Here is a 72,089-nt window from a genome sequence, read left to right as displayed (position 1 = left end):
TGTGCTCAGTTTGGCATCGATCGGGCCAACGGTGCCGGAGATTAGCTGGTAACAACCAGGCCACACAAATCGGCCTGTTATAGCGCCACCATGAGGCCGATTTGAAAAATGTGGGGCAGAGGTTCTAGATTGGCATCCAGGGAGTGTGTGTGCTCAGTTTGGCAGCGATCGGGCCAACGGTGACTGAGATTAGCTGTTCACAAACTGCGAGGACGCACGGACGGACGGACGCACGGACGCACGGACGGACGGACGGACGGACGGAGGAAAACATACTCTCCCTCAGCCTTCGGCTGGTGGAGACAACAATAAACCCTTTTGTAAATCCCGCCCCATTCTGCCCTGTTACTATGATGGGACATTAACCCTGGGCAGATTGTTTTTATAGTGGGAGTGGATGGGATTTTTTTTCCCTTCATAGCCTCATTACAGCTATATAAAGTACCAAAGGAAAAACACCTAGGTGATATTAATAAAAAGGGAAGACAAAGGTACAGTAGTTACATTGCAAAACAGGGGGTTTACCCGAAAATATATGTTTTAATGTGTTTAATCCCAGTGGGACAGAATCCTCTTTGCAGATTCTTTTATAGTGGAAGTGGATGGGATTTTTTTTCCCTTCATAGCCTCATTACAGCTATATAAAGTACCACAAAAAACACATCTACGTGATATTAATAAAAAGGGAAGAAAAAGGTACAGTAATTACATAGCAAAACAGTAGTTTTCCCCCGAAAAATAAATGTTTTAATTAGTTTAATCCTCTGGATCAGAGATAGAAAGAGAAGCGCATTGCATCTTGGGTACTAGGAAGAGGACAGAGAGAATGTTTCTCCTCACATAATAGGCTGGCTTTTCGTAATTCTGCCCATTTAAATTATATGTACCCAATCGTGACTCTTAGACCATTGATAAGGTACATGTGAACTAGTTTGTTGAAGCTTATTCGTTATGATGAGCGAGATCGCTTGACGCTTGCCGTCGCTATCACCGTACCGGCCGATCTCCGTGTCGCGCACTGCGGACAGTTTTTGAAAGCCTGAAGCAACATTCTCCACTGCACAAACTCCACCCCCGATAGCAAAAAGTGAATGTTTTTTTCTGGTTGGCCAGTCAGGGAGTCTCAGGGACCAATCAGAAGGCTGACAAACGGTCTATTGAGAAAGCATCCTTTCTCCATCCAAAACCGTTACTTTTTAGGAAATGGATGGAACAAAAACGTTCAGAAATTGTGAAAATAGACGACCTACAAGTATTTTCACTACTTTTGCTTGAATCTCTTGTACAAAGGAAATACAAGGTTTCTGCCCGACAGTGACTATATCCAACATCAACAGAGGTGGCTCAGGTGGCAGTGAAGGAAATGCAGTCTATTTTCAACGCTGCACAGCTGCATATACCAAAATGTCATTTCCAGGAAGATTTAACTTTTGAACTAATTGATAAAAAGTTTACAACTAAGTTTACAGCAGTAGAAGTGTGGGTGTAATTTGCTTTTGCACAGGTTCCCCGGCGTCCCCGCAAGCACTTTGAGGTTTCAGAAATAGTCATAAGAATGGAGAAAAGAAAATCACAGAAAACAAAGTTACAGTAGATAACAAGACTCACAAGGTGCTTCATGGTCGGGAATAAATGAGGCAGAAAATCAGTCTCTTTGTAGTACACACAGCAAAATAAAGGTGCCAACTAATTATAGTTAGCAGCAGTCATATATGGTCATGAATGGGTCTCCCTGCTTATGCACCTCCTGCTGTTATTCTCTCAGTTCTAATGCATCCAGGGTTTGTCTTTCTCTCTATTTGCCTCCCCACCCACTCTTCCTCCCTGTCGATTCTTCCATTCTCCTCCGGTCCGTCCATCTCTCCTTCATCCTGCTGCCAGGTCTATCTGTGTTGCCAGTGAAATCCAATTACCCGCTCTGGACTATCTGGAGACTCGCGGCCCTCCCACTAATTAGCCCAATTGATTTAAAGCGCAGAAGCATTAGGGTCTATTCCCACCAGCACTCTGTCTGTCTGTAACAGACAGACAGACAGACAGACAGACAGACAGACAGACAGACAGACAGACAGACAGACAGCCTCTTCCTTTGTGTTTCTCTCTCTCTCTCTCTCTCTCTCTCTCTCTCTCTCTCTCTCTCTCTCTCTCTCTCTCTCTCTCTCTCTCTCCAGGAGTATATCAAACTTTCTCCAAATCATGCATCCTAACTTCTCTACCTTGCTGCTTTATTTCCTCGGTAACAAGTCCATTCGCCCCAAAATTCCATTCACCCTAATTTATTTCCGCCGACCTCACGCCGACCGCTTATATTTGTTTTACAGAGGAAATAAATGTCGGGTTAGACATAGTTTTACTGAGTTTAAGATTATGAAAAAGGGTATAGGTTTTGGCACCGTTTTACTGAGGTTAAGGTTAGGACTAAGGTTAGGTTTAGCCGTTTTACAGAGGTTACGTTTAGGATTTACCAGGCGGGGACCATGTACCGTTCCGCTGGATAGACGCCCGAGGCGAAAAGGATTTTGGGCTCTATCATTATTTTGCCCCTTCCGGAAGCAAACTAATGATAGAGGTCTCACACAGTCGTTTGAAGCATGCGCCCCCCCCCCCCCCCCCCCCCCCCCACAACCGTGTGCATGCTGGGCTGCACGCGAGTCCAGGCAGCCGTAGTTGTTGGATTAACTGCAGCGCTGCAACAAAGTGGCTAATAACCGTTTACATGAGCCAGCCTCTGTGTCTTTGTGGGACGAAATTACTTTCTGTAGGGCCTACTGTAACTTCACCATTCACTGCTCGCCCCCTCAGCTCTCTCTCTCTCTCTCTCTCTCTCTCTCTCTCACACACACACACACACACACACACACACACACACGACTCACCTTTACGTCGATATAACCGGTAGCAGCAAGGAGGAAAGCTGCTCTGTTGGGTTGTTATTGGGTTCTGTTAGCGCTGATTTCTTCAGCCAAGCTGAGAACATAGCCTTTACACCAGTCGAATTCATTATTGATTAGCCTAGCCTAGCCCTAGTGGTTAATTAGCTATTAATTGGCTATTAATTAGTCCCGTTCTGGGTGCGGCTGTTCAGAGCGTGCCTGTGTTTGGAACAGCAGAGGTGGTGCTTAGTTGGCTTAATTGCAGCATTCTGTGGTAGCCTACAATATTTGCCTCAGAGATGTAGTGGAGCAGAAGGATCTCTGTGGTGTTGTTTTCACTGTTTGATTGCCCCAAAACATCCCTGTCTACCAAAACAAAATCTAAATTCAAAACAGCAAGAGGGGAGAGGTGTGTTTCTGCAGGTAAACACCACCACACTACTCTAGTGGCTCTGGTTATAGCTTAATGACTTTAGATTATAGTGATTATGAAGTTGATTACATGTAATTCATGTTTTTGTTAATGTTTGTCTGTGTCAGACCCCCAGGAAGACTAGCGTTTGTCATGGCAAAAGCTAGTCTTGGGGATCCTAAACAATAAACAATATAGAGGGTAAATTATTTTTAAAACGTACACATGAAAACCCTGTTAGTTTCTTGTGCTCGTACATTGGCACAGGGGAGGGTGCAGATCACTGGCAGAAGTGTGAGAGAGATTTTTATTTTAAAATCAAATATTGTTTTAAACGTGGTCCATTCAATTAAGTCACCTAATTTCCAGCAAATTACATCCTGCACAGAATTCTACATTCATTAAAGTTCTGAACTTTGACTGGGGAGGGAGTCGGGGAGATGGCTGGGTTATTGCTGCTGAGTCTAATGGATTGTTATAACAATGTCCTGACAATCCAAATATTTCTGAATTTTTGATGTGGTGTCAATCTATCATGGTTGATCAAACGGATACTTAGTTCATAGGATATGTAAATGAGAACAAAAACTGAATAAAGAAAAAGCTCCTTTTGGGGCATTTTGTCTGTCTGTCTCTCTCTCTCTCTCTCTCTCTCTCTCTCTCTCTCTCTCTCTCTCTCTCTCTCTCTCTCTCTCTCTCTCTCTCTCTCTCTCTCTCTCTCTCTCTCTCTCCTTCCACACAGTAACTACACGGCTCTGATAGGCGTGTGGGTGTATGGCTTCCTGGTCATGGTGCTGCTGGCTCTGGACTTCCTCTACTATTCAGCCATGAACTATGAGCTGTGCCGGGTGTACCTGGAGAGGTGGGGGCTGGGAGGCCGGTGGCTCAAACAGGTACTGCACTTGTAAGCCATGGGATACGCGTTCATTTTCATCCTGTACATCAACAAAAAACATGCCAGAGTATTGTCTATATATGTGTTTCTCAACCTTTTCAGGCCGCGACCCACCAAATAATCATATTTTAACTGGGGACCCCTCCACCCTGTATAATAATAACAACAATAATAATGCTAGTTTCTGAGGCAAAATAAACAACAACATTTTGATTAACATATCTTGCAGAAAGTCCAACACATGTGAGCACATCTCACAGTCCAAGTGATCAACTGTTTGCAGGCTGCACGGCTCAGAGGAGTTCAATGGAACAAACAACAAAAGAACAGCTAGGACTCTGAGTTGACTGCTGGCAGTTTGTGCATGTAGTACTGTTGCAAACAACAGTTAAAAAAATATTTTTTCAGTGTGTAAGGGCAGGGACTTGCAGATAATGTTAGAGAGGCAGGGGCTGAAATGTCTAAAAGGGCCTTTTGGTGAAAATAGCGGAAATAGCGGACCTCCAATCTCACAACGCGTTGCGCTGCGATGCGTTGTGAGCTTGGAGGTCGGCTATTTTCAGTGCTTGCACACTGAACTAAGAAATTTCAAGTCAGTTTCTACAGAAAGAGGGTAATTCTTTCAACATTAGATGCTGCATTAAAGTTCAGGAGTTTGGACAAGGCAATTCTCTTGAATGCTGCCTTCAGGTATGGCATGGAAAGAGAGCATTTGCATTTCTTTCACCGTAGTAAAAACTAAATTCATGGTCTGGAGTGGGCACTTTTTACAGACCGATAAAAGGGCAGGGGCTCAAGCCCCCTTTGATGTGTGCACGTGCCTGCGTGTTTATGCCTCAGGACACAACTCTCTCCCTCTCTCTGTCCCTGTCTCTCTCTTTCTCTGTGTCTCCGTCTCTTCCTCTGTCCCTCCTCGCCACAGGCACGGAGCCAGTGGAGGCAGCACCACGCGGCCGCGAGCCCCGGGGCCGCCAGGGGCCACTCTCTCTCCCTGGGGGGCCTGGCTGGCTCGGGCCTCCTCGGACCCCACCAGCACCTCCACCAGCCGCCCTGCCAGCAGCTGCTCAAACTGCAGCAACACAGACTCAGTCTGAGGGGAGACTGTCCACAGCACAGCCCCACAGCGCAGCACATGCAGCAGGCCTGCACAGCATGGTGAGTGGGACGCAATGCACATTTAGGAATGTGTGACCCAATGGTCAGTGTTGTAAAGTAACTAAGTAGATTTACTTAAAGGACCACTTCACCACTGGGACAAACAGATCTTATTTTATTGTTGTTTGGGACACGATCAACACAATCCTGAGTTATTTTTTGTGTTCAATCTGTGTTTTTAGATATTTTAGTATTTCAGCATGCTACAAAGCATCATATGATGCTTTGTAGCATGATATTGCATCATCTGATGCATCATATGATGCAAAATGCATCATATGACCAGTTGTTGCATGCTGAAATACTAAAATATCTAAAAACACAGATTGAACACAAAAAATAACTCTGGATTGTGTTGATCGTGTCCCAAACAACAATAAAATAAGATCTGGTTGTCCCAGAGGTGAAGTGGTCCTTTAAGTACTGTAATTAAGTACAGTTTTTAGGTATATGGATATACAAAAAAAAAAAAACGTTTCCAAAATAAGCAAAACTACGTTGTATCGAGGGATTTATTGGCTAGGCCCTAAAATTATGCCCTTGAGCACAGGGAATTATTTTGGGTTAAAACCGTTTCCGGTTTGGTAGTTCCGCCCAAAGTGTAGTCTGTCTGATGACTACAACATGACATAGGTTGTTTCCGCTCCCGACCAGATCAGAAACCTGAAATGCTGCTGATGCGTGTATCAAAACACCATCCCACTTCCAGCAGTGGAAGCTTGTGATTGGCTGAACCGGAGGTACAGTAGGGAACGCTCCGTTGTGTTTGCCTCGACCGCGCAGAGGTGCCGAAAGTCGGGGGGGGGCGAAGATTTACTATTCTGTCCATAACGGCACATAACTCGGTAACGGCGCTGAGTCGGCTCATGCGACCGTCGCAACGCTCGACACGGCGACTCGCTCGCTAGCGCTCGCTCGGCGGTGTCTCACGTGGCTCATGGTCGCCTGAGACGGCGCGCCTCCGTCATCTCCACCGAAAACAAGCGCTCCGCCCTTGGTCCATTGTTGGAACTGGGATGGTGTTTTGATTCACGCGCTGCGCTGATCCCAGGCTACCTCCTGGGAATCTCCCTTCATAGGTCCTCCTTGGGGCACGTTTAGCTAGGAGAAGGCCACAGGGCAGACCAAGGACCAGATTGTTGCCTTTCTGGAGCACGGAAGCTCTGATCATGAGATCATCTATAGCAGGGGTCTTCAATGTTTTCAGGCCAAGGACCACTTGGTTGAGAGAGAGATGAAGCAGGGACCCCCACAACCTTTTCAGAGATACCATATAGTTTCATTGTTTGACGGCACAATCATCAGTGTATTTTGGATTCATGTCAATTTGTGTTTTCAGATATTTAACCACTTGAACCGTCAATACTTCTCCCCTCTACACCAAACCTCTTTGCCGAAAATAGCCGATCTACAAGCTCACAACGCTTCGTAGCGCGAGGCGTTGTGAGCTTGTAGATCTGCTATTTCTGGCTAAAGTTCTCATCTGGCTAAGAATCTGGCTAAAAAGGAGATTTTCTTCCTTCTTTCTATCGCACAAAGATTTGGAGGACCCCCTGTAGTAACTCCGATGACCCCCTAGGGGTCCCGGACCCCCTGTTGAAGACCCCTGAATAGCTTGCTTCTTAGCAGAAATGGAAATGAGATTGTGGAATAGTTGTCTGGCTATAGACCCCCAAAAAAGGGACCTGAACACACACACACACATGCGCATGCACGCACACATGCAGATGGAGAGACAAAAAGAAAGAGAGAGAGAGAGAGAGAGAGAGAGAGAGAGAGAGAGAGAGAGAGAGAGAGAGAGAGAGAGAGCGCAGTGTAATTCAGTGTAAGCAGGCTTTGATGCCATCACTATTGAAGCCAGAGGAGTCAGCTGAGGTGAATATTGATTGTGCTCCTATTCAGGAATGCCTGGGCGTGCAGTCTGCGCACACTTCTTAAAAGGCTGAATGTCAGAGTCCGAAACATTTTGCACGCACGCACGCACGCACGCACGCACGCACGCACTCACTATCTGCACATTTCAAAAGTGACAATTTAATATATGCTAAAATAAAATAAATATATAAACACAAAAATAAGATGCTGTGTTAAGTGGTCAGATGGGTGGACCACGTTCATTTTGAGAGCACCACAGGTCGGGAATCGCTGTACTACTAGATTATTATTTACCATCAGCTATTGTAGGATGTAGCTATATAGTGGGTTGTTCAAAGTGCAGACTTGTGGAAAGTTTGTTTAGATTATTCATCTGGATAATTATGTTTATTTCATATAAACTGATATGTTGCACTGGGGACATTTAATCAAACACTTTTAACAAGACACATTATTACTTATTAAGACACATTATTGAAAATTAACAAGTGGGGGCTTCTTAGCTTTCTATTTGAGCACCATGTAGGCAATCATCTCAGAGAATCGTTTAGTAAATGCTGTTTGATATGAACATACAGTATGCACCACTACTGTCTGTAAATCGCCTCTGTCGGGTGGAAACCTCAAAACTGAAACTTTTCAGGATTCAAATTTAAAAATAGCAGATCGAGAAAGAGAAAAAAAACGTTATTATATGGAGATAAGAGGTTTCTGCCCGACAGCAATGATATACCAGTGGGAATACAGAGGAGGGTGACATACTGAAGAACTGGTGTGTTACTGTGGTTGCATGTGCACTCCAATCCTCTTGCCAAATATAGCTGTGGATGGGAATGATGCCCCCCGGTCCCGTGGGGAACTCTGTGCCTATACAGGATGACAGCCTTCATTTGTCCCAAGATATGTCTTCCACACATTAACCACTATAGCATTTGTCATTTGACGAAAATAGCTCATCTGCAATCGTTGCATTGTGGCCCGTTGTGACCTTGTAGATTGGCTGTTTTGGCTATTTTTAACGTAAAAATAATAAATAAATATATATATATATATGTCACGGTTAGATCGAGAAACGGTTAGATCGAGAAACGGAGCGCTCGTCGTACGGCGCGGGGCGGAACAATTGCGGTCGCTTTGATCCACAACAATGACAACGACAACGTAGCGTCGGCAGGAATGATAGCGCCTCACCCCACGGAGGTTATGGTTAGGGTTATGGTTAGGGTTAGGCATAGTTTTACTGAGGTTAAGGTTAGGGTTAGGGTTAGAGTTAGGCATAGTAAGCTAATGGCTAACTACAGCTGAGCTAGGCTGCTAGTAAACAACAGAGAAGGGTCGCAGACGAGTGACGTCGGGCGACTACACAAGTGAATCTCATGGTGACTACGCAGAATTACAGTTGCGCTGTGCTGATAAGAGACTATCAAAGTGAATTGATCCAGGTGGTGGTAGGGGTGTGTGGTGAACGACAAAACGAGCGCTCTTACCACGATCTAACTGAGTTACCCAATCTAACTGTAACATATATATATATATATATATATATATATATATATATATATATATATGAATACTTTTTGATGTTTTGATTGAATCATATTTATTCCTATGTTCGAAATGTTCAGAATTCCGATCTCGGTATACTGGTATATCTGAATCTAACTACCTGAAGCACACTTCCATGAGTGCTGGCATTCTTCTGCTAATATCGATCTCTTCCGAGTTCTAAATAGTTATTTACTTGTGACCAGTTAAGAAGTGCTAATTTTATTTTACTTGAGAAATAAAAAGTAGTCAAATAAAAGCTATAACACAGTGAAAGTGAAAGTCCTGCATTCAAAAATGTACTTGAGTAACAGTGCAAAAGTGTTAGAATCAAAATATATTCATTATGCAGAATGTCCAATTTTTGTATGCGTCCAAGTTAAATTAGCAACAAACCTACAAGTGTTGATGCCTTGTGAGCTTTAATTCATCACTTTTTGTAGTTGTATGTAATATACACCATTTGTATAGTTGTAATGCAATAATAATGTGCGCCTGTCACAAAATCCCAAGGCACACCTGGACTTGTTTCACGGCACACTTGTCTTTGGGAACTACTGCTCTAGTCTGCATGTTCTGGGGAATTGAACAAACAAGCGTCTCCTGACATGAACATAGAGGCCCGGCAGTGGGATGACAAATAAGTCTGACCTACAAAGTAGAAAGGAAATACCTTCACATGTGGTAGAACTGTGATTTCCCTGAGCTGAGAAGGAACAGCTAAACTAGGCCATAGATTAGTTACTGTATATAGTTTAGGATCACACCATAACATCCTCATAATAATAATAATAAGAAAAGGAAGAAGGATTTAGAACATGTGGACACTATCCACAGCCATCCTCTGAGACACAGAGTGAGTTGACAAAAAAGGGTTATAATGACCATGCAGCGAGGATGCATTATATTAAGATAAGGAAGATATATTTTTTTAAAGTACTCTATTACAGTACTTTAACTCCCATGCAAATTTGACTGAACTCCTTTCTCTTGTAGTGGAGTAATATTACTTTGACTCGAGTACTGGGGTCGAGGACTTTGTCCACCACTGCAGGTGGTCTTGTGGGAGGCAGATTACTGTCCATATCGTAGGTGGTCCCCCGTGACTTAATTTGGATAACACACAGCGAAGGTTCACTCCTATTTCATGGTGACCTTTTTAAGGACCCTGCGCGATATTACTTAAACACTTTCCAGAACGAGCAAAGCTCATAAAACTTTATATCCAATGAGGAATGGGGTTTAAAGTGGGCCACATAAATCCACATCCAGGAACCTGCCAAAGTCTTTGGCAAATGTTTCATTCCTTTCTGCTTTCTACTCAGCCTCCTCAGAGAGGCATACAGAATCTCACACTGAGGTACCATCTGGATCCCCATCAGAAACCCTCAACTGGGACAGTAGACAACTAATTGGACCGGGTCTCGGCTAGTTAAATTATGGACGGGGCCCTGGAGGAACTGAGCCAGATGTCACTTGTCCAATTATACAGAAATATTGATAATTAGTGTTTGTGCCAATACACCTAATGGTGAGAAATGACCGGCGTTGTCCGGGGGATGTACCTGCGGCGGCCTCAGTTTGTCCGCCCTCTGTCCCGTTACGCTGCCATCTGCTGGAGAGTGGAACTGTTAATTGAGAATCAGAACTTCAGACTAATAATGGCGTTATCGTCTCAAACATTTTCTTTTAATTTCAAGGACCTGCTAACTCTGAGAGTGGACACCAAGTGGAATCAAAGGGATGCTTACGGGTCCATTTGGTACCATTTGTACACTCTCAGAGTTACAGAGCTGCAAGGGTAGGCTGGATCCAGCCCATAGACCCCGCCCACTCTCTGAGGGGACTGACTCTCTCTTGAAGCTCCACGCGGCTTCAGTCTGATAATCAGGCTACTGTAAAGGTCCATTTGGAACCACCTTAAGGAACCTTGAGAATAATACTTACTTATAGTGGTGGACAAAGTACTCAACCCCAGTCAAAGTATAGCTACTGTTTAATTGATAATGTAATCCTCAAATGTAATCTTGACTAGTGGAGTCGTCTTTGAAGAAAAACAAAAAAAGAAAGTCAAGTAAAGTACAGACACTCAGTACAAACGTTTGCCCAAACTATTAAGTACAATACTCAAGTAAACATACTTTGTTACTGTCCACCACTGGTTGCTTGCTTAGCACTTATACTGACTGCTGACTAACTTACTCATTTACTTAATCAATTTCTCCATTTATTCTTGACAGAAACACCTTACTTGGATGCACAGCGCCAAGACAAGTCGAGGGAAGGTGACAAGGATTTACGGACAGTAGAGGAAAGGATACATCGATGGACCATTAGGATTCGTGTTGTGTCTGGGACTGGGGTGAAGGAGACTCTAGAACCATTCTGGATCATTTCTAGAACCCTCTTTCCTTAAATTCTGCCTTATCAGGTCTCGTGATGTAGGGGTTGGCTAACTTTAGCATATGGTACATGTGTGTACGTCTATGTGTATACACACAGATTAGACCAGATTAGCATTTAGACCTAAGGGTTTTGGAGTTCATGGAAGCTCTGTGACCTTTAAGAAGAATTCTGTGACGTATGACTTATTCTGTTGCAAAATGATGTTCACACAGACAGGCGTAGCAAGGAGTTAATGGCGCCGGACGTCACAGCGCGAAACACGGGTGGAGTGAAGCAACGAGGACATGCAACAGTGAACGGAACGACAAAAGACAGATTTATACTTTATTGTATGATGGTGTCGTAGACCTGCTATTTTTGGCACCCGAGTATAAATTAAGCATAGACTTAAGGCCAACTGTGTCGCACGATCGTGTCATGCATCGAAAATATCCGACTTATGAACTCACAACGCGCCATGGGTACGACACATTGTGAGCTTGCAGATCAGCTATTTTTGATGCCCAACACTGTCATGCGACGAACATAAATTAGGCTTAACAGTGTGTTTGTGTGTGTGCACGCGTGAGTGCGTGCCTGCGTGTATTTCACAACTGCTTTCAACTGTGTTTCGTTAGATCTCTCACTTTCCGTTTTTTTCTATCTTTTTTTTTTTTGCTTCCTTCTCCTCTTTCACACGCAGTCTGCAAGCTTATAAATATATCCTTGGCCTGTGCGTCTAGTTTGAACCGCTACGGAGCCAGAGATATTTGGCTTCTGTCCCCGATATCGCTGTCTTGGGTTATTTATGGCGGCCCTAATTGGCATAATGGCTCTTTTATTGACGGGGAGCTAGAAATAAACACATTAAAAATGGATCAGTGGCATTGGCAGTTGATAGTTATGGTCTGAAGGCAAAATTTCCACTCTTGATCGATCTGCATTTGATTGCCATAGCCTGAAGGATTATGACTTGGTAATAGAAAGAAGAAATATGGTTCCAAATTGTGCATACTTGGAGGCTAATAAGCCTTTGTGTTGTTTTGGGTTTTATATTAATAACACATTGTGCATTAAGTAGAGGCTTTGTCATGTTTATGTGATGGAAAATTGTGAAACAAAGTTTGAAAGCATTATTCAGCTAACTCATGTCCCTTCTATTTAAGGAGCACTTCGCCCATTTTCAACCTTATCATCATGTGATTGGTTCTCACGAATGTTCATCACTGTGGACAGTTCCGAAACCTGCCTATATGGCATCATCAATGGGGATTCCAAGCTAACTACAGTCTTTCACTTCCTGGAAAGTTAGAGTGCTGAAATAGAAGCCATTGTTCTTGTTTCTTAAATCAAGAAAATTGTAAATGTCCAAACCTGCCAACTGATGTCACTGGTAGGCAGGTTTCTGGACTGTCCACAGCAGGCACGTGCACACATAGACATCAAAGGGGGCTTGAGCCCCTGCCCTTTTATTCGTCTGTAAAAAGTGCCCTTTCCAGACCATAAATGCAGTTTTTACTATGGTGAAAGAAATGCAAATGCCCCTCTTTCCATGCCATACCTGAGGCAGCATTCAAGAAAATTGCCTTCTCCAAACTCTTCTGAACTTGAATGCAGCATCTTATGTTGAAAGAATTGCCCTCTCTGTGTCCAGTATTCACCTGATTATGCTTAGTTTAGTGTGGTATAGGTACCGAAAATAGCCAACCTGCGACGCGTTGTGAGCTTGGAGGTCTGCTATTTTCGATATTTTCACCAAAGGCCCTTTTAGAAATTTCAGCCCCTGCCTCTCTAACATTTTCTGCACGTCCCTGGTCCACAGTCCAAGACACAGACTGAATAGACAGAAATGGGGCCATCTTATAATGAGCATTAGTGAGGACCACTTATGTGAATATGTGGTGGAAAATGGGTGAAGTGCGAGTGAACCATTCAGTTGAACTCATCCGATGCCGACGAAGAGGCGCCTCGTCAAACTCTTTGATGTCGCAGAGTGCCGTCGGCAAGGTTGATGGTTTTATGTTATACCACAACGTGCAGTCTGCGGCAACCACGACTGAAGAAAAAAACTCAAACTCCCATTGCATTGGGAGATAACTCAATCAGGAAATCCGGTTTTGCATCTGGGCCAATGTTATGAAATTCACAAAAAATGATTTATCTCGTAACCTAAATCCAGATCACGTTCTTGATCAAAACAAGCCCATCTCTACCGACCGTAACAAAAGCACGGATGGCCGCGGTTGTAATTTTTCTGTTCTGGGTGGAAGAAAATAAGACCGCAACGAAGGACCGGAAGTAGGCTAGTCGGATTACATTTGGACCGGTGGTGCGTTCATGGAGCCTCGGAAATAAGGAAAAAAACTATAAAAAAAAACCCTGGCAGTGGCGATTAAATAATTGTTTAATCGCTGGCACTGAATGAGTTGTTAATGGTATGAACGTATACTGACTCACACACACAAACCTGTGCACACACAAGGCACCAAGCACTTTGTAAACCACTGGTATTTTGTAGCCTACGCTACGCTACGCTACGCTACGCTACGCTACGCTACGTTCAGTGGATTGCTTTTGTCACTTCGCTTCTCACTCTGACCAGGCTCTTATCTCCACAGGAGGAGGGTAATAGAAAACAAGTGGAAACCACTCCCGGCTTATGATTGGTCTGTGGTGCAAGGCAGGACAAAAACACCAGTGTGTATTGGCTGGCTGATGACGTAGAAACCCTAACCTACCTGATTCGTTGGAACAACATCCAATCAGCAACTTTGTCGCCAACGTAAGAGTTGACGTTTGGAAATAGGGGTGAAATGGAGGCTCGCCAGACTGAGAAGCGAATTGACAAAACCAATCCACTGAACAAATAGCGTAGCAGGCTGGCAGTGGCAATATTTTGTGGTGTGTGGAAAATAAAGAACGATCGTATGAATGGTCGAACGGTTTCCAGTCTCCAAAAGTGTGCTGTACTACGGTCATCCTTGTCCGGGCAATATGCAAGGCGTCCCTGTTCTGAGAGGCTAACAGCGACAAAAAATGTTTTGGGTTGAGATATTTGCTGTAAAGCATCCGTCTTCGACAGGAAGGATTGGGACTTTGACGAGCACACATTAAGCATAAGAATAACAGTGCTCATACTGTAGGAGACTACAGTATGAGGCTTTTCTCAAGCCCTGGCTGGCTTGAGAAAAGCATCTGTGTAACTTTAGATTTGAATCACTTTGACCATTATTACTTTGGCTATTCAAAAATGGCACATAATAAGCTCATATCACGGCACGAAGTGACGCACTATGAAACTTGTATATCTGCTATTTTTGAATAATTGTGATAATTTGTGCAAATCTTTGAATTATCTAATTCTAATATATTTGAATGCGAACATTTTAAACTCAAATCTTTGCAATTTACATATAATTTTGGGGGTCCTTACCTTGACATGGAAAAGTTGGAGCACCACTTGATATACAGCAATAGATTTTTCAGAAAACTGTTAAGATTTACTGTAGAAGACATTTGTAGAATCGGCCTCAGGTCTTATGAACAAGCAATATGGTGGTAGCAGATTATATCGTCTACTTGAATTCACATTTTATGGATTTTTAGTTTGTGGATGATATTTCGATACAGTGCATTTAATGTAACTGATATGGCATTATCAAATAGGTTACTACAACATTACCTCACTCACCGCAGTGAGTAGCAACTCAGTCACCGCTCACCCTGACACAGCTCTCTGCTTTTACTGACAGACATCACCCCATTCGCTCTGGGCTATCACCCCACCCCATTCACTGATTGGTCTAGAAGTTGGGTGGGTGGTCCCCCTGGTTTTAAAGGCACTGGTTTCGTGCGTCTGAACTGAGGGAGGCAGGGTCGATCCTTAAGGACACCTAAAAGTATGATGGCCTCCACTTGTTATCACCATTTAGGTGATATTGGTTTATCACCTAAAAGGTGAGTTGTTATTCACCTACAATTGGAGTATGAAGGAGCCTTTAGACTTAGAGCCTCCAACACGTGCCACCCCAGCCCATAGGAGCGCAGTGACAAAAGCCACATGCTCCGCAGTGGATTCGAACCCCCAGCCTCTGCGGTGGACAGTGGTAGGCAGGTATCACTGCACCACCCCGAGCGCCCTGCATATTTCAACTTTTTATGTTTATTTCATAAATTAATGCCCTACTTTGGCAAGTGTCACACTAAAGTAGCAGATACAGATATACATGCTCAATATACGCATCATGATAACAATCTATAAGCTTGCGTAGACTATTTTTACTATGTTCCTACGGTGACACTGAAAGTGGTGTGTGGGTTTTATAAATAGGCATTGAACCAATGAAAAGTATTAACAAAACGTCACTGTTGGGCAGAAACCTTGTATCTCCAAGTTTCAAATTTGTATGTTTTTTTTTTCATAAATAAGCCCTGCTTCATCATACAAGACTGTCGCACAAAACTAGGGAAAATAGCAGATCTATTAGTGCTTGTAGCTATTTTCACTATTTTAAATCATTTTTTAAATGATAAATACAAAACGAACGGTTTTGGACATACAAGGTTTCCACCTGACAACAACGAAAGGCTACATTGGAACGCAGGTTCCTGAAAAGTAGTTTTGGACATACAAGGTTTTCTCCCCGACAGCGACGATACAGAAAGATGCTTTTCTTATTTATTTTTACATTTATGGTGAATTATTAGTAGTTTAATATTTCTACAGAAAATACAGTAAAATGGTAGAAGGAAGATTTCTGCAGAGCACAGGTAATATGATGTTAAATGGATAATATTAGATAATATTAAATGATATTTGTCATTATGTGAAGTAGTCATTGTGCAACGATGTAGACTTCATTTTCCATGGGTTTACATCTTGCACTAATAGTTACAAGAATAAATGATTGTGTGACAAGTGATTTGAAATTATGAAGTGGGATTTAGTTTTTGCAGTTAGTTTATAAGTTACCTATATACTGTAGCTTTCAAGTCCAGCTGAAATGGCTTTTTACGACCATAATATTGTGACTTATTAACTACTAAAGTGCAGTGGTTCTCAAAGTGGGGTTCCTGAGTGGGTTCCAGGGGCTCCCCAGCAAATTGATATAGCGTCACAATCAGTTCAACTAAACCCTAATACATCGGCTATTTGAAAATAGTCGATCTATAAGCTTGTGACTTGTGAGCGTCCCGGTCGGTGGTTTTAGCGTCCCGGTCGGTGATTCTAGCGTCCCGGTCGGTGGTTTTACCGTCCCAGTCGGTCGATTTAGCGACCCGGTCGCTGAAAACTACCGACCACGTCGCGACCCGGTTGTAGGTCGCTAAATGATCTTGCCCTCTCTCAACAGATGGTCAATACAGGCCCTACAGAGATCTCCATATATGGGCATAAAATGGACGCAGACAGACAGATGACTCCATATATGGGCATAAATGGACACAGGCAAACAGATGGTCAAAACGGGTCCTACAGAGATCTCCATATACAGTATGGGCATAAAATGGACGTAGACAGACAGATATCTCCATATATGGGCATAAATGGACACACGCAAACAGATGAGATGAGATGAGATGAGATGACAACAGGTATAATGGGGTTTGCATTAAAGGGCGGGGCATTCATTCCCTATTTACATTGTTCCCGAGTTGGCCAGGGTGCCGACTAGACGCTTCTAGTAGTAATAATGAGAGAAAAGAGGGAAGGTGAGAGCGAGGATGACAGATGGAGGATGCACAGAGGAAAAGACAGACATCTGGACCTAAAGATAGAGTACGCCAGGTTGACAGAGGGATGGAAAGATGATGATGGGCAGGATAGACCGGTTTCTTGTTTACAAACATTGAGACTAAATGCACAGCTGAATGTATCATGTAATCAATTCCCACCAATCCCCAAACCTGTTGTTTTGGGGAGCGCTGCCCGAGCGCTGCATGGTTTCTATTTATTGGCTAATTTTGGTACCGACCCATCAGTGTGACGTGGACCAGAAACCCGTCTATAGAGCATTGCTTCCCAAACCTTTTAACTCAAGACCCAAAAAGAGAAATTAGACGTTGCCCAAACTGGTGAAAATATCAGATCTACAAGCTCACAACACACCGCTCTGTGTCACATTGTGAGCTTGCAGATTTTTTTTAATAGATTATTTTATTTCTAATTTTTTCATTTTATTTATGAAATACTCAAATAAAATGTTGGAATTGGTTTAAATTGATTTAAAGTTGTGATTTCTTTTGTTTAAACTTTTTTAAAGTGGCCTGGGCCACAGGGTAGTGGTCCAGGCACCTAGGCTGGAGAGAACATGTGATGACCACCAAAGTGTACCATGATGTTTATGCAATTATTTGGTTAGAGGATGTTTTGAGAGTATTTTGTATTCTTTCTTTTTTCTTTTTGAAAACACTGCCTTTGTGATTCATCTGGTTGAGGAGACAGTCCTGTTCACAGCAGCAGGGACAGCAGCCAAGAGCCCCTCTGGCACCTCTGTTTCTTCTCATAACGGAGACGATTCAGTGAAAAGAGACAACACGTTTTCCTGTTTTCCTGCCCCGGGGTTTGTCCTGTGGAGTGGTGTGTTCTAGACTTGTTTGGGGGGCATACTATAATCTATGATCCGCGGCTATTCGTGTGGCCATGGCATACGCCAATGCATAATCCTATCAGATACGCTACTCTGAAAGGGTCACGAGGGCAGACGCTATTCATATTTTTTTACGTATACGGCAGACACCGTATACGTGCGTTACAGGTAGAACACAGCACTGGTCCTGTGTTTCAGGTAATACAACTCCCCATTGCAGTCAGAAGTTCAGACCTGCAGACTCACTCACAATTTTCTGAAAACCCACCTCTTCAGGCTCCAACCTGCCCCCTAAGACTTCACTCTCTGTGTAACTCTTCTTTCCACCTTTTCTTTCTATTGATGCTAACATAGTGTTGATTTCGTCGACTAAATCTTTCGGCGACAAATCTTTTCACTGACGAAAACAGAATAAAAACAAAATAAAAACGAAGCTATGATGACTAAAGCTGAGACTAAATATATTGACAATTTCATCAATTTAGTCATCAACTAGACTAAATGTTAGGGAGGGACAAGTGGAGAAGAGATCCAGGAGAACTAAAAGAAATGTTGCGGTCTTGGCGCTCAGGCGTTATGACGGTGACGCCATCAAGGCCTGCCAAAATACATTTTAGTCGCCTAAAATCTTAATGTTTAGTCGACTATAGACTAAAAACAATTTTTATTTTATTCAAAAGACTATGACTGAAACTAAATCAAACTTTCCTGTTATAGCGGGCACAGTGACGCAGTTGGTAGTTGGGGGAGTGTTCTCTCCTCCACGTCACCAGTGCCCATACCCATACCCTAGGTGGGGTTGGCAAAAGGGCCTTTCTGTGTGGAGTTTGCATGGTCTCCCCTTGTCTCCTAGGCGTGTATCAAAAAACCGTTCCGCTTCCAAGGTTGGAGACGCCCCTCTTGTTGGCGGCACCCGGCGGGGCCGCGCGCTGTCAGTGCATTACTTTAGCATTAAAACTCGACGTGTTATAAGTTATCTTGAGTATGACAGTGAATATGGATGTTAACTAGAGCACTGTTTCCCAAACACTGTGTGACACATTTTTATGGGTCCCTTAATTTTTTGTTTCCCACATTTTCTTTTGTTTTATTATTGTTTCAAAACTTTTGTGTTGTGAGCTTGTATATCGGCTGTTTTCACTAGTTTGGGTCCTGGGCAAATGTCTAATTTCTCTTTTGGGTATTGAGTTAAAGGTTTGGGAATCACCGGTACAGTATGACAGTGAGTATACCGTACGTCAGTGCTGCTCGCTCAAGTGCAAAGCAATACTGTACCAAGTACCAACCCATTACAATAACACACCCAGCTTACACAGTTTCCAGTTTCTTGAAAGGGGCCAATCAGCGTTAGTGGCGGAACAAGGGACGTTTCCAAAAGCGAAATGGTGTTTTGATACACGCGTCTCCTAGGGTAGGTACCAGGGGCGCTGGAAGTGGGGTGCTGAGGGAGCTGCAGCTCCCCTGGTGGTGGGGAGAGAAAAAAAAAAAACGTTTTTTTTTTTTCATACCCTGCCAAAAAAGACGTTTCTATGATAAAAACGTCTTTAAAACGTCTTTTTCACTATGGACCTCCCTGCCAGACGTCTTCTGAACGTCTTTTAAAAAAAAAAAAAAAAAAAAAAAAAATTGAAAAAAAAAAAATTTGAATTTTTTTTTTTTGGACCTCCAACAGTGTACTAGGCATGATCGCGATCGCGAAATTGCATGTTTAACCCCCATACCAACCCCATCTTTCAAACATGGCAGCCATGTTTGTTTACATTTGAAGAAAACATAAGGGCTCCTTTCTCCTGAATGCCTGAACGGATTTCCAAGCGGATTTTTTTGTTTGAAAGCTGTGAAAAGCATGCACATGCATAGTGCATGATCTGTGCACGAATGTGTGCACCAGCGTGCACACTATTTTTTTAACCCTTTGTTGGCGAACCGGCAATATAAGAGGTCATCCCACTTTAAATATGGCACCGACTGAGTTAAATAAGCCTATATATACACACACAGAGCTATATTAAAACAATAATGTATTTGACTTTGGGGAATAAAAAATGTTGAAAAAAGGTATTTGATTATCACATGGTGACCTAATCACATGGTCACCTTGCCTCTTCCGGTCAGAAGGGAAGTCAAATTTAAATCCCGCTTTGATGGCACACCAAAGTCTATTTATTTGAGAACTAGAAACTGTCTATAGGCTCATTGTTGCAAACTAATACCGTTGTATATGGGGAATAAAAAACAGTAGAAAACTGTTACAAAAATAATACCCGATTTGTGCGTGAGTGACTGTGTGTGTGCATGCGTGCTGTGTGTTGCACTGTGTGCTAAAATAACTAGTAACTATATAGCTCCTTGTTACACCGTTGTGCGGGGAATAAGCACCCGAAACCGTAATAAAAATAACCCAAAACCGGATAAAAAAAACATGCATTTTTCGGCGTGCGGCCTTTGGCCGCATGCATGAACTCCTCCAAGCTCAGCTCCCCTTGGGATTTGGGAGTTCCAGCGCCCCTGGGTACACTCACAAAAAAACATGCAGTAATCCTGGTCTCTATACTGCCTCCCCTGCAACTGGGGCACCTGATGGAGGGGAAAGGAACTGGTTGGAATAACCTGTTCCTTCCAGGTGCTACGTACAACCGTGGAAACTCACCCTGTCAGGTTAAAAGAAGCGACTCAGACTCCTCATGCATAGAAGGAAGCATGAGGTCAGTCTGTTGTCTCCCCAGGTTGGCAGATCGAGGGAGTGTAGCGGCCAGGATTACATTAGATAAATGACACCAGGTGAAAAATGGGTTACAGAATCGTGGGATAAAAATAAAATAAAAATAATAATAAATCAATTCTGTTATAATCAACATGCTAATGACTGACCAAGATTTGTATAGACCAGGGGCGCTACTGTACATTCACGTTATGAATTAAAATAATTTCAGAAATCATAGCGAAACATATATGATGCACAGGACAGACAGACAGCCTGCCTGCCAGGTAGCCACACATCATCAAATCAAATCAAATCACAACAAACAACAGCAACCGGCCTTGCTTCTGAACCCACATCATAGCAACCAATGGCAGCCATATCTTAACTTAAATGATAACAATATGAATTGGCACGGCGGCCGGGCATGAAATACTGTATATAAAACAGGGGTCTTCAACAGGGGGTCCGGGGCCCCTAGGGGGTCCTCAGAGTTACTACAGGGGGTCCACCAGATCTTTGTGTGATAGCAACTTTTTTATCCTTTTTTATATTAACCACTTGAAGCCAAAAATAGTCTATTTTCTATTTTTAGAGGTTTGGTGTAGAGGGGAAAAGGACCAGACTAAGCACAGAGTGAAAGGTCAAGTTTATTATATTATTGTATTGATGGTTCAAGTGGTTAAATATCTGAAAACACAAATTGACATGAATCCAAAATACACTGATCGTGCTGTCAAACAATTAACCTATATGGAATCTATGAACAGGTTGTGGGGGTCCCTGCTTCATCTCTCTCTCAGCTAAGGGGTCCTTTTGGCCTGAAAACGTTGAAGACCCCTGCTGTATATATATATAAGATTAGTCACAACTCACCATCAGATGCAGTCACCCCAACAGTCCAAGGTCCAAATAATCCTGATTCCTGTTTATCCATTGTCCTGAGTTTTTAATTAGTTGTAATTAAAGCCATGTAAACTTTAAATTACAGGATATGACAGTCTTGTATCAAGGCTACAGATTACAGAATGTGTCCTAAAGTTGGACAGTCAATTCAACATGTTATTCTGTGTTTCAGGAACAGAACAGGAACACTGCTGAGCAAGACCAGTGTTGCCATGTTATATGCGAGGGAAACAAGCAACCCGGTCTATGAATACATGCCCAAATGTATCGCTTAACAAGCAAGACCTGGCAACACCACTATGAGCAGTGTTGCCAGGTTATATGCAAGAGAAACAAGCAACCAGGTCTATGTATACAGATGTGCCGTTTCAACTCTGCAAAATAAATGCATCTTTTCCACAGGGTTCTTTCTTCTTTCCTTGTTTTGCCTTTCTAATTTGTATGGAGAATGGAGCGAATAATTTGCAGAAACTCGCAAATGGCAATAAACCACTCCATTCCCTTTGAAAGTCAGAATCCACCTTCATAGGTATTTAAACTTGGATGTCAAAGAAGGTCATAAAAATAGCAAAAATAGCTCATCTACAAGCTCAATATTATGCAAATCCCCTGAAAATCTTGCCAATTTCAGGACGTGTGAAGTTTTGACACATGGCACATCTGTACATGCCCAAATGTATCGCTTAACAAGCAAGACCCGGCAACAGCGCATATAGTGATGTTAGACCTGCAGTGTGGGACAGGGGGGTCAATATGGGGAGCCAGTGCTACCCCAGGCTGCTCCATTGATAGATAGATAGATAGATAGATAGATAGATAGATAGATAGATACCTTTATTATCCCAAGGGGGAAAATCAGTTGCCCAGAGGCAGCACAGCAGTATAAGGTTATTTACAAAGTTACAGAGAAGTAAGAAGAAAAAATTCAAGAAACAAGAACAGAGTACAGTAAAGAGCAAGGTACATCAAGAGAGTGAACGAATAATATATAAATATATATATACATAAAGTGAACTTAAGCACAACTATCAAAAAAGTACAGTGTCCAAATCAAAGTGACCATAGCAGTCAATCTATACTATAATTTTGCGAATGTCTGAGTGAGTGTCTGTCTGAGTGTCTGTCACAGCGTTTCTCCTCAGTGGCTGGAGCAATTGATCTGAAATCGCATCACCATAAGCATATGAACACACCTGACATAACTGTGAAGCCCGTTTGTCACTTTCACAAATCGTATGCTGTATATTAGCATTTTTATGGTGTATCTACTATCTATTCTGCATCTAGCATGAGGCACATCTATTCTGCATCTAGCTTGAGGCAAAATGTTTAACCAGCTTTGTGTGTGTGTGTGTGTGTGTGTGTGTGCAGGCAGGCGGGTGTGTGTGCAGGCGGGTGGGCGGGCGAGCTGGGGGGGGGGGGGAGAGTATTTCTGTAGCCATTAAACGAAACAGGTTTCTTACATTGATGCTCCTACATCATGCAAGCACCAGTTAAAGTTACTTTCCATCCCTCATATACTGTGTGCACAGTGCACATCCCATAACCCACACACTGCACATCATTTTGGAGCTCATATCTTTGAACGGGTAAGGGCTAGTGTTAGTTAGTGCAACAAGTATCTCACTGTCATGTCGAACACAAGCAAAATACTCAAAAACGACTAACACAATTACCTAATTGTGCAGTGTCAAAAAATCAGTGCGAAAAATGTGCAGACAATATCTTGGTCACTTTTTCTCATGTTTTGTTTCTTAGATTAGATTTTCTCGACCACAGATGATTTTATTAATTTATTTTAGCCTTGTTTTATTGACTAGAATTAATTTTACTGGAAGAAAAGGACGTAGGCTGTACTGACTACATTGTAGTCCAGGAAGAACTGAGATTCAGCTTTGTGATGTCACAGATTTGGAAATCATGTAACACACACATGCACGCACGCACGCACGCACGCACGCACGCACGCACGCACACATTGATTGATTGAAGGCTTTATTAGAAGTTTGCATAGGAAAATGTACAGATTCATGACGGTACAGTTCACTGGTACAAGGTCTACTAAAAGGAGATCCATGAAAAGACTAAGCTTATTTCAACAGGAAACCATTTAAGTATCTCATATAACATTGAATGACAGACAAATAGAACACAGTACTATGCAGTAGATATGTAAAGAAAAAGGGGAAAAAAAAGAAAAGAAAACAGTAAATCTAAACAAACAGTAAGTATATACAAGGAATATACAGTAAATCTAAACAGACAGTAAGTATGTACAAGGAATATACAAGTATACAAGTATATACAAGGAAGGGGCAGGGAGGGTAGGGTTGGGCTAGGTTTTTTACCAGTTGCGAACGGCTGCTGCCTGTAAGTGGTTTTTCAGGGCAATTTTAAAGGATGCTAGTGATCCACACTCCTTTATGGCCTTCGGTAAGGCATTCCACATTTTTGTGGTATAGCAGAAGAACGAGTTCGACCCTTTCTTTGAGTTGACTCTGGGTTGAACGTGATCTGTGGCACTGCCTCTGGTGTTGTAATTATGGACATCCTTAACGTTTATAAAGTATTTTGACAGGTACTTGGGTATCATAGTGGTGTAGTGTATCTTGTACACCAGGCCCATTGCAAGTTGCTGTACTCTGTCATCTACTCTGAGCCACCCCACTCTTAACTGGTGAGTAGCGGTGAGGTGAGTCTGATAGGGAAGGTTAAGCAGGACCCTAATTAGTTTATTTTGGGCTGTTTGGAGTTTAGTTTTAAGGGCTTGTGGGGCGTCACGATACCATACGTGGACTCCGTAGTCAAAGAGGGGCTGGATTATTGCACCAGCTATGGTCTTCAGTGTGTTGAAGTTGACCATTGGGGCGATCCTCTGTAGGAAACGAGTTCGTTGGTTGATTTTTTGTATTACTTTAGAAGTCATCTTTTCGCTGGAAAGATTAGCTTCAAGGATACATCCTAAGTAAGAGATTTCGTTTTTTCGTGTTATGACCTTGTCACCCACTTTGATTGTGAAGTCATCTACCTTTTTGAGGTTATGATTTGATCCAAAGAGGATGGACTCGGTTTTTCCCAGGTGAATTGATAATTTGTTGTCGTTAAGCCATGTGCAGATCTTACTCAGTTCAGAGTTAAGTGTCTTTTCAACCTGCAAGTGGTCCTTGCCCGAGACTAGGAGAGCCGAGTCATCCGCGAACAGGAACAGGTTGCAGTCGCAAGCAGATGCCATGTCGTTCACGTATATTAGGAACAACAGAGGTCCCAGTATGCTACCTTGAGGAACACCACAGCTTACTGGGAGGGGGGGGGACAGGGTTCCGTTAATCTCCACCACCTGTTCCCTCCCCACCAGGTAAGATTGCATCCAGCTCACTGCTGCGCTGTCAAGACCGATGGCTTTTAGTTTCTCAATCAGAATAGCATGATCCACGGTGTCAAATGCCTTCTGGAGGTCCATCATGACCATGCCACTATATTTGCCCTGATCCGCTTCGCGTTTGATTTGGTCAGTCAAATAGAGAAGGCATGTGTCAGTGGAATGGGATTTTCTGAATCCAGATTGGAACTCGTAAATCAGATTATTCTCACACACACACACACACACACACAATCTTTAAGTAGGCCTAACTATTTCATTTATTTTCACAAAGTCTGTGGTCTTTGGTCACTTTTTCTCATGTTTTGTTTCTTAGATTAGATTTTCTCGACCACTGATGATTTTATTAATTTATTTTAGCCTTGTTTTATTGACTAGAATTCATTTTACTGGAAGAAAAGGACGTAGGCTGTACTGACTCCATTGTAGTCCAGGAAGAACTGAGATTCAGCTTTGTGATGTCACAGATTTGGAAATCATGTAACACACACACACACGCACACGCACGCACGCACGCACGCACGCACGCACACGCGCACACACACACACACACACAATCTTTAAGTAGGCCTAACTATTTCATTTATTTTCACAAAGTCTGTGGTGCTTCACTGTTATCCTTTGACAACTTTTAAATTGGTTTGAGTTATACAGTGCTGACAGCTTTATCGTGTTTTGATAAACTAGGAGTTGAACTACAGTTGATTCCATTTTCCTGCAAAAGGAAAAAGTCACCCCAATTTCCCGCTGGAGTCACGACTCTGACAATCGCTGATGGGGGTTAGAGCTGTCTCATACCATCTATTCATTCAACACTTATCTGTTGAGCTTTTCAAACTTAAGTAAAAGACCAGCATTTTAGAAATACAATTTTGGGGTGATATTTCTCCTACAGTGCATTATGATGAATGATTTAAATGCATTTGCAATGCCATATGATCAGATAACTAGGTACTCAACTACAATTTACAGTTCGAATTTATATGCTTTCAGCAGACGCACATATCCAGAGTGACTTGCAATAAGCAAGAATGCAGAGTGACAGACGGTGTAGTGTAGTGCCTCAGGAAACACACACACACACACACACACACACACACACACACACACACACACACACACACACACACACACACACACACACACACACACACACACACACACACACACACACACACACACACACACACACACACACACACACACACACACACACACACACACACACTCTCCATAAATGGGCATAAAAGGGACTGACAGAGACATAGATCTCTATGGCCATATATCAGTCAGATCGGCGGTGCCAGTTTGGTTCGGTGCAACAGATCCAGACCCTCTCGAATGTTTATTTTTTCATCAAAGATGGAGTGCCTTGGAGGCCTTTTCTTTGAAAGTCTGCAATCCACACCATTTGGGAGTTTTCTTTGAAAAACTTTTTTAGTGTAGAGATGACTTGAAGGTTTTTAGACAACACTGCTGTGAGTCAGACATGTTCCTTCACAGGGGTGAAAGTTCACTAGGGGGATGTTTGATGGCTGGCCTTGTGGGTTTCATGTGGTATAATTGGATATTAAGTTCAAAAGGTATGTCTGGGGCTTTAGAAAAAGTCGTACTCTTTCTCTCAAGTTTGAAGAGTGGTGTATGCGTGTGTGTGCGCGTGCATGTGCGCGTGCGTGCGTGCGTGCGTGCGTGTGTGTGCGCGCGCGTGCACTTTTGAGGTTGTTTGGGGTAGAGTTAGGATTATACATTTAGAGGTTAAATTGTGAGCTTGTAGAGCTATTTCTAGCTATTAGGTTCATGGTGAAAAAAGTTAGTATACGGTATGTATTACAAAGTTTAATATGACACAATCTAGTGGTGTCATGGTGACACTTGTCTATGACTGGTGTCACTTTCAAACATAAATAGAGAAATCCATGGCCATTTAAAAAGAGGGAAAACATTTCTCTCGTGTGCATATCGTTGCTGTCGGGCAGAACTATTGTATCTTTACATTTCAACATTTCGTGTTTTTCGTTTTGATCCATTTGAACACAGCTCCCTTTTTTTTTACATTTCCTGAAAAGTAACCGTTTAGGTCTTATAGGACATACAAGGTTTCACCCGACAGCGATGATAAGTAGGCCTACTGTATGTAACCTTGAGAAAGTCTGCTGGATTAGGCTACTCAGCACTGGAGCGATGCAAAGTCATTTGGAGATTTAAACAGCCGACAGCGATGCTGAGTCATGCTAGCTTTGATGATGATATATCAGTTCAAACCCAACTGCTTCACAGGCTCAGTGCCGCTTCTAGCTCCTATGGCATCCCAGGCCACATATCTCAACAGTGGTGGAAAAGGTACTCACATATTTTACACAATTAAAGGTATCAATACTGAAATGTAGATATAGCCTACTCTGTTACAGTAGATTCTTCCTATCGCCAAAATAAAAGCCTGGGTTTCCGGAATTCAAAATGTATTTGAGTAAAAGTACAAATGTAATGGCCTCAAAATACTTAAAGTACCAAAAGTAGTAAGTACTCATTAATGTCCCATTTCACAAGTTTTCAAATGTATAATATGTATAAAGATCATTGCAGATCTATCAGCAAATAGCAGATCTACAAGCTCACAATGCGACGCACTTAACTTAATAGGTCAATTAAATGACCTATTAATCCCCTCACGTCTGTATGCAAATCTATAATTCTAAAATCTACACCTGTAGATCTCCCCTGTCTGGGGAGGGAGTCTGGGAGATAGGTGAGTCTAATGATCATTACATACTTCCTGATGTGAAAGAAAATATTTCAAAACAAGAAAACTAAATTAAGGTTGTTATATGGAAAATGAAAATATGTTGATATAAAAACGTAATGGCAGACTGAATATCAAGAAAATAAAAACATGGCATTTCACTTCATGTGGCCTACACAGTAAGAATCCGGTTAATCCATTTGTAACTCTTGTTATAAAGGAACCAAATGAAATAAAATAATTGCTCAAATCTTCAATAATTGTTTGGAATGACTTATGATGTTTTGTTGACCCTCGGTGGGTGTGCCGCGCCTCGCTGCTACACTCACTTGACAGATTAATTCCTTAAAGGTTCTTTTACTGCATTAAGAAAAAGATAAATGGATTCGCTAAATGAGTTTACGCACTGAGGAGTGATGCTCAAATTCGGAGGAAACATTTTGTCGGAGGAAACATTTTGTCATCTTGTCCCTGTTGAATTATTCATGGTTTTTGTGTCGCGCCGTTGTATCCTCAAACAGAGACTTAAAATGTATTAATATTAATATTACTGAAGATGAGTCATTTGATTCAAAGGAGGATTAAATGAAGGATAATGTGTTGTTTGTAAACTTGAAGGCAGCGGTCATGATCAACCACTGGATGGTTACCTGCAGAAACACATTGCCCTCTCGCTGCATTTTAACCTGTTAACAATCCTGTATAATTAGCAGAAAACGCCTATACACAGAAAGTAAACACACACACACACACACACACACACACACACACACACACACACACACACACACACACACACACACACACACACACACACACACACACACACACACACACACACACACACACACACACACACACACACACACACACACACACACACACACACACACACACACACACACACACACACACACACACACACAGTATGTATACCGGTACCCCAAAACTACATTGAACAAGAATTTAATGTAAATACAAGAAATCCATACATTTTGAAAGCGTAACATTTTAGGAAATGGTGAATATACCAGCTCGGCAAAAGCATTAGCTATTGTCTCTATTTTTAAGTAGGGCTTAATTTATCAATTCATAATGCATTTTTTAAGTTTTTCTACTGGGCAGACAATAAATTAAATTTCTGTTCCACAGCACTGTTTGCATGAATTCACTTGTGTGAAAATGTGTTCCCAGAAAAACGAAACTACGCTGAGTCCCATTCCTAGCATTTATTTTATCCCAGAGTCTTATTGCCGGTAAACCATTTTTAATCCACAATCCTGCTGCCAAATGTACTGCAGGTGTGATTACTGTAGCAAAAAGTTAAATGGAAGCAGCCGATTCCAACCAAACGCTACAACCTATGCCGTACAGGAAAAGGTGGTAGAAGAAGGCTACTCCCATTCTTTATTTCTTTAGTGTAAAGTAGCAATACCACAAAATAGTCTGTTATAAGTTAAAGGCCTTTAATTTTACCTGATAAAAACAAAAAAAAAGTATTGGCATCAAAATGCTTACAATAGCCTACCAAAGAAAATAAATTCTCCCCACAAACTTTACAAACCTTTTGGATAATAGCAGATCTACAAGCCCAAAGTGTGTTTGTGGGCTCGTAGATCAGCTATTTAAGTATGAAATTGTGCTATAAGGGCACCCAACAGCCAGTTGCGAGTCAGGCATCAAAAGGTCTTGTGGCGGCCCTGCATTCAGGCTGTATTTATATTTATGATAAGACCGTATTGACACTTCTCAAGTCTCGCGTGTGTCCCTCACGCTAATCCAAAGCCAACCTTTCATGGCCCGAACACAGCAAGCTTTGTGTCATCAGTGCTCATCACATGAATCATTGCTTTCACCTTTGTGTGTGTGCCCCACGGCAGCGCTGAGACCCTTATCTCCCACTTCCAACGCTGTTCCTAGCCCCCCAGAGATCCATAGGCTCCACTGCTATTAATCCAAGATTCATACTTCGTCACACTACTGTGTATGGCACCAAGAATTGTCGATCTACAAGCTCACATCGCAGCACGGATGCGACGCGATGTGAGTTGTAGGTCTGCTATTCTCGTTCGCTCTCTGCGCGTAATTCCGTCGTGCGACGGGGCATAAATTTGTCTTTAATCCCCTCTGCGTTAGTGTCCCAGAGGCAATTTCCAGCTCAGGGCATTAAAATACTTATTCCCAGTAAATAATTGATCGTTTCGGGGGAAAGGGTGAAGTTAGATAAGGTGTTATGACATGAGGCACAGTAGCATATCGTCACTGTCGGGCAGAAACCTTGTATCTCCATTTTTCAATGTAGGTTTTTTTTTGTCAATGCCCTACTTCATCACACAGGAGTGTCGCAAAAATAGCCAGCATACAAGCTCATAATGAGCTTGTATTGGCTATTGCCTGTGGGTTTTATAAATATTTAACCAATGAAAAGTATTAACAAGAGCTTGTGGCTAAATAATAATTACATGGGATTAGTCCATTTCACAGGTTTTCCATTTCCTGAAAAGCATACAGCCTTGGACATACACAAGGTTTCCATCTGACAGCAACAATATGCTCCAGGGAAAGGATTTGGTGGAGCTGGAAGCTGTAAAATTGTCCGGGCAGAGATGCGGCCCCAAATGGGTCCATTTTTACACTTAAAACGACCTGCGCAGTGGAGCGCTGAAGAGCAAGCGAGACTCTCTGTCCTTAGAGCAACCTTTTGAGGACTCTCTACTCCACACCTGCCAATGTTTTAATTTCCCCAGCATTCTGAATAGGGCCAGATTGGTCGGGCCATATTGGCCATTATTTGACTTTTTCAATGACATCGGCAATTATGTGTACTGCTTCTTAACCACTTTCAATCTGATGTCCCTATTTTCGGCATGTCATTATAGTCGGAAGATTTTGAAAAGTATTCAACATCCTAATGTTAAAAATGGACCGACGGTGGATGTGACAAACGTACATCCAGACTGTTCAGGGGACTGCCGTTACAATAGTGACACACGAAATAGCAGATCTACAAGTACAGGTTATTATTGATTTATGAGCGGTGCTAACCGCTCCTACTTTTAAGCCGCCTTGCGGCCTGAAAAGTGGTCTCCAATTGAATGAGTGTGTCACGTCCGTGATATAACCCAAGAAAAACAATGTGTCCCAAAATGGCCTTAGAGCCTTAGAGAGTTCTGCCAATGCGGGGTCATGTACGCTGGAAATGTCACTTTCCCCCCATAGATTCCAATGCATTCCGTAAACTTCCGGTTCAGCGCTTTGTCACTATACGCCAATAGATGTATATGTAGACCTGGCCCCATGAAGTGAACAGGAGTGACGCGACTCTCCATATAGAGGGCTCTGTCTAGACTGACCTCTATGTAAATATCGGGTAACCGTGGCAGCAACACAATATAAACACACATGGATGCCGCCAGATGCCTTGTTAGGAAATCAATACATCTCTCTATAAAGTACACAGCGCTGATTCTCTGCGTGCGTATTGCATGGATCCAAGGGGGCGTGCGTGGCGATTGATACAGATATAGATTCAGAGACTACTATGTTAATGTCCCTTCTTAACGGTCATGCACAGCAGATACACGAAAGCTTGTACTGTAGATCTGCTATTGTTGGTGACACCGGTGCATGACACAGGCACGCATCTAAGTATAAATCAGGTTCAACATGAACCCTAACGCCCAACCCTCAACTTTACTTGTTTGTAACTCAGAGTTAGGTAGGGTGGTCTTTAAAATTAAAAAGTTTCTGGAACACACTGTACTGTTAGGCTGATGGAACATAAAGCCTACTCCATTTCAGCCAGCCACTTGGTATGCTGAAACAGAGTCATATATCAATGCGGATACAGTTTGGCATTGATCTTGCCGGATTAGAGGAATCATTAAATTTGCATGATGTTCTCCATTCGAGGGTATTGATCAGAACAAGAGGACAGAGAAGGCCATTTCAAATGCACATCCACCACAAAGAATCTGTGCGTGCGTGAGTGTATTTTGAGAACCATCCAACTGATTGACTTTCGACTTGTGTATCGCCGATGACGGTCGAATCAGCGGTTGTTCAGAAACGAAAATCCACGTATTATCTCTGTCTGTCCATGTCCATGTTATTCCCAGATATGGAGATCACCGATTATAATTACATCTAACGATGCTTCTCCTCCATTCACGTTTGGTGAATGTAGCCTTGGCCAGGAAAATTTGATGTCTTCAGGTGGTAACCATCGATCATAAGGTGTTTCGACCCGCAAACCACAACACCCTCCTGATGCCCATCTCCTCCTCCTGACCAAGGCTAAACTCCCCTCTCCTGCTCTATTTGTTTTTTTCCCCAACAAGAGGCTTCTCTGGGGAGGTATTGGGTGGGTCCCTCCTGAGGTCTTGAGGTGACACAGGTGCGTAGAGTTCTCCAGTACTGTGGAGTTATTCCTGCCTGGAGTTCTCCTTCGTCTCACCAACTCACCAACCAAGTTGTGCGCTGCACCTGTGACCCCTCTTCTCCACACTTGGTCCTGGCTTGATGTATTTTTAACTTTTGTGTTCCTGCAGATGTTCTCGCAGTGACACTTTACTTCCAATTTCTCCCCAGCTGATGTTGTTTAGGTGAGCCATCTCGTTAGCTGTGATTAGTTAAGGGCTGTTACCGTTATGTTTGTATTGTTGAGTCTCACATACTCCCCCCCTCTCGGGAGACTGAGGGTATCTGTATAAATATATGACGTTGTAGTTCTTCTGAAGTCATAGCCTGGCTTTTAAATACAACTAGAAAGGTGCAATTCTGAGAAATTGCAAGTGTGGTTGTCTATAATGTATAGGCTATATGTGATGAGGGTTATTTGGGGTTATAGAAAAAGTTACAGAAAAGGTCCAAAGTACTTTTGAGGTTTTGGGGTTACAGAAAACTTTACAGTAGGTGAAAGCTGGACAAGAACAATATTATGGTTGTCCTATAAACAACCACACTAATGACAATGGGTACTGAACTAAGTATTGTGACAACGGGTACAACGGGTACTGCATAACCGGAGAGACATGTGTTCCCAACCGAAATTGTTATTTAAATTCAACACGTGCACAACATCATACCTGTTTTCTGAAAGACTCCTCTGGTGTATATACTGTAAGACGGTTACCTGTCAGGGAAGCTTGCAGCCGTTTCCTGTCAGGTCTCTGAATCAGTCGACAACCAGCATCACCTGGGCGACTTATGCTTAACAGCTTAGGCTAAACTATGGTGTTGTGTGTCAAAAAATAGCATGAGGAAAAAATATAAATCCAGCATTATTCTCTACCTCTGTTTATTTATTCTCTCAGAGAGGGAGTGTGGCATTCTGCAAGGAATGAACTGAATGGATGTGAGATGAGATGAGACTCATGATTCGGCTGCGCTATTAGATTTGTCTCGCTGAGTGTGTGATGTCGTTCAGATGAAATGAGATGAATGCTGCCTTCAGATAGCCTGCAAATCATTGAGCTTTGATGTGAAAGATGAAAGAAATAACCTCTTCAGGGAAGGCTTTGGACAACAAAGTCTCTCAGTGCATGCTTACACACACACACACACACACACACACACACACACACACACACACACACACACACACACACACACACACACACACACACACACACACACACACACACACACACACACACACACACACACACACACACACATTCAGATTAGTTCTAAAAGTGACAACCATGCGCTCGGGTGGCACAGTGGTAAAGGTCTGCCTGCCGCAGAGTGTAGAGCAGGGGTCTTCAATGTTTTCAGGCCGAGGACCCCTTAGTTGAGAGAGAGAGATGAAGCAGGGAACCCCACAACCTTTTCATAGATTCCATATAGTCTTTCTCTCATAGTTTTATCGTTTGACACTACAATCATCAGTGTATTTTGGATTGATGTCAATTTGTGTTTTCAGATATTTAACCACTTGAACCGTCAACAGGGGCGTCACAAGGGGGGGAAAAGTGGGACTGAGTTACCAGGGCCCAAGGTGGAGGGGCCTTAATATTTTTATATACACATCTACAAGATTGCAGCGCGGCACTCTGTGCTGCGCTGTGAGCTTGTATATCTGCAATTTTCAGTAGTTAAAGCACAAAATAATGGGTAATGGGTATGTACTGTATGTATGAGCACCACTCACTTTGCACCGGTGCAATCTTTCATATGTGGTTTCCACCCAACAGAGATGATGTGCTTTTTCTTGTTCTTTTTGATCCAGCCAAGGCAGCACTTTACACTTTCCAAGACTCTGAGTGCTGCTGTGACATTCACTGCTTTCCTATTGACCCATGAAAAAAGGAGATATTAGCTTTGAATTCAGCTGAGAAAGGCCTCTAATGGGTCGTGTTCACCTGGTGTACCAATGAACGCAATTGGCCATGTGTGAGGATGGGAAGGCGCTGGTGGCAGTGAGGAGCTTCCTCTGTTGCTGCACTATAGCGACTCCTACAGGTTGGTCGAGGTGCCTGTTCAGCAGGGAGCAGAACTGGGAAGGATGGAGTTTTCCTTCCGCATGCGTTACACCTTCCTGGACTACACACCAACAGGCCTGTTACAATTATTACATATATTTAATTAATAATTATTACGGGGACACTGGGGGTTCCCGGACCCCACTTTGAGAACCACCAACATAAAATGAAAGGAGCACTTCTGGGAAATTGGCGCGAGTTGCGAGGAATTCGTTATATTACATAGGCTATTGTGATGTCAAGTGACATTATAATGTCCATTCAGAAAAGGTCCATTGAACTCAACAGACTTTTGGGGTTTTGATGTTACAGAAAAGGTTACAGAAACTGTCCACTGAACTCAATGGACTTTAGGGGCTACAGAAAAGGTTACAAAAAACGTCCATCGAACTAAATGGACTTGGGATAAAGTAAAATGAAAACAGGTTTACTTTAGCCGACATAAAGGTTGACAGCACCAATGGACAAACTGTACGCTGCTGCTGTTCTTTGTTTCTCTGATTAATCCTTTCCTCCCATTTCCTTATTGTTGTATAATTATGTGTATTATTATTACTATTATTTCTACAAAACAACATACATAAATACTTTCCTAATTAATCACTTCTTACTAGTTAGGGACTGGTTAGAAACAATACAATGCTGCCATCTAGTGTTATTTTGTGATTACATAATAGACTAGACTTTCTTTCTAAATGTTACATAATTATGTAGTTATCTATTAACCACTAGACACTATGGCTGGCTTCTCTTGTGACCGTTAGCTTCATTATCTTGTACTTGCATGATAATAATATTCTTGATTGGACACCAGTGCTTGAAACATTTTTAGCCTGAGTACAAGTATGTTGTCACCTGTGTCCTTGATGTCTCTGCAGCACAAGAGTTATGTATGTGATTATTTGTAAACAAAAAGGATCAGAGTATACCAGTGTTTTTTCTTCTTCTTCTTTTTTCATCTAAATCCTAAATCCTATGATGTATGTCATTTTCACAGACATAAAACATGCCTTTGGAGCTCAGGATATGTGTCAGGGGTTCATAAATATAAGGCTTGTGGTTTGAAACCACCACTGGAAATCAGATTCTAAATCCCACTGAAGTATTGACTTGTCACTAACATCTTCCAAGCTTTCAAGCTTTCATGCGCCTGGTTTATTCAACACTGATACCAGTGCTTAGAAATCTCTGTCACTCTGTATCTAGCTTGCATGTCTTTCATTGTGGCTCAAAAGATGTCACAGAGGCATGGACGGATTAACCCCCGTGAGGGCCTCTGGCCTATATTTTTTTAGGGCCCCCCACCCTCCACCATAACCCCCCTCCCTCCCAACGCGCACTACCCAGCTCGGATTTTAAGCCATGATGATCATCTGTGGGCCAAGAAAACACTGTAGACAACAGAAGAGGGGCCCACACTTTTGATTTTTAATTAAATGTATACATTTAATTTTAGTAAATTGTCAATGACACGGCTAGGTTCCCCCAAGGGCCCCTGAGAGCCAAGGTCCCCTGGCAACGGCCCCACTGGCCCAATGGTTAATCCAGCCCTGCACAGAGGTTCATAAACCGAGGGTTAAAAATGAAAATAATATCTTTCCCTAAATTCTAAAAGGTGCTACGTTCTCAGTTGCATTTCCATGCCAGTGAGGCTCAAGAAATAGGTCTGGCTTTTATCCACCTGTTTCCGCAAGACTTTACTGTAGCATTATCTGCAGGACACTTCCGGTTAACAGCAGACATACAAGCTCACGTCGCATCGCAGATGCAACCGTTGTGAGCTTGTAGATCACACTCGGCTGCGACACCGGAAATGCCGCTCGCCTTCTGTGCAATGCACAATGGGATGTTGGAAAGTTGTGGATAAACACAAAGTTTAGGGTTCAAAGCGCCAACATATTTTCTACATTCTAAAAGGTGGGTTATGTAATACATTTTCAGTTACATATTCCATGGCAGTGTGGCTGAAGAGATACTGTATATCAGGTGTTTATAAACCAAAGGTTAATGGTTCAAAACACCAAAAGAATAAGTTTCACTGACTACTAAAAGGATTACGTTCCCCAGCAGTGTTAACCTGACTTTCGCCAGATAGTTGCAGCAGTGCGTAACGCTCTGCCTTACATCTGGGATCTCTCGGCCAGACTCTATGTAAGGGGCGGGCCATTTTTTGAATTTCTGTAGCAGGTGATTGGATGTGGCCGTTTCTATCACAGTCTGGGAGTGCCAACTCCAACCACTCATATTGGCCTGTCTGCATGACGTTGCAGACAGGCAACGTCATGCACTCAGGCAACGTCACTCTATTGGCTCAGAGCCGCCCAGAGCCCGCCCATAGCTGCCGCTGATTGGTCCGGCCCGGGACTTTACGAGTGTTATCAACGCTGGCGGACCGAGCCCAGATGGTAAAGCAATGCAACGCAATGCTGCCACCATCTGGCGAAAGTCAGGTAACAGCAGTGTGGCTCAAGAGAAGAATCAGGGGTTTATAAACCAAAGGTTCAGGGAGCAGTCACACGAGCTTTGGCAAAATCCGCCCGCATTCAACTGTTGCACCGAACTTTATCATGTTGTGTTAGAACCTCTGGTGTAAAGGTGTTGGATGATTGATGCAAACCAAGAGACAAACAGGCCAAAATAGAGGGGAGAACAGCGAGAGACTCCGAAGTTAATGAAGACTGCTGCTGTCACTATGCGAGTCAGGAGAGAGTATAGGACCCAAATGCAGGACAGACAGGTTTTTTTTATTACTGTTATGACAAAAACCAGGGAACACGAGGAGCACAAGATAAACTATGAAGGCACTAGGAAACTGGCAGGGAACAGAAAACACAGAGGGGACACAGGTGAACAGTGAACACTATAGACAAATTACACATGTTTAGCTAGGGCTAAACAAGACACATGATGAACAACATTTGCAAATGACTGGTGGGGCAAGATAAGTAGCAGCAACTAAGGCAATACGGAAAGTCGGAAACAATATGTCTAGGTCTCTAGGACATCACTAAATAAAAGTATCGTAAGACACTAGGTAACAAAGGCGCCGTTCAGACGGAGATGGCCTCAATGGAAAACAGCAAAATAATATGTCAGATGTGTCATACGTTTAGACAACAGAGTTTTTGGGGTTTGAAAACGCAACAAAGTGAAATCACTTTCCAGAGTGGAAATCTTTTAAGACGCTCCTCCTCGCATCTCTATGTAAAGGAAAACAACAAAACGTGTGATGTCATGGCTCCGCTCGTCTGCTCACGGTGCAGAGCCGAGCCAACAAGGAAATACAACGGACGTGCGTCACTGGTCTCTCTGGCAGTGCGTCACCGCAACCTAGCGACATGGCATGCACATGGCATGCACATTACAGCGTTTTCAATCAGTGATGCGTCTCCATGTAAACGCAGGATAAAAAGTCACTTTGCCGTTTTCTCGTCGTCCAAACGTGGCCTCAGAAACAAGGAACACAACAAGAATTCACAACAGGGAGACAGAACATCATGACAACTGCTTATGGCCTTGAGAGCACCAGGCCCAGGAGCTCCAGATCAGAGATAACGACAACTTGTGATGTTACACGTTGTGAGCTTGTAGATCGGCTAACCCGAACCCCAAGCCTAAACTTGAACTGAGGGAACATCTGGCTGAGGGAACAAGTAGGCATGAGCCTGTGTCTACGTATGTGGTCTCCAGCGCAGCGGCACAGATGTGACGCAAAGCAAAGATCGGCCAACCCAGTGGGTTGGGTTAGTTGATGCCTGCACCCCCCAAACACACAAATATTTTGGTGCGTTGTCCGCAAACACACAGATACAGACATTCCTGGCTTTTCGGTTCTCGACAACCGTTGGTCCGACCAAATTCATTTGGCACTGACTGCACACCTGTGTCATCTGCGACACACACAGCAAGTTCAACAGACATACACAGGTTTTGTGAATTTATAGATAAGATTATGTAAAAATGGAAAGTATGATCACATATTAGGACATCTCGATTATATAACCTTATTTCCGGCTAAATCTGATGACCTAGTAGATCAAAAAGAGGTGGATACAAGAAATCACCAATCCCATAATATCATTTGTGCAGACTTTTAAATCATAGTGGATTTTAGATATGTTTTAGGTATTTTGATTTTTAGCTTAGACAAATGCAAATTTTAGATTCTAATTGTTGAATTACTCAGATAGAGTTTTTTGGTTTTACGTTGTAAACAACAAAAATAATTCAGTGTTTCTATTGCCACCTGTCTTTTTAAACCTGTGATGATGCTGAAAGCTCAATAATCATCAAACATAAATTCAATAGTAAAATATTTATTCAGGAAATCTACCAGTAAGATTTTTGTGTCATAACACAAGAAACTACAAAGTAACTATCCTGAAATCCATAAACCACATGTAGGCTATATTCCACAGGTTCTGTTGAGGACACACAGTGTCAATCAGCTATGTACCGGTAATCTAACAACATGTAAGAAATGGACCCCCTTACGGTTCCATTCGCACACTCTGAGTTAAGGGGGTCCATGGTCTAAAAAATAGGCCTGCCAAACTGCGGTCTATGAGGTGAAATTAAGAGGTTTGAGGACCACTGGGACTACAGTGAGAGTTTTGGGGAATCCCGGTTTGATTTCCTCTCATCGGCTGTCCCAGCTCTCCAGAACGGGTAGGAACGGTAGGTCGGTGCTACCAAAGTAGGTCCTGTCTCGGTGCTGGAACACGTCGCTGATGGCCCACGTCAGACTGCCGCTAGGGTCATGGTGAGTCGCCACCAGCTGACCGTCCAGCCCCAGCTCCAGAACCAGAGCATAGCGCGGCAACAGTGCGTTGTACCAGCCCAGAGGAACCACCTGGGAGACAACCATAGAGGTTATTTTGTTAAAATAAGTAATAAATAGAGCACCGAAGTCTGGCGCTAGAGACCGCTATCCCCCTTGGTCACAGACTTATTTTTTTCTATTGGAATTTCCATAGGAGCTGTGTTCCAAAAATAAAAAAATCAGCCGGGCGGTTTTACTCTTATGGTTATGGATCAGCTGACGGTGAAAAAGTACTAATTTGGCCAAAGTAATATTGTTCTTCTCCAAACACAGACGTTACAAGCGTACACGGACAGGCGTCCGGACGGACGGAGACATGATATGCCGTTTCAAATACTAAACTGGGACCTTCGGTTGCAATCAGCTTAGAATATACTTATTTATCAGCTTAGAGTATACCTATTTATCAGTTTAGGGTATACCTATTTATCAGCTTAGAGTATACCTATTTATCAGCTTCAAGTATACCTAGTTATCAGCTTTCAAGATGGTTTTCCAGATTCAATTTTCTGCTCATTTCTTTGCGCAATCATCTCCAATTCCACTTGTTTGTCCTGTATCCTGTATGAGTTCCCCTCTCCTTTTATGTAAGAATTAATGGCAGTATTGACAAGGCAAAGAAAATCGATTCTAGTTAGATAACAGAGGATCCGATGGAATAATTTACTCACGGATTATGTCCTTTGGAGATTAAATTAGATGAATACAAAAAAGAACACAGACTTATTAGGTGGTTATGTATATCTCTGCAATAACAATAATGATGATGAAGACACTGACCTTAGCCAAGAAGCGTTTGATAGCTGGGTAGGGGGCGATCATATCCAGGAAGGGAGGCATCAACTTGCGGAAGCGGGTGGTTGTTATGCCAACCAGGAAAGTCCCGTGGTTGCTAAGACGGATGTTGTCGGGGTAACCGATCATGTTGTCCATGATGATCTCCTTGGTGCCAGCTCTGGGTCCCTTCAGCCAGTACCTGATGGTTCAAACACAATGGATGGAAGTCAGTGATTCTTAACCGTTTTCATTTCCCAGTTTAGTTAGGCCATGGAAGCTTGTAGATCAGCTATTTCAGCTTTTTTAAATTTTTTAACATGGAGACGATGTTTATGCAAAACAATTGTGATCATCTAAAATAATGTGTATGTAGCTCGCTCGGCGGTGCCTCATGTCGCTCAAGTCCACTTGTGAGGCCGAAAACAGCTCCCTTACAGCTCGCCTCCTACGGAAACAATAATAGCGTACCTGAGGATGCGTCCGATGCTGGTCTCAGCCAACAGGATGAAGTCCTCCTCGGGCGACAGGGCAATGCCATTGGGCATGTAGAGAGAATCCAGCAGCACGCTGACACCTCCAGTTTCCGGGTCAAAGGTCAGCAGACGACCCAAGCTGTTCAGCTCTATCACCTATATACGGGTCAGACGGTTCAAGGTCAAGGTTCACTTTATTTGTCTCCGATTTGCCTTAGTGGAGTCATGGACTTATGGACTGCAATACAAAAAACACAGATAAACCTTCAATATGACAGTGCATATAGTGACTCATGTGCTAGGCGAGTTGAGGTAGTCCCACAGTCACAGTCATGCATTCATCACATTAATCGTGTATTATGTGTATTATAATCGTTCATTGCGAAAATAGCACTTTTTGATCTGCTTTTCAGCGTGTGACATCATCGTACGACAGGTATGCTTGTTCTTCTCAGTGGCTCTCAAAGCCGGGTCTGAGATAAAAGTTTAAGCCCCACTTAACTTTTCGGCTATTAGCTGATCTACCAGCTCAGCTTGTAGATCAGCTATTTTCAAAGATTTTTTAAAGAATCTCTTATCGCCCGACAAAATCTTTTCAACTGGGGGTCCACAGCCAAATATATGTAGCTTTGTATACAGAGCTATGCTGGGGCAGCATAGCTTACATAATAAGCACATCACTCTTTCAACAATGTGGACATTACAATCTGAGATGTGGAGAGAAACAAGCGTACATGTCTACAAAAACGAGCGCAAAAGAAGCGACTAGGTCGCATGCAGGGCTGCCAACTTTCAGGAAAACCTAAGAGTGGGATTTGTGTGTCTGGGGGTGGGGGTGGGGGGATAATAGCTATATATGATTTTGAACCTTGGAGTGCGTTTTTGTGTCCAACAATATTATAATAATTCGTATCTTCTTTTTTGTTAATTATTATAAATGAATCGACCCTTGGAGTAACTATTATACGCCAACCAGTACAGTATTGCACTGGGTGGGTGTTATTTAATTCTTCAAATCTAACCCTCAATAATAAGTAGTTTTGAGGCAGAAATGTAGTTAATACTGTGTATGTGATCATTTTGGTGGGGTGGTCTGGGGGTCCTCCCCCAGAAAAGAATTAAAAGAGTAGATGTTATTTCCTGTATTCTGGTGAATTCTACAGGGAGTTTGGTACTTTTATCAGGCTTTACTTTATGGATACATTTTACATGTCATCCATTAAGCTGCAACACGTCTTGCTTGAAGATCTGTTCTTTTTGCACACACTGCTAGTAAGCAATGGGCATTTTGGATGTGTTGAACAGAGCAACATAGAACATGAATTAATCTATGCTGTAGATGATCCTCCTCCTGTCGCCAAAGATCTTACTGACTGTAGTGACGTGCGCAGGGAACGTGCACGTAGCGTTCCTCACACCAGACGCACACACGCATCTAATCATTTCTACTTTCCACTATAGTTAAAGGGTGGGATTACTTTAGAATCAGATACACTATTTTAAGCCCCTTGTTGCTCAAATCGCTCAAAAGTGGATGTCTCAGTGGCACTTGAGTTGACGCAGTTTTCCACTTTGTGACGGCTGGTGATATGACGGCTTGAGAAATACGATGTGTGGTGTGAGAGCGTGTGAAGAGGGTAATTTGCGTGAGTCTCACGCTCATTGCATGAGGGTTGGCAGCTCTGGTCGCATGATCACGCACGCACAGGGGGTCCCCAGCAAAATGAGTTAATAAGAGTATCAAAATCGGTTTCCCACTTACATTTGCCTCACTGCACGTCACAAAAAACATTGCTTTTATGTGTCTTATTTGTGTATTGTGTGTGTATGTATGTATGCTGCCATCTTGGCCATGGCACACTTGAAAAAGAGATCTAAGTGGTTTTAAATAAAGGATAAATAGCAAACAACAACAAAAAAAGTCTTATTTGTAGGCTGCTGACATGAAAATGATATACCAGTGTTCTGAGAAGACCGCCAACCATTGATTAGGTGGAAGTGGGACCGCTTAAGGTCATGCTGGTTATGTGTGAGGCAGTAATCATTGGGTGCTTAATTTGTACAAGTACTTCTGTGCAAATCCATCCACTAAAACAAATGTAAGATCGAAGACTAATTGCAGCCCGACAGAGGACTTGTCTTTGAGCAACGGGTTCAACGATTTGCCTTTTGTTTTTTCCTTCCATTACTGCAGCTTGTCAGCAGTGAAGTGTCAGTCAATGGATTTACAGGAGCGAGAGATGAACTCTGCAAACAGAGGCAGCAGCCGGGGAGAGCTGGAGAAAGCTTGGGAAACATGCGGTTGCCAAGCAGCTCGAGACAAGCCTCATGAATAGATCCTGTGTGCATCTGTCTCCTCCCTCCTTTCTGTGCCGAAGTCTCAAACTGAACATGGCAAAAGAGCCTTCAATCCCAATGTTATTCTTTGATTGATTGATTGATTGATTGAAGGCTTTATTAGAAGTTTGCATAGGAAAATGTACAGATTCATGACGGTACAGTTCACTGGTACAAGGTCTACTAAAAGGAGATCCATGAAAAGACTAAGCTTATTTCAACAGGAAACCATTTAAGTATCTCATATAACATTGAATGACAGACAAATAGAACACAGTACTATGCAGTAGACATGTAAAGAAAAAAAGAAAGAAAAAGAAAACAGTAGGTCTATACAATCAGTAAGTACAGTATATACAATATATACAATAATCTCCATAAAGAAATTACTTTCACGACCCAGGGGATGAACAAGTGACGTCAGGGCTTTTCAAGGTACTCAAATGCACTTTACCTGCAAAATATAAATTAATGTACTTCCTTACGCTAAACGCTAAAGAGGAAATATTAAATATTAACAGACATTGCACAGAATGAACCGAGTCATGAACATATGATATGCTGTGTACAGTAATCACTTCACGAGTAGCACCACTGCTGTGCCTTTGGCTTCACCACCAGCCTGGGATCAATACCATTTTCGGGTTTCTGAAAGCGCAACTAATAAACGAATTGATTTGCTTTATGTTGGAAACAAAAACAATGCGACTCAAAGCGGAACCAACCATCGGAACCACAGTTTTTTTCTTCTTCTAAACCAGATCACATGGCTCAAGTTTAAAGCGAATACCAGGCTTCCCTCCGCTGTGGGAAGTGTGGTGATGCAAGGTTAGCTCACCTCCAGTTTGACGTGCTTGCGTCCCCAGCGACTGGAGGAGTCAGTGAAATAGATGATCCCCGTCTGAGCAGAGATATCCAGGCCGTTCAGGAAGGCGAATGGTACGCCTTCAGCACCTGCAACAACAAAAGGTGCGAGGAAGGCGTCAGCGTTGCCGGATTTTGCGAGAGAAATGAGCAACCACATGTCTCAGAAAACAAGCTCAAAAGAAGTGACTAGGCCACATCATGAGCACTTTAAACCTATATGCATCGGCTATTTGAAAATAGCAGATCTACAAGCAACACACAACACACGCGCACACACACGCGCACGCACGCACACAAACACACACACACACACACACACACACACACACACACGCAGAACACACACACACACACACACACACACACACACACACACACACACACACACACACACACACACACACACACACACACACACACACACACACACACACACACACACACACACACACACACACACACACACACACACACACCTTCTGAATTAGCCAGCAGAAGTGTCTTTTGTCCGGTTTTGGGGTTGACGCGGTGTAGTCCAAAGTAGGAGTCTGCTACTATCAGCTGACCATGTCTATCCATCCTCACTCCATGAGGACGACCACACAGAAGCTCATAATCTGTACTGCTACCTAGAGAGACAGACAGACAACATCTGCAAAAATAGCTCTACAAGGTCTAGAATATCTACAAGCCACAGCACATGAAGACCTGCCCTGTTCAAAGCCACCCTCAAAACCTACTTTTTCAGACACAGGGAGACCCCAGCAAAAGTAGTTAATAATAGCATTAATTCGTTTTTACCGCTTGAACCCTCTATACATTTGCTCTAATCTACAAGCTCACTTCGTGTTGTATCGTGAGCTTGTAGATCTGGTATTTTCAAAAGATCTTGGAAAGAACAAAAAACATTGCTTTTATTTCCCAAAAGGAAATTAATGCATTTAATTCAGTGCTACCATAAGCAGGGATAAAACCTATCCTTTAGGATTTTAACGATTCCCTCGTCATGGTTCCATTCCATAACTTCAATCATTTCAATATATTTTTTTAATCTTTATACTTTTGGCCTTCAGTAAGATTGTTGATGAACATAAATTAAACCAGACAGTATTGCACACCTATTATTGTAGTGGTTCTCATAAGCCCCTTTTCCACTGACATTGCCCAACACCACACCACTCCACACCGCCCACTTGTGCCAGGTTTTCCACTACAAGGACCTGGGTAGAGTGGAGTGAAAGTCGTACTAAACATGGTACTAAAAAGTATCCAATCCAGAGTAGGTCTGAGCAAGGCCAAACAGGGCCAAACACTTCATAATGACTGATCACTCACTGACTTTTCATTTAGACCACCAGGATATAGTTGTAATACATGATCATAGATTCTATTGTGTTATAACTACTATTATACTCTATTATTGTGTATTATAGTTATCATAGTAATACATTATTACTTTAGTTTATAGTGAGGGGGGCCGGGGACCCATTGGGTTACTTATGGACCCTTACAGGTCTGTAACTCTCAGAGTTGGTCCTTGAAATTAAAAAGTTTCAGAACCACTGAATAGCAGAAGTGAAGTCCACATACCAGCTCAACCGGTTACAGGAAACGGCAAATTCAACCCAGCACATACCACACTCTGCTAGATCTTGGCCCATCTGGGTGATGAGAGTCAGGCTGTCATCTGGACCGATCCTCCACAGTTTACCATCTACTGTCCCGGTGTACACGTTACCTGACAGGCGCACACACACACACGCACACCTAATTTTAGAGATGTACTACAAATACTGAGATCGTAAAAATGTTACCAAATGGGTCTGTCCACGAGTTTGTTTCACACAGACCACATCCTCTGTCCTCATTGTGGTAATTGAAGGAACTTTCAGTAAATGCAGTAGAACATAGAACATCAGCCATTCAGCTATTATCCAGATGGACTTGCAAAGTGTCTCCGACCACCAAACTTTCTGTCGGTAAGGTCCGATTGCAACTTCTGAAAGGCATTACCACAAATTTGAGTTTGGAAAGCTGCACATCGGAAAGTCTGACCTTTCCGACGAAAGGTTTGATGGTCATACACTCTTAAAGGGTAATACCACTCATTTTCAACATTGAACTATGTAATTAAAGAGTTGTGTGTTGCCTAGAACTGGAGGATTTGGAGGAAGTTTTTTCTTATTTCCACACAACTCTATATAACAACTTAGCATCTGGCTACAAGTACACAACGCTCAAATCTGTAATATGCAACACTTGCAGTAGCCTCGACAACCTGACATCCTATAGTTTGTATAGTTTTAATGTACATATTAAAGCTTTTTGGATATTCCACTGTTAGACTGATGATACGTTCTTGGTTTATGATCCTAGATTACTATTTCTATGCATTTGGTGTCTTACCACACACACACACACACACACACACACACACACACACACACACACACACACACACACACACACACACACACACACACACACACACACACACACACACACACACACACACACACAGACAGACAGACAGACAGACAGACAGACAGACAGACAGACAGACAGACAGACAGACAGACAGACAGACAGACAGACAGACAGACAGACAGACATGCTGCAGGCTTACCCTCTTGATCAGCAGTGAAGGATTCTGGTCCATGTAGTTTGCCAGTGAACAACCTGTGGCCACCCTGCAGTCTAGTGTTGGCAGCCAGCAGGCCCTCAAGAGGTGGAGGGGGCCCTGGCAGACTGGAGATGGATGATGAGTAGTTAGAAGTAGAACAGTGCTTCCCAAAGCCTGGGTTGGGACCAATTTGTGGATTGTGGAGGACACCTTTTTAGCTAGAGTTTTAACAAAAGCCAAGACATGGGAACATATTACCCATTACAACATATTATCATTGGCTCCCAGTTAGTTTTAGGATCAATTTTTAAATTATTTTACTTGTTTACAAAGCCATCCATGGTTTGGCTCCCTCAAACCTCTTAGACTGTTTGCCGAGATACGTTACTGCTCGCCCCCCAGGTCCTCTACCGCTGACCTCCTCGAAGTCCCAGAAGTAACAAAATACGGCCAAGCAGCATTTTGTTTCTACAGCACGACGGCCTGGAATAAGCTCCCACCTTTAAAGAACTAATAACTGATCTACAAGCTCACAACGCATCATGTAGATCTGCTATTTTCACTAGTTTAGGTCCAAAGAAGGTTTGGGAACCTGAACCACTGAATTAGAGGATTAAAGACTTGGTGTACAGTAGATATCCTCCAACTGCAACTGTTAACTGCAGATTCGATTTGCTACATAAATCCCACATACAGTGAAATTCTGTGTTGTTACCTTGATTTAGCAACAACTCAAGTCACACGTGTGCATGTTTATTTGTAGACCATAGTTAATTCCACAGGGAAAATTCTGTTTCAGCTTCACCCTGGCTGATGTCTGGTCAGATGGTCATGATAACTGCTCGGGGTAGTGATTTAAAGGGATATTTCACTTTCAAAAAGACTTTTGGTCATTTTATCGTCTAATCAGGCTTTTTGGAACACCCTGAACAGTTTTTAATTTGCTTGATTCAATCTTTAGATATTTGATGTAAATGTTATCAGGCCCTCCAGGTCCAGTGCTCCTCCCCATACACACCCATTGTAACTTCAAACTACATTTTAGCCATGATAGATTCATTAAAAACACCCATTATTTTTTCTGGTGACTCATACTGCCCTCCTAAAATACTGAATGAAGCAAATTAAAATCTGTTCAGGGTGTTCATAAAAGCCTGATTAGACGATAAAATTAGCAAAACCTTTTTTGAAAGTGTTATATCCCTTTAAGTGTCTTGCTCAGAGATCACTTCTGACACACAGACAAAGGCGGGCTAGGAGATGAACCTTCTGATTACCAGATGGCCCCTTTTACCCACTAATTAAGCTACAGCCACCCCTCCTGTATGTGTGTGTGTGTGTGTGTGTGTGTGTGTGTGTGTGTGTGTGTGTGTGTGTGTGTGTGTGTGTGTGCATGTGTGCACATGGTGAGTTACATACACGTGAGGCTTAGGATCTATAGGAGAAGGCAGCAGATAGACTCCCACAGCGAGCGCTAATACAGCCACCAACACTGTTCGTCTCACCGCTAACCTGAGAGAGGAGGGAGACAGCACGCACGCACGCACGCACGCACGCACACACACACACACACACACACACACACACACACACACACACACACACACACACACACACACACACACACACACACACACACACACACACACACACACACACACACACACACACACACACACACACACACACACACACACACACACACACACACACACACCTTATTAAACCCACAGATATGCACTGGAATAAACAGTAAAAAAAAAATGACTAAAAGCATTAATTCTTGGGCCTTTTTATTTTTTTCCCCCTATGTCCTGATTTTACCTAGATTGTATTAGTTTTCTAACCAATTGTTTGGTTGCCTTTGCTGTTTTATGCCATGTTTTTAAACTCTGTAGCCCTTATTATACTTATTGTTGTTGACTTGTTGTTGTTATTACATAGGTAAATAGCACTGCTGCTACTAAAGCCTGCTGTCTCACTGTAATAAGTCATCCATGTGTCACACATGTGAACTTTGTCATCCATATTATTGTTTGGGGAGGAGGGGGTGGGGGTAAGAGACACAAGCAGACAGATGTGTTTCGCTGGTTTTGTAATCACTAGTCAGTATTTTATTCAAGCATTGTCATAAAAAGCAAAATAATATTGAACCGTTCAATACGAGGGTGTACCGAACCGAATGACCCTGTACCGAACAATACAATACAATACCACTCCACATCCACATTCCCCTGGAACCCCCTCAAGGACCCCTAGGGGTCCGCCGAGCCCACTTAGAGAACCACTACCCTAGAGGTTGGGTACCGCATTGTTCAAAGTTATAAAAATCGAACCTCTGTTCGAAGTGGAGCTGTGTGTGTGTGTGTGTGTGTGTGTGTGTGTGTGTGTGTGTGTGTGTGTGTGTGTGTGTGTGTGTGTGTGTGTGTGTGTGTGTGTAGCACCTCTCTGGTCACCCAGGATCATGTGTACCGATTTTTGTGACATTTGAAGAAAATATGTAGGAAAAGGTGCAAAAAGTGTGTTTTGGAGAAAATTCAAGATGGCGGAAAATCTATCCTGGCGCAAATGGGCGTGGCCTATATGGGGAGATGCGTCTTGACCCAAGGAATCCAGGGAAAAAAGAATTTTAATTTTCCGATCTACGGTTCAAGAGTTACGGGGCAAAACGCAAAGTGGGCCGTTATAGCGCCACCATGAGGCCGAGTGATGTAATTATATTTGGATTCATTCTTAAAATCATTATGTATCTCCTCTCCGAGGTTTGAAACTGTAGCTCCTATGGTTTACGAGAGAAAAATACTTGAATGTGAGTTTTTGCAATTCCCATTATAAGTCAATGGGGAAAATTAATTCACTAATAAATTAATATCAATTAAACTATAGAACCTTTCTCTTAGCAAGTTACTAGCACACGATTCCTGAGTAAGCCGGTCGATTTGACATATGGCGCGAGTGTGTGGTGCAAAAACTGTGGGAGGAGTAGCGTGCCAAACTTTGAGGCTACATACAGACAGACAGACACGGACGGACGGCCACACACACGGCCACGTATAGGGAGCTTGTGTTCCACACAGCTCCAAAAATACATTTATAAATCAAGGACATTTCTGTTTTGTATCGAAAAAGTATGGAACCGTGACACGAAAATATCAAACCGAACCGTGAATTTTGTAAACCGTTGCACCCTACTGTGTGTGTGTATATATATATATATATATATATATATATACAGTATATATATATATATATATATATATATATATTAGGGCTGGGACTTTACGCGATTAAAAAAATTAACGCATTTTAATCGCACTTAGTTTTTGCACCACAAAACCTTCAGTTTCGGGAATACTGATCATAGCGATGCACTAAACAAGAAGAGAGAACAAACACAAAGGGAGAAGTAGCCGATCAGAGCGCTTTGCTTGGCCCAGTGGATGCGAAATTTAGATTTAAAAAACTCACTAGTTGATTCCCTCGTACAACAAAATGTGTTTCACATGAAAAAAAATGCTTCTCAGGTAAAATATCGATATGCGATTAAATGCGATTAATTGCGATTAATTAATCACAGAGCCTGTAATTAATTAGATTATAATTTTTAATCGCATCCCAGCCCTAATATATATATATATATATATATATATATATATATATATATATATATAGAGCATCGCAGTGCGGTGTCGGAAGTAAACAACCCATTCATTTTCACCATAGCGTTTTTCATTATCAGCCACAAAGTCGTCGCAATTCAATGTACACTTACCACTAGGCTGGTGGTTGTAAAATGGTTCTATATGCTCCTGTAGAACCCCCGAGTATGTATGCAATCACTCAAGATCGCACGGAGAAGAACTGCATTTCCCATACTGCTAAACATGTACATCCGGTGAAATCGACGTCTGTGATTGGTCTAGCTTCTTCTTCTTTCATGTATCTTGCGGTTACCGCGGAAGTAGCTACTGCCCCCTGTCTTCCCGGCGGATTATTGCACGTCAGCAGAACTCCCGTGAGCGATCGTCTTTCTTTTACAAATATGAATTATATGATGCACTATGTTAAGGATGACGATAAGAGCGTCCACAGAGATGACAATCACTACATTTCAGGCTATATGCTGGCCTGGATAACTAAACTGAGCGTGATTTAAGGGCTTTATTTCAGGAAACGACAACAACATTCGCAATGCATTCTGGGAGTGTAGTTTCCGCAATTTTAAAAATAATGATGTACACAGTCTTGTACCCTGCCCTTTTTTCAGCTTTCTAATTAATCTTTGCATTCAAAAAAATGTGAATATTGACATGATCCCTCTCCAGCCGAGGTGGCTTTGTCCAAGGCTTAAAAACGTTTAAATAAATACTTTATGAAATGTCTATGGAAGAAATGAATGCGGAAAACGCTTCCGACACCAGAGTGAGGACGGGGTGGGGCTTCAACTGCGATGCTCTATACTGGTCAATCAATAAATGTGTAATCTCTGGGTTCGCATCGCCACTGACAGTGTAATCAATCCCCTACAACTAAACAAAGTCATTTATTTTAACAATGAAATGGGTCTCCGTAGAGACCGTCAAAAATTACCATTGCCGACCATATTTCAGGTCGTCATGGTGGGGTATTGGGTAAAGTTTTCAACTAGCAATAATCCCGCCTCGGTTAAACCTCATTGGCTAAGATATTGCCGCTGCGCAAAGATAACGTTAACATTGGCCCAGCAAGATACTCTAATGGAAGACGTTGTTATCTCCCTGACGGTTTAAATCAAACACAACAACAGAATAAGTCTAAAAACATTACTGTATTGTTATGTTTGCTCACCCTGTCCTTACTTAGACATAGGTGGTTATAAATAGTTCACAGCGTCTTTTATCAACACGTTTCCGATATATTTTCAACGTAACCTGCCGCAGTGCATCATGGAATGCATTGATATGTTAATGTTCCGGCGATCAGCAGGCACTCACAACCTATCTATGCTCACAACAAGTTACAACAACCAACACTGAATTCAAACTGTGTTATTACACTTTGATCATCAAAACGATAGGCTATGATACAGATACATCCATAGCTTTTTTTCCTCGTGAGCCGTGCATTATATCTGTTTTCACTTGTTCAAAACAACTGAACTTATCGTCATAACATAATATGAAGCTCCGCCTCCGCGTGTGCGTGTGTGTGTGTGCCATAACTTACATTTTTGAAGCAGCTATGCAGCCTAGTGTAGCTACGGTACGTTGTGATGATGAGCTACTTATCGTTTGTACGTACAGTTTTTCCACTCCAAACTTTCAGCAGCTGTAAAACCTCGTGGAGTGATTGAGTCGCGGTGGTGGGAGTGCTTGAATGGGGCGCGTGCGTGGGCGTGCTCGTATGAACATACGTGTGTGTGTGTGCGTTCAAGTTCAACGTTACGTGATCACAGACAGTACAGCAAGAATGAGAAGACCGTGCGTGCGTGTGCGCGCGTGTGTGTGACGTCATCGGTGGGAGGACATTTAAATGGGGGATCGGGGTCATACGGAGGTCAGACCATAATGTATGTGGGAGCGTAACTGGAGGGGGAGGGGTTCAGAAACAACTCCTGACATGCTGAACGATGCTTACATAAACCACTGGTGGAAGGACTGGAGTAGGCCTACTAAAAATAAAAGTAGCAATATACCCAGTGGTGGAAAAAGCACAAATAAACACAAACATAGACAGGCAGTCATAACAACCCAATAACTATGGCTTCATTAGCGTGCATGTAAGGGTCAAACTCGTTCTTCTGCTATACCACAAAAATGTGGAACGCCTTACCGAAGGCCCTAAAGGAGTGTGGATCACTAGCATCCTTTAAAATCGCCCTGAAAAACTTACAGGCAGCAGCCGTTCGCAACTGGTAAAAACAAACAATAGCCCAGTCCTACCCTCCCCTGACCCCTCTTTGTATTTTACTCTATGTTTTTATTTTTAAATTGTTTCCCCCCTTTTTTTCTTGACTATCTCTACTGCATACTAGTAGTCTACTGTGTTCTATATTCTGTCATTCAATGTTATATGAGATACTTCAATGGTTTCCTATGGAAATAAATAAGCTTAGTCTTTTCTAGGATCTCCTTTTAGTGTACCAGTAAACTGTACCGTCATGAAACTGTACTTTTTCCTATGCAAACTTCTATTAAAGTCTTCAATCAATCAATCAATCAATCAATCAATCAATCAATCATGTGCGTCACATAAATTGATTGTGCTGATTGATTAGTTTGAAATGCTGTGTATCACTATTCGACATAACTCGTCCTGCTCCTTTTCATCTAGGAATATGTCAAATCAATCAATCAATCAAACAAACAACCAGTCAATCAATAAGAAAAGCAAAGTAAATCAATGTAATCTTGTAAAAGCCATAAATGAAATAAATAAGAAATGACTGAAATTAACAAACCAAAAACAGTTCGACAGGCGTTAATATGGTGTTATAAATAGACAGACACTAGATCATACATGGGCAACTGGCGGCCCGGGGGCCACATGCGGCCCCCACCTTCACTTCATGCGGCCCTCAGGTTAATATCGGAATACTGATATGATTGATTTCAGCTGTTACAATTTTAAACGTGCAAACTTGATCCGCTTTATTAGAAGCGTAATGACTTTAACACTAGTCTTTTTTATGTCCAGTTTATTTGCATTTAAGTTCATAAAGTTAAGTGAATATAAATGCATTTGAAATTAAATAATGTTACTTTTCAGGATTAAAATACAAAAAATGCTCAAAAGCATTCTGGATTCCAATTCAAAAATAGCAAAAATAGCAGATCTACAAGCTCAGAACGCGTCGCACTGCGACGCGTTTTGAGCTTGTAGATCGGCTATTTTTGCAATTTTTGACTGTATATGCATTGTGGCCCTCTGGAGTGAATGTAAAAATATATTGGCCCTCTCCATCATCAAAGTTGCCCACCCCTGCACTAGATGGTGGTATTGTCTTTGTTTCTAACTAGTCCCTATGGTCCATACTAAGTTATAAGGGTTGCAAGGGTTTTATGGCAGTGCTGTTGCTGAGCCAAATAACTAAGACATCACTATAAATCCTTGGATCTCTTTCTCAAGATGTATATTTAACAGCAAGAAGGGTCTACAGAGTACGTAGAAAATATTACATTTTGCCATTACCGATAGGCAAATAGTCAAGGCGGGGTATTGGGCTTTAACTTTTCACTTTTTAGACACTTTATTTGATTTTGTCAAAATTTTACAGGCAGTATTACATTTCATTTTTACAGTACATTTTTTAAAATGTCAAATAGCAAAAATAGCCGTGACTCCTGGCTTGTGTTTCCAATTTCCAAATAAGTAAAGTAAAACATTTGAGTACTTTTCCCACCACTGTTGACTGAGTTACAGTACAGCCTACTTTTGGGCATCTCCTTCCATGCAAAAAGTCCCTGGTGGAGAGGCAGTTGTGTACTGTGCTCCAAGCCACGTCTTTATGAACATTTTGCATGAAGGGAATGTTTATGTTCTTCCAGACCTGTAAACATTCTGTTTCAATTACAATTAAGTACAGACAGGCACCAGCCTATTTGCCAGGGGCGACAGGCACTTTTTAACATTCCCTCTATACTCACCTTGCCTGACGTTCCCCCCAAGTTAGCAGACTTAACATAAAATTGCCTTTCCATAGATTTTAGGACTTGTTTCCAAAAATCTAGTGGGATTTGACCCACCCAAACTGAAAATGTCACATTTAATTCAATCAATAAAGAGAACCAATTTACAGGCCTCATTTTTGTACTGTTCCAGCTCCAATTTTGTCTGCTCATTTACTCATTTCATAAATTCCAATTTCACTTGTTTATCCTTTAAGAGTTCTCTCTCTTGATTGGATGAAATTAGTATCCCAACATAAAAAGAAATCTGTTTACTAAAGAGATGGAGAGATGGGAGACCGCTGTTAGATCACCTAGCCTTTCCTTTCCTGGAAATGCACTATAAGACCAAAAAGGTTGCTGTTTAAAAAAATATGATTCCCAAAGGTAGGCCTACGGTTGCATGGCACAGGATTGACGAGATATGATGATAAAGATATTGGTATCTGTATCATAATCAAGATGTAACTAGATGGTTTTAAAACTGTGATTCCCAAACCTATTGGCTCATAATGCATTTAGAGAATCAATCTATGAATCGAGCAGGAGTAGGGAAATGTTTCAATCAGAGCACACAATTAGAGGACTATCTTGGAACGTTAATTTTCATCCTCACAAAAGAAAGGCAGCTGGAAGAGACAGTCCACGTCGCTCCACGTGCCGTTCTTGTTGATGGCTCCGCACTGGTGAGACCAAGGCAGCTCAGGGCCGTTGGCGTCGTTGTTGTAACTCCAGTTGGTGTAGTTCACCACCAGATCACTGGTCCAGAACCAGAACCCAAATACAAAACTCTGACTCAGACCGAGCCACATGGGGCCGGTCACATCATCAGTAGTGTCCAACCACTGCTGGACAGCTGTCTGGTCTTCAGGTCCGTCTATCCACAGCAGGTTGGTGTGGTGAGTCTTGCAGTACTCAAAGGCCTCTTCCCAGGTTCTCCTCTCACGGATTAGTTGGATGTTCACCAAGCCTGAAGTACAGAGGGACAGTAAAATGGCGACACAGACTGAGGATCAGTATTGATCACCTACAGTACAGTGTTCTCAAACTTTTTCTCGTCAAAGACCCCCAGGGGCCCAGACTGATAGGTATTGCACCATGGACAGCTATCTGAAAATATGTTTGTACAGCGGACCCCGATAAGAAAAAAAGTTGTGATAAAAAAATGAATTAAACATTTGTAATATTTAAAAAAATAGCAGATCGACAAGCTTGAGGGTCTGCTATTTTTGACTAGCCGAAGTATGAAAAAGGGTTAAATTGGTCAAACTAATTTGTATGCTATTTTCATAGGGATTCCATGGAACTTGCTCAAGGACCCCTGGGCTCCCCGCTTTGAGAACCAGTGACCTACAGTATGCACCTGATGTGTACTGTACGAACATACTTGTTGCATACCTTTAGAACACATGACATCTGCTCTGACAGTTTCACATGGTTGTGAATAAAGACTCAGTTGTGAATTAAATCTCAGAAGAACTGCGCCGTTGAAAGGACGAATAGGTAACAGATTTGTCCATTCTCTATATGTGGAGCACGCTCCGTCCTGCCACTCCCACTCGTCGTGCATCAGTCCGATCCAGAAGCTTCTGTTGTTTCCCTTTTCCATCACTTCCTGATTCTGTGTTTGGTTGCTGATGCTGACCAGGTCAGTGTGGTGACGCCTGCAGTACTTCCTGGCCTCACACCAGTCCTTCTCCACATCCACCAGGATGTAGTCACTGACTGCACAAGACACACATCAACTCTGTTCATTTAGCCTTTGACGTTTATGATAATTTAGAAATACATTGCATCATGTTCAGGTGTGCAAGCCTGCTTGAAAGACTGTCTAAATTGCCTCAGATCCGTTTAAAACAGTTTCAAACACAACACACATTCCTCATGAAAGTGAAAAGGAGGTCATATACTGTATTCTCTCTCTCTCTCTCTCTTGTTTTAAACACACATTTTAAATCATCATATCATAGTGATAGAGATAATAATTAACATTTTCACAACTTACATTTGTAGCACATGAAAGGTTTTTTGTCGGAACACTTAAAGCCTGTCCATGTGTTGTGGTCAATGGCCTCACAGATCTGTCCATCCCCTGGGGCACCTACGGCTGAGGCGTTGAACGTGAAAGAGACACCGTCTGACCAGGTGGTGACATTAACCCGACCCCGAAGAAGACCAAGCCACAGATAGGGAGAGTTTTTCTTCCAGGCATTAGATATTACTTTGGCTTCTTCAGTGTCGTACACTGTCACCAGGCTGGAGTTAGTCTCTTTACAAAGCCTTGATGCTTCACTCCTTATGCTTGCACTTTTCTCGATGAAATGTCTGAGGTGACCTGATGTTACTCGTGGCTGAAATAAAGCTGAGAAAAGAGAATAGCAGCAGTGTCAACTAAAAAAATAAAATGAATATTGAAATGTATTGACATTTATTGAAACAATTTCCGGCAAAGGAATAAAATCCTCTTCGCCAGACTCACAAATACAAATATTCTTTAAAATATTCATCACGTTTTCACATTTCATACATAAAACCCAACAACCCTCCCTCCCTCCCACCCACCCACCCCACAAATATACATACATACAGTGAGTACATACAATCCACCAATATACATACACTCCTTAAAATACCAAAACATAAACACTGTATTAACAGTTTTCCTTTTTGTTTAACTAAAATAACGATATAATCTCTTATTCCACCAGTCTATGACATCACAAGCCAGCTCTATAATTATACACAAAATCTTTTGTTGACCAAAATTTGTCAAGTCTGTTTTGAAATGTATTAATTGTGGGAGCCTGGACCACTTCTTCTGGAAGTTTGTTCCATGCGCTCACGGCTCTAATTGTAAAGAAATGTTTTTCTTTTCAGAATGACATTTTAGTGGTAACAATTTTAAGGAATTCCCTCTCAGGTCGTACCTGTTGTCCCAGAAGTGGACAACAGGCTCGTCTGTAAAGTCATATATCTGGTGAACAAGTTTGTAGACCTCAATCATATCTCGTCCTCTAAGGCAAACAATCCAAAAATGAATAGCAGTTAAAGGTTCAGAATCCAGTGGTGGCAATACGGTTCAAACAACACTAATACAACACAACGACACAATGTACAGCACTGCATAATGTTCTGCTTCTGCCAGAGAACAGAGAGACAGGAGCAAAAAACGAAACAGGAAAGAAGAGGTCGAGGCAGCAGAGAGATCACGAAACAATGGCAAAATGCAAGACAATTCAAGAAAACCCCTGCTACATGACGGGAGTGACACAAACCAAGGAACCTGATGTCTTATGTAGCACTGTGTGAATGTCTTTTTGCAAATGTGGCTTGCTATAGCTATGCTGTGGGAAATCCACGCACAGATTCACACCGAGTCAATCTCTCCCTATAATTGTGTCCTTGTATAACTTGATCTTATCTATATCAAATTCACATCATATTCACTTGCTAACACACGTGACCAGTGTATTTTCATGGCCGTCATGACAGGTCACAGCAGTGATGCACCTACAGTACCTACGTACACACACAACCTTACCTGTGCACAACACCAATGTCACAAGGGTTGTTTCCATGGCAAAGAAGTGGCAGTAGAAATGATGGAGATCCACAGATGTCCTAAATGACTGATGAGGGAGTAAAGCAGAATGTGTCTGAAACATCTAACCCAGTGGTTCTGAAACATTTTCATAAATTGATACAGTATTATTTAAGTGGACAGACCCCTTATTTGAAGATTGTGTGCCAGTGACTGCCATAAGAGATTTGTGTTTAAAAAAATATATATTAAAAACATTTCTTTCAAGATTCCCTTTTGCCATTTTGATTACAATGTCCAAGACCTTCATTGAAATATCAATGGTTCAATACAAGGACCCAGCTCTTTAAGGCTTGGAATTCAGAGTAACTGGGCAAGAAGCACATTTTACGTTTAAACTTGACAGCAGGGTTAGGGTTATTGACTGCAATACACATATTCAAACTTACCTGGTCCTCAGAGGTGTGTGTTGTCCTGCAGAGCTGCAGGCTGGTTCTATATCCTGACTATATCACACCATATCTATACTGGCATCACTTATGGAAATCACACAATCTCTAACACAACTGATTGGCTGGCTGGCTGACTGTAGGCTGGTTAAATGACTGACTTACTGGCTTTCATGGACTAACTGATCGAATGGCTTTTTGGCTAAATGACTGAGTGACTAAAATGAGTAGGATAAGCAAGGCGCTAGCAAGATAAATAGTTTGGCACTGCAAGTGTCCTTTCATGATTATGGAACATCAACTCAAACATGGAAGAAACTCGGCTGCCTGTTGCTTCACTGTGGGGTAGAATAATTCTTGGCTGAGGACACACTGGAGTTAATCTGGATGCAAAGGCGGCAAAACAACAACCCTCAATGATTCACAGAATGACAATGTACCAACAAAGCTGTGGCACACCAACAATACACCTTCTGTGTGTTCTGATCTGAGCCAACTCTCTCCTCACACTGCAGGGAATTCCAGCGTGACCAAAGTATTGTGTTCACCTGGTGTGTCATGTTAATCTATTAATAAATGAAGTAGACACTTGGGGGACCCTGGTCCACAAGGATGACTGAGAATCCAACACAACAGGGATACCTTTTAGGACTCGATCATGTTTTATTACATAGCAGTGCTTTTTTTTCTTGTTGCACAAAGGGAAAATTGCAGGGCTTTTTTTTGCCTCTTCCTTTCCCCACTAGTTCCTGCTGTGGATATTTGCATACTGACATTACACGCAAATGTCACTAACCTAAGAGACAGCACAGTCAAGGTACACTGTGCAGTCATGCAGATGACAAATAAGGTCATTAGGCTGCCAATTGTACATTGTCATTTATGTTATCATTAACTATACAGCAGTTTAATTTTATATTAAGTCTGATTTATATGGTAGAATAAGAATTCTAACTCCAGCCTTATATGTAAACAGTACGGTAACAATATCCTTTTATCATATTAGCAAAAGTAATTCTGCCATATTTATAACAACTAAATTACTAGACACATTTGTTTCCATATTCCCAATGATTTAGAGTGTGAATTTTGAGTGCTTCTTAATTTTAATATTCATTATTCATTAGGGCTGTAGTAGTCTCTAATCAGATCCCAAGACCACCATTTCAGTCTCGTCTGGAATTTCACTCTGTATTCAGACACAAATTACTTTTCACTTTTTGTTCATTGATTTCTAGCCTAAAAGGTGCACCGTATATTTTGTCTCCCTCTCATATTTATCTTTGAATATTTACTCAATTGCGTAAATTGAGTAAATAAATTGTTTTATTTTCTAGTGGTGCAATTTATTTACATTCTTTTGTATACAGATATATACTGTAGGCCAAATGTTCTCATCAGTAAAGCATTTGACCAATCCTGAGCTCCACCAGTCATTCAAATATAATATATATACTTATAATAACCAAATAAGACTCCCTAATATAGATAAGTGACCGTCAGATTGCATACAACAACTTTAGAAGGCAATGGTCGCCAATCAGGAGGGAATACAGTATGGATACTGGGACAGATCCATGCTGATGACATGACTTTTAGAGATACTGTGTACCGCTTTGCGTGCTTTTAGGGCAAAATCTGTAGGACTGTTTGGTCACCATCTCAATTAGGATCAACCAATTAAATCCTTAGTTGACCGGCGTCACCTAGGGCTCAATACCAGCCATTTTTGCTGAATGTTTACCCTATAATAGGAATGCTAGGGTTTATGTGGTTAAAACATATTCCTGACTCGGTCTTGACCCAGTCTGGCTTTAAACTTTAAAACCAGACTGGGTCAAGACAGAATCGAGAATGTTTAACCACATGAATCCTATCATTCCTTTTAAGTCTAAAGGGTCTAAATGCAGCAATGTTACTACTGTAAAATACCATATTACGAATATCAAATATCACACAGGGATTAAGACGTTTAAGGCATTTTATATTATTGTGTGTGACAATAGCGTTATTAGTTTACACAGCTTAATGGATCGAAGGGAAATTAAATGAAACAATTTTGAGATCTTGGTTAATATCAAAGAAATAAAATAAACTTGTAACCTTGTCCACTTCTATGAACATAGACAATTACAATAGTGACTCAATGTTAGTAATTAACAAACTGTGAGAAAGAACACACCTTGTTTTTTCATCTTTAAAAAGGAGTAATTTGGACAAATGTCATCTTTCACTGGTCTTTCATCTCGTTGGGTCCTCTCAATCCCCTTTGCAAAGTCTTGGAGCTTTTCATTCATAATCTTCACAAGACTACGCCAACAAAATAGCCCACAACTTTTGGCCTGAACTCAAATAGTTCTGTATGAGAGATTTGACACCATACAGCATGTGTCGATACATTTCCATGGGAACATAGTTTCTGTATGTTGAGTGGCTGTTCTTGGTTATGAAACCTCCATATGAGCTGTTTTGGAGCTGCTGGCCCCCTGTGATGCTGTGTTGACCACCAGGCGCTCTCTGCCGCCAAACACCTGAGCCACTAAACACACAAAATGATTGTGGTCACAACTCAGTAAGTATACAACAACAATTCTTAGTAATTGATCACAATAAACAAGTGATTATTTACTGTGTATCATATGATCCAATAATGTGATGACAATAAGCATTCTTATCAATATAAATACTTTCACACAGGAATACTGCAGGGTTCATAATTCACGATCAGTAAAAGAAAACCTTTTCCATCTATTCTCCTTTCAAATCTGTCATGAATTGGAAAGACTCAAAATCCTTTGGTCAGAGGTTTGAAGTGAACAGAATCTGATCACTAATATGTATTTGCAAATTTGCAGCAATAGTGAAACTAAAACTGTACCTGCGGCGACATCACTTATGTCCCAGACCCTTAGGCCGTCCTTCTGTCCGCCAAAGGCATAGACAAAGGGCATGTCAGGGCAGCATGCAGTACAGAACAGCACCCCCTGTAGAGAGAGAGTTACAATAACATGTTAGAATGTAAACTAATTTACAATTTAGCAAACCCTTTATCCAGAGTGACTTACAGTAAGCAAGGTAAACACATACTGTACATCAAATGCATAGACAGTGTAGTGCCTCAGTAATCTAGGATAGTAACCTTTGAAATAAGACTGCATGGTTGTCAAGGCTAGGTCAAGACTTTTACCCCAATGGGAGAAAATGTAAAAAAAAAATAATCTTTTCTTGGTAATGTGAAGAACTTACCATCTTCATGTCTCGTGAATGTACAAGGTTGGGTTTGTCGCCCAGGATGTCCCAGATCTTAACATGTTTGTCCTCTGATGAGGTCACCAGACATCCTTTAATCTGGCTACTAAGCTCCAACCCTGCAGAAATACAACATAGTAAAAATCTAGAATAGTCAATGGGTGTTTAACAACTTAAACCTGTATACAGTACATGGTTGTCAGGGGGTCATATATGGCTCTATACCAGGTCCACTAGCTTTTCTCTCAAAACCAAATATCTTAGGACAACATTTTTGCAGAATGTTTCGCCACAGAATTGCGGCGCAAGGGTTCATGTGGTTAAAATACCAGATTTGTGTTTAGAATCAATACGATACCCACAGCTGTAGAATATGTACGGATATTTTTTACAGATATTTCAAAGGTAGATTCAGAATTATGCACCTATATGACCAGTCAATTAAATGTGTAAGCTACTGAAAATGGTTCTTAACATAGTAAAATATTTCATTGAAAACCTGGCGATTACTCATTGAAATCACAGGTCAATAAACAATGATTAACATATTAACCACCTAACAAACATTTTCTACATTATTTTGAAAATAGTCACTCACATGGCACGACGTGTTGTGAGCTTAGTAGATCTGTTTATAATGATATTTCCGACTGTCATGCCTTAACGGTCTCCTACCTGTCACCTCGCCATCGTGTGCTCTTAGAGTGAAGACAGGTTTGTCTGAGCGAGCATCCAGACAGTAGATAAAACCATCCTCTGTGCTAGCCTGCAGCAACACAACAATTTACTATTTCAGTCATTTAGTAGACGTTCTTATCCAGAACGGACTCACTGACTCACTCACTGACAGACAGCCGGTGGAGGTTTTGGTAGTAAATGCGACCTACGGTCGCAACAAAGTACTGTCAACCAGTAAGACTCCCTAATCGGGAGATAAGCGACCGTAGGTCACTTATCTCCACAAATAGGGCAAAAATGTGTTTTGCCAAAATCTTCCTGATCCATGTTGATGACATGAGTGTAGACATACTGTGTAGTGTTTTTCGTGATTTTAGGGCAAAATCTGTAGGAGCAGTGTCCAAAAATGTGTTTTTAAAAATCGGCCTGGAGGTGGCGCTATATGGGAGAGATTCATGTTGATGGGATGAGTGTAGACATACTGTGTACCGATTTGCGTGATTTTAGGGCAAAAATTGTAGGAGCAGTGTCCAAAAATGTGTTTTGCAAGAATCAGCCTCATGGTGGCGCTAGAAGAGGGCCATGTGAGAAATGAGGGGTGGGGTCTCCGCGCCGGCAAGGCGGACGAATAGGTACCGGCCCCGGCTGTCCCGGTCGCTCCTAGCCGGAGTTACGGCATTTTATGTGAGCTGCAGTGTAGGGGGTCCTCCACTGGGGGCGCCACCACTTTTGCATCCGTTCTGGAGCACCAGGAGTCGGTGGTCCCCGGGAATTCCCCGTGAGCAGCCCCGTTGGGGTGGTCATTTGGTCATGTTTGCGCATTTGGTCATTTTTTACATCTGGGGGTCCCTGGAGCTCCGGGGGTCCTTGGAGGTTGTAGTTTGGCAGCCAAGGAACGTGTGTGCAAAATTTGGCATGGATTGGGGCAACGGTTGCGGAGATATAAGCAGGGAAAAAGTGTGACGTGTGAGGTGTGACAGACAGACTGACGGACAGACTGACTGACTGACGGACGGACTCACTCACAGTTTGTGCAGGTTTTGATAGTAAATGCGACCTACGGTCGCAATAATGATAATCTGTACATTTAAACCATAGGATACCAGGTAAACAATAAACAAAGCATCTGGCTAAATAACATTTAACTTTGGGGTAAAATAACAAGCCTAAGTAACAAAATCAACTAACGTCAAAACTAACGTCACCAACGTTTGGCACAGGGACTTGCTCACTTTAGCTCGCTTGCCGGTGCCTCTTGTGGCTCAAGTCTGCCTCAGACTGTGCTCCTCCGTCACATCCACCGATAACAAGCGCTCCCTTACATCTCGCATCCTATTGAAACAACAGTAGCGAACTGTGCACCTACCAGGAAGTTGTTGGGTGAGAAGTGGTTCCATGCCACCCTCTCCACCTGACCACTGAACCTCCAGGTACGGTTGCTGTCAGGACTGCGACAGTCATACAGCATCGCTGACCTGAGGACGAAATTAGACTGCAGTTACTCAACCATGAAAGTGATACGTTTCCTCATCTGCCAAAAACAATTAAGAGCTAGTCCGATTACAATTTATGCAGAATAAACAAATAATATACACGTACAGAAGAAGCTTTCAAATCGAATGGCCTTATAGGAGGACACTTACTTATCATAAGACCCTGAGATGAGTGTCTGGGCCTCGAAGGGGTGGAATGCTATTGTTTGAACCTGAAGGAAAAAGTGTTAAAAGCAGTTACAACCCAACAGACCCACAGCAGCCTGGGATGTTGTAGAATAGAGCTGGGATCGGGCCCATTTTTTCTGTCCGTTCCGAAACGTGTCCGAGAGTTTTTTGTCTGCCCCGAATCGACGTCCGACCATTAATCAATAAAATGAGGCCCGAACCTTATGTTTCCAACGCTTACACTCACTAGCAAACTTGTTCAAATGTGCAGTGCATGCAGCGTGCCTGCATGTTACCCTGTGATCTATTAAGCCACACTGTGGATTGTGAAAATGTTTAAATAGTAGGCTATGTTGATTATTAAATAATACAAATAATAACTTGCGCTGCGCTAGACGTCTGACACAGTGACTCGCTCATTCTGCGCCTGGAAAATAGCAGATCTACAAGCTCATAATGCGTCGTGGATGCGAGGCGTTGAGAAAAATAAAAACATCCAATGCAAGGTAAAGTAGTGGGAACACAAGCTAGGAGCTCCATTCTGCAGCACGCCACTTCCAATCAAACCACAACAACGCGTTTACCTCAGCGTGGGACTTTTCTCCATGCTCAAGAGTTATGTCTCGTGGCTGCAGCATTAGCGCGAGCCACACACACACACACACACACACACACACACACACACACACGAGTTGTAGGCTGCTTGCATCATCAGAGAGAGTGCATGATGCACACACACACACACACACACACACACACACACACACACACACACACACACACACACACACACACACACACACACACACACACACACACACACACACACACACACACACACACACACACACACACACACACACACACACACACACACACACACACACACACACACACACACACACACACACACACACACACACACACACACGAGTTGTAGGCTGCTTGCATCATCAGAGAGAGTGCATGATGCATGTCATAGGTAGGCAGAGGCTAGATCAACAATTATGTCCGACCCGAATCGACGTCCGACAATTAATTATGAAAATGCGTCCGCCCCGAGCCCGTCGGGCTTGTGGGGCCCCACGGGTTTTCAGTTGGGTATCCCAGCTCTATTGTAGAACTGGACGTGTTTGTAAAGCTACAAGCTGTTTTTTTATTTTAATTATGGACAATGACACTTGCATACAGTACATACCATATAATATGCAGTAAAGAGAAAGAGAGAGAGAGAGATTAAAGGAAGTCTATAAGTGGAAGTCTATAGGAAGTCTATAAGTGAGAATGCATGCATTGTACAATACAGTAGATAACTAATGCATGTTCTAAATGAATACCTTATCCGTGTGTCTATGTAGTGTTGTGGCTGGCTGGCCCTGAGACAGATCCCACAGTATGATGGTTTCATCTGCTGATCCACTGGCCAACACATTACTGGGGGAGACAAGTTTTTCTTTTTTTTAATATGTTGTATTGAGGCACCAGAGAACACAAACACACACCTCAGTGGAATTCAGTCATGTAGTGTCTATGTGCATATAGTTTTTGTGTGTGTGTGTGTGTGTGTGTTTGTGTACTGTGTAGCTCACTGACTTGACGAGTTTGTTCCATGACAGGTCCAGCACTGCATCCGTGTGTCCTACTACAGCTTCTGCCGCGGCCTGGGAGCACAGACAAGAATGCCACCAGAAGATAAGAACATTATTATTTCATGACACTCCCCTTACTGTTTGAAATCGTATATATACCGCTGCATTCACTTGTTGCGTTAGATGGCGTAGGAAGGATGCTGCTTTTGATATTCTTTAAAATGTTCTTCATCCCCAGCACCTCACCTAAGATTTAGAATTCTAGAACTGTTTTGTTTTCCTTCTCCCACTTTTCTGAATGACAGCCATTATACAGATGATGAGAGAAACACTCATCAGCAAATACCACATAGCACAAAGATGTATTGCATTAATTTACAAAAAATTAATAACATAAAATGTTACAATGTGAAGATAAGAGGTTTCTGCACAACATCAACGATCAACTGCAAATGCTTGATGACTTTGATCACGTACAGTAGCAACAGATCAACACAATTACATTCCAGCTATACAATTAATTGACACAACTCTTGCAATGTGTGAGTCTGGCAAAATTTGGTGCGATTGTTTAAACTCAAACCTTTTTACTCTTCTTTTTCTTCTTGCCGGCCTTCTTGTTGCCAAGTGAGAAGACAGGCTCTAAGCTGTCCACCATGTCCAGGTCCCAAATGTCTATCTTAGGAGTCATGTTCCCCACAGCAGCATAGTTCACTGAAAACACACAGCATGCGAGTTAAGCTCATGTGTTTGGGCAGTGAATGATCAGAATAGTGTGCAGGCAAATGGGCTAGACCAATGGTTCTCAAACACGTTCATGTCAACCTCCGAAATAAAAGATTTGTCAACATTTTTCATCGGAAATGCCATTTCCAAGTAGTTGAAAAAATGAAATGGGGCCCAAGTGTTTATACTGCTCCTCACTTTGCTGGAGACACCCTGGAAACTATAGATATAAAAAGCTAGATGCCTCATCTGCGGCTGCAGTTCAATGGAGCGACGTGCAACAACCGGAGGCCCGACGTCCGGGAGTGCCGGAGACCACTCTGCCAGTCAAAGTGACTACTAGCCAATCACAGCGTATACTTGTTTGGATAGTCATTAAAAAAAAGGAGAAAAATAGAATGGATTGTTACATGCTAATAAGGACGAGCAATATTATGTGAATGTGATATATATAATTAAGTATTTTCTTACAGAGATTAACTGAAGGTATAATGGTGCTACTGCTATGTTAGAACAAAGGACAAGGAGATCAGAATAATAATAATATTATACTTGTGCTTGAGGGTGAAAGGATGGGGCAAAGAAATGTTTTAAAGGTGGACATGACAATGTAATAAAAAAGATGAATAAAAGGATCTTACCTAGCCCTTCTCCCGAGGGGTCAAAGTTCAACCACTCTACACACAGGGGATATGCTGGCAGCAGGATGTGATGGTGCACGTACAGAGAATCCTCCTCAGAGTTGAAAACTGTAGAGATGATGTTAACATATACAGTAAAGGCAAGAACTGATTGATGGCGTCTCAGATCTTTTGTGTTCAGAAGGTTGTTAAGGTTTGTGAATAATAATAAGAGTGTTGCCCAATATTTACAAACCAATGTAAAGACATAGGCAAACACCCTTCAAGAAATGGAAACCCTTCAAGAAAAAGTGGATGATATGCATGTTAACTTGGTCAGATTAAAGGAGAATTCCAGACTAGTGCTTTTCTTACCATATCTGATGTTATTCCATCCATTAACCCAGTCATAGAGGCAAGGGGAAAAAAAGGAAATTTCAAACGCCGGAGCTCTGAGCCGGGGGGTGGGACTTCCGTGTCATGACATTGGGTGCATTTGGAATGCTCCCAATGTCATGGGGAATCTGCTCTGACTTTCAGAGCACTCTGGTTTTGATGTCGTACAGTGCTCTGATACAACTGCTCAGACTTGAGACTGCGCTATACTGGTTGAACTGGGTCAACGTATCCACAGCTTCTCTCAGGATTTCAGTTTGCCTTCACTCAATGCGACACGCTGAGAGCTTGTAACAGAGCAAAGTTCCTTTGGGAATCAGACAGACTTTTGTCATTGTTTTTGTTTCCATTTCTCAACTACTTGTCATTAACTAATGTGTAATTGCACTGTGTATGTTCTATTAAATCTGTGAAGCACCTTGTAAACTTGTGTATGAAAAGTGCTATATAACATTTATTATTATTGATTTATCAGTTTAATTACCATAAACCTCAAGATTGCAGCAGTCTTTCTCAGCCCGGCCTGTCAGGACAAGGTTATCTGTAGATTTGATTTGGAAATCCTCTCTCTCATACTGTTCCTGAAAATCAAAATCAAAGTACAAATACTGGTCAGATTAAATGTGAGACAATATCTGTATTATAAAACTAAAACTGATTTTCTCACTTGATTGCTTCAAATTTGTTGGGTTTACTTAGGCCATAATGCGCTGTTATGAAGATGGAAATTATGACAAAACTGTAGTTGGAATTGGAAAACAAAATACTGCCATGAGCAATTTACTGTCAGAAAACCATTTTACCTCTGAATTCAACCAAAAGGGTTAACCACTTGAACCCCAGCATCCATATTCTGGGGAGGAACCTTCGCCAAAAACAACTCAACCAAGCAACATGATATTGTAGATTGGCTACTTGTGGTGAAGAGATTATGGGCACCATCTTGTGCGTCGCCTTACCACTTATCCCTTAACTTATTAACCATATTTTAATTCAATTCAATTCAAATTTATTAAGGTGTCAAATCATAACAACATTTTACCATTTTGAATAACATTTTAAAATAGCTCAACAAGCCAATCTACTGCGACACGTCGTGAGCTTGTAGATCGGCTATTGGACAATTTTAAAAAATGTTAAAAATAAAGATTGGCAAAAAGGTTTAGGGATAAGGGGTTAGGCAGGATAGGGCCCTTGGTGTAGAGTGAAACAAGGGTGTAACAAGTTATAACCATAGTTCAGATTGCAGAACACTCACTGTATCTTTGATGGTGATGTACGGGTCCTCCTCATTGCAGCTGAACACAGTAAGACCAGCCAGACTATCACCAAGGTTAGCCGTCACTGTACACAAACATCAACATTCTCAGCTTTAAATCTGAACTGATAGACATAACGATGTTGTAAACGTTTTGAAGAATAAAGTCAGGCTTTCATTGCCTCGGGGTCTTAGTAACTATTGTAATTCAATTGTTTAGTGTACGAATGGTTCAAGGTACAGTATTCTTTATCGTTACATCTTCTGTACGACTTCAGTGCATAAGAATTATGGCTCCTCAGACATGGAAGTAGCATTAATGATAATGTAGTATAAATAATAAGGAAATAAAGAAATAATCCTAATCACTTCTGGGTAGCACTACAAGGAACAAGTAAACAGACACACCTACCTTCATCTTCATCATCATCATATTTTTCTAAATTGTACTCTGCCAGCTCGTCAACTTCCTCTCTCTGCTGTGACTCAGTCTGGGAGTCACCACTCTGCTCCTGGTCACCTGCCATGCCTTCGTCTTCATCCTCCTCCTCAGCAACTACCTCACTGACATCAGAGGATAAAACACAGTGGTTCTCAACCTCTTCTGGATCAGGGCCCATTTGAAAACCTTGAAAGTGTTTGTGGCCCACCCATCTGACCACTTAACAATAAGTGGCCAGATAAGATGGGGCCTGCATGTTCAGAACATGTTTATTTGTGTTCTGGCTTGGATCAATGGAAATGCCATAAAGTTCACAAAACAAATTGCTGAACTTCTACTCAGAGATGATCCAGCTCTACTTTTCATCAGTTGGATGTGTACGATTTTGTAAACCTTCTGTATACCACCAAGGGATAACATTAATAATTGTAAGAAAAATAATTGGCCACAATGACACCAAAAAGAACTTGCCTCCACCACAATCTCGCTGTTGTGACCGTACAGTTAAGTATTGCAAAGAAGACAGAATACACAGAGAAAAAAGGAGGCACACATTAATAAATGTAAGCATTTATAGTTGAGTTAACCTACCCCAACTCTTCTTTGGTCTCAGCAATGACGCGCTGCAGCTCCTCTTGACTCAACTCAACCTGGGTCAGGGACAGGGTCAAAAGAGACTGTCAGAAAGACATTCTGCACTATGCATCAAAAACATCTACACTTAATATCAGTTAAAGAAGTTCATAACATTAGTTTTTGATTTGGTGTATTTAATAGCTTCCAGCCAAGTACTTATTTCTACTGTTGTCACCTTACAAAAATTGACAGATACTGACAATATGGTGAATAAAACAGAATACATTTCGAAAAGGTTAAGAAAAATAAAGAATACATTGCACTCTTTATCGTGACAATGGCCTAAAAAGTAAAGTTAGATTAAGATACCTACATGCTCACACTGCTACCCTACTCTCTTCTCTCTCATTGTGATAACACTACATTATGCCAAGCGTGTAATTATTTGAGTCGACTCAAAGGAAAACAAGTTAGCAAAAAAACACGCTTTGGTCCAGTCCATAGCGTTAGAAGGAATTCGCCTAAGAACTCCTTCTAATGCTAGGGACCAGAGCTAGCAACATCTGTCAACCAAAACCAGAAAGCTGTTGTGTTTTGATGAGTTTAGCCATTTAGCCTACTAACAACTTACTTTGTCTGGTGTTTCCTTTGCAACGCCACGTCTCACCCAGCCCACGCAGGTTATCTGGGAACTCATGGTCGCCTAACTAAATAAATAAAATACAAAACAATCTAAACTGTCAGGTTAATTTCAGAATCACTTGCACATGTGAGTTGATGGCGATCGCGAGTTGATGATGTTGCTCGGGGCCCTGCGAGCTGCTTGTCGCCTGTGGATGACGTGGCTGTACGCTTGTCGCCACTACTTTGCCTGAACACAATTAAAACGTTTCCTTTCTCAATATAAATATAAACCCATATAGATCCATGTGATCATATGGAGATCTGGGTGATGTAGAGTTGCTGATGTCAGTGTTGGTCAGCTCCATATATGGAGACCCATGTGATGATCCAATCAGCTCCATATATGGAGATATATCAGAAGGTCAACCTCGCCCTGGTTGCATGTCGCCCTGAGGAGTCTTACTAGTTATTATTTACTATGAAAACCGGCACATCCAGTCCTTCCGTCCTTCTGTAACAACTCAATGTCTATAGCTGACCTTCTGATAGATCTCCATATATGGAGCTGATTGGATCATCACAGGATCTCCATATATGGAGCTGACTAACACTGACATCAGCAACTCTACATCACCCAAATCTCCATATATGATCACTCATCACATGGATCTCCATATATGGAGCTGACCAACGCTGACCAGTGTGGCTGCCGCGACACAAGTCACACTTCACTTGCAAATTAATTCCGGCCTTGTCCTAGAGAGAGAGTTGTGCTCGAAATTATTCAACTTAGAACTTGTCAACTGTGCTCAAAACTATACTTTTTGGGACATTCAGTGTCTTAAATGCAGTTGTTTTATATCCTTTTCATTTTTTTACAAAGCAATAATCTCTTCTCTGAACTTTTCTGACCATTCTTTAAACTTAGCCATGTTTCTAACTGCTCTAATCACAGTCAACAAGTCAACAAACTTCTAGTCAGGCTAGATTGCACATCTGATACAACTATTTAAGCCCTTGATTAGTCGATTGCAGTTGATTACAGTTGTTTTCAGTTATAATTAAGAGTTGAATAATTGAAAGTGGCGTTGAAAGTGACATTTAGCATTGAATTTGGAAGAAAACACAACAAATGTTACTTTTGAGCCATTTACATTGCTCTTGTATGATTTATTTATTTCATTCAGTTGTCAGTTTGTGAATTTAGCCAATAAATTAGATTTGCATGAAAGTCCGATGTCCGACTGGACCAAAGAGATATCCCTGAGGACCAGGGGAGATACTAGACTTTTGAGACCATCAGGCTGAGGCAGTGAGTAACTCTGCTACACTAGTAGTATATTGTAAATATACATATTATCTTTTTAAACCAATAACAATACATTACAAAACTTGAGTCCATGTTTTTAGAAAACCTTTAATGGCATATGTATAAAACACATACAGTACTGTAAACAAAAACAGATGTGCATCATATAGGCAAGCTGGCTATATTTCACTGTCATTATGTATTTGTGTTCATTATAGTACCTTTGCCTCTGGTTAAATGTGTAAGGTGAGGCAATAATACTAGCCTGGGGGCCACATCCACACTCTCTGGTGGTGGCAGTGAGGAATTAGTATGAGCAACGCCAGGCTACAATAATACAGCATATGCCTACCGGTATATACAATGAGCACAGTTGTGAACACAGGTAAATGACAGAATGCAGTTCTGTGCTGCTGCCTGTCAAAATGTGCAATGTTTCCATGTGACCATGGCATCATTAAGGCATGGATAGTTGTAATGCATGTTCACCTTTTTTTTCTTTCAGCATGTACTGCATGCATGCATAAATATATGGCATGCATGTATGAGCTTAGTTGCAAAAATGGTGCTTTAGCATATATATATATATATATATATATATATATAGTGATTTCAAATGTTGAATGGCATAAAATTAGCTTAAAACATTACAAAGATAGTGGTTAACTTTAGTGCTAAAACCTATTTCCCATACTGTATGTTGTGCGGTTTATGGGATTAGGGTCAATTCGCATAAATCACAATGTAAACTCAAAGTGGAGCTAAGATAATAAATCCCCAACAGCTAAACAAATTGGATCTATACACATTTTTGATGTGAAAACACCTAGGTTTTTGTTAATTTTTTTATATGGAGGGCAGACAAACCCTCCATCTTTTCAGAAACCCTGTGTGCAAGGCATATTTAGTTTTAGGCACATTTATACAGTGTAGGTCTAGACAGGGGTGACAGCTAGCTGCTCCTTGTGCAGAGTCTAAATCACTATTGTAAGATTATCAGATTAGTCACATTAACCTGTACTAACAATCGCACAATTGAGGTGTTGTACCAAACACAGAACATTGCCCTCAAAAGTTGTACATATCTTCTATAATACTGCTGTTGAATGGTTTGATGTGACAAAACTAGGCACCGAAATGTGATAGGTTTCGTTTACTATTTTTTTAGACAAAATTTTCTTTGTATTCACCATGAAAAATTGTATGATGCCACAAGACTGACTGAAATAAACTAAACTAAACTACTAGCATTATTCTAGATTTGGTCCTGTGTGGCTCTGAGGGTACAGCAAGGCACCAGGTTACAGGTTCCATTCCCTTTGTTTGGGTTGAGAATTTCACCAACACTGCCAAAGGTAAAGTCTGAGTTATCCTTGGTTATAAGGCAACAATGGGCTGCGCTGCAACACTTTGTGAGTTAAGTATAAATCAGGGGTTAAATTCCCTGTGTAGGCCAATGGATAGAGAATGGCACGGTTATTGGTTGGC

General features: G+C 41.9%; 3 protein-coding genes across 3 annotated transcripts in view; 1 reads left to right on the top strand and 2 right to left on the bottom strand.

The window, feature by feature from the left end:
• The window catches only part of LOC308308452 (protein shisa-like-1a), a gene marked incomplete at both ends in the record, with an annotated part of 25,752 nt that extends 20,413 nt beyond the window's left edge, over positions 1 to 5,339 (top strand). Inside the window, 2 exons of the mRNA XM_080753868.1 lie at positions 4,028 to 4,178; positions 5,103 to 5,339. Coding sequence (XP_080609994.1) covers positions 4,028 to 4,178; positions 5,103 to 5,339 — 388 coding nt within the window. The remainder of the gene's footprint in view (positions 1 to 4,027; positions 4,179 to 5,102) is intronic.
• Positions 5,340 to 38,577: 33,238 nt separating this feature from the next.
• Positions 38,578 to 56,487, bottom strand: LOC308308451 (adipocyte plasma membrane-associated protein-like; the record flags this gene model as incomplete). The annotated part of the gene is made up of 11 exons (XM_080753867.1): positions 38,578 to 38,790; positions 39,541 to 39,736; positions 40,006 to 40,166; positions 43,186 to 43,301; positions 43,691 to 43,843; positions 44,851 to 44,952; positions 45,841 to 45,962; positions 47,257 to 47,344; positions 54,100 to 54,453; positions 54,969 to 55,204; positions 56,411 to 56,487. 11 exons carry the CDS (start codon positions 56,485 to 56,487, stop codon positions 38,578 to 38,580), a joined length of 1,818 nt encoding a protein of 605 aa, XP_080609993.1.
• Positions 56,488 to 59,474: 2,987 nt separating this feature from the next.
• On the bottom strand, positions 59,475 to 69,441 carry pwp1 (PWP1 homolog, endonuclein). The gene is made up of 15 exons (XM_080754633.1): positions 69,300 to 69,441; positions 68,684 to 68,742; positions 68,063 to 68,214; positions 67,651 to 67,736; positions 66,877 to 66,973; positions 66,018 to 66,125; positions 65,234 to 65,364; positions 64,655 to 64,722; positions 64,399 to 64,495; positions 63,044 to 63,105; positions 62,767 to 62,875; positions 61,398 to 61,488; positions 60,720 to 60,841; positions 60,352 to 60,457; positions 59,475 to 60,012 (listed from the first exon to the last, which is right to left on the bottom strand). Exons 1-15 carry the CDS (start codon positions 69,363 to 69,365, stop codon positions 59,918 to 59,920), a joined length of 1,449 nt encoding a protein of 482 aa, XP_080610759.1. The 5' UTR covers positions 69,366 to 69,441; the 3' UTR covers positions 59,475 to 59,917.
• Positions 69,442 to 72,089: the final 2,648 nt, after the last annotated feature.

The sequence above is a fragment of the Nannobrachium achirus genome (assembly GCF_963921795.1).
Source record: "Nannobrachium achirus genome assembly, chromosome: 23".
Classification (NCBI taxonomy): Eukaryota; Metazoa; Chordata; class Actinopteri; order Myctophiformes; family Myctophidae; genus Nannobrachium; species Nannobrachium achirus.
The sequence above is the reverse complement of the archived record's forward strand: the minus strand, read 5'-3'. Positions and strand labels throughout refer to the sequence as shown.

Bases quoted from the DNA above. Each gene is read 5' to 3' on its own strand.
- pwp1 (XM_080754633.1), bottom strand. From the start codon at position 69,365: ATGAGTTCCCAGATAACCTGCGTGGGCTGGGTGAGACGTGGCGTTGCA. The intron at 67,737-68,062 runs GTAGGTGTGTCT...GTTTGTGTACAG, and splicing joins TGATGATGATGAAGATGAAG to TGACGGCTAACCTTGGTGAT. The intron at 66,126-66,876 runs GTAATTAAACTG...TCATCTCTACAG, and splicing joins CTGCAATCTTGAGGTTTATG to TTTTCAACTCTGAGGAGGAT.